Below are 60,948 nucleotides of genomic sequence, written 5' to 3'. Positions count from 1 at the left end.
CTACTCTAAAATGGAGTATACTAAGAGTTTGTTTTTTTTTTTTCCATCCCTAAAATTTCCTAAGTATGAATGGACCAGGGCTTGGCATAAAGTAGGCAGATCTAAGAAAAATACCTCCAAGGGGTGTTGATCCAGATCATTCTGACGTCCACCTGACTAGAAGTTTTCCCAGCTCAGATGAAGCAGGAAATATCAGTGAAGTCTATTTCTATGGAAACATGAGGTGCCTCATGCTAGCATGGAACTTAACAGAAACACCCATGTCTGGAAGCACAAATGTCCTACGTAAACCTTGATCCTTCTCTCTGTCATCAAGGAGTCACATCAAAGATGATAACATTTTTATAACCTTGAGATTTGGCCCTGGTCCCACCCACTGTAAAGTATGAAACCCACACCAGGCCCTAAGGGATGACCAATGACTTAACTCTTATCCTCCCTCTCTCATCAGCTCATTTTTAAAATGAAAAAACAAAACAAAAAAACACCAAAGCTCAGATAATTAAGTAACTTAGTTTGCACATCCAGGAAGTAGTGGAGCCAAAATTTGAACCCCGGTCTGTTTGCATCCACTGTCCAAGTGTTTTTTTCTGCCCGTTATACCATGATCTGTTTAAGGATTCCCAAAGATTCATAAAGCTTCTCCAAGGGATTGTTGAGGGCAACAATACCACCCCCTTTTTGTTTCTAATGTCAATCAATAAAATAATTATCAAAAAGCTTTTCCCTTCATACAGAAAATGTTGGAGTTCCTTTGTAAGTGAATCGTGTGAGCAAACACCACAATAAGAAGAGGAGATGAATGTGCTCAGAACTCAGTGTACTCAACACTGCTGGTTACCATTTGGTTTTGATCATCGCAGTTTTATTTCTTTTTTTGAGTCAAATATTGTTTCATTTCTACTCTAAAGGGTTAGTAATTACAGACAGGAAGCACGAGGAACACTAATGTTGAAATGTAAGAAGTTAACGAGAAGCAGAAGATGATCGTAATTTCAATTGCTACCCTCAAAATGATTGGCACAAAAGCCGTACTCTTAATCATCTCCTCAGCATTTTATTTGCTAAGTTTAACTGTCTCTGGACTCTCAAGAACCACTGTTAACAAAGAGGACACATCATGGTCATCTTATCTAACGTGGCTCTTCATTTATTGGGAATAAAGCCTCTCTATACTCCATACATTGCATACAGAGAAGTGCAATGCTTTTTAAATTCATAAGGTAGTTCGTGAGATTATGTATTATTGTGAAAGCAGTTTGTGAGTCAAAAAAGGTGGGGCATACTGCACAATACTAGGAAATACACTACATGAATCTTCCATTTTCCCCTTTGTCTCATATAAAGGCAACCTGAGGAAAGAGTAAGTAGCCAAGTCACTTAACCTCTGTGAATCTACTCTAACATGGAGATAATACATCATAAAACTGTTACGAAGCTTTAGTTAGATAAAGAAATGCACATTGTTTGTCTCACCAGACTGTAGCTATTACTGTCTTTAGGCTCTGGTTGTTTCTACTGCTGATGTTGCTGTCATCATTATTTCCTGCAGCAAGAACTGAAAGAATGATTCATTTGGAAAAGGGAAGGAGAAATTTCAGTGGGTTGATTGACATGACTGCCCCGGATTTCTTGGGTTTCACATCCAGGCCAGCAGGAGGCTGACATGTCGATCATTCATGCAGAGAACTTTTAGAACTTTTCTGTTAAGACAATTTTTCTCTCCAATGACCTTCATAAACTTGTCTGCAGATGGGCCCTGCAGCAGAACTGCTGTTTCCAAAAGAGAAGCAATCACGACAATACTGCCCCAGAAGATGGGGTGATGGCTTTTTATTGCCAAGTAAAGTTTTCAACAGAAACATTTGACCCTCACTGTATCCCACCTTTTACCTCGTCTCCAAGCCCCTTTCTGCCCAGGACCATGTTTGGATGAGTGTATCAGCTAGAGCCGGGTTCAGCTGCTGTTAACAAAAACCCAAAATAACAGTGGCTTAAATCACACAGAAAGCTTTTGTTTTTTCCTTTCTCTTTTTTATGTAACTATCCAGATTGGAGCCAATAATTTAATCCTAAGAACCACACAGGTCCATGCAGAACCATCTACAGTTCTCCAGTGTCCCCAAAATGAAGTATAAATCAAGTGAATATAGACATGCATTTCCTCCAGCCGTAAATAATAAGGAACGAAGAGTGAGAGTGACTCAAAGCAGGTTACTCTTGGGAAGGGAACCAGGATCTGTTTTGTCAGGATGTGTCACTGCTGTGACAAACAACCCCAGAATCTCAGTGGCACAGTGACAGCCCAGTGCAGGTGATGAGAAGACTGCCCCAGTCATTGGGTGACTCAAACTCCTCACACTTACTGGCTGTACTGGTCCCTGCAGTCTTGGAGTTCTTGCCACATCCGGCTGGTCGGTGAGGGGAGGGAAACAGAACATGGAGAAGGCTCCCCTGCCCTTAACTTCCTTGGCCTGGAGGCACCACCCATCTTTTCTGCTCACATTTCATCAGCAAGATGGCCTCACCCAGGTGCAAAGGGGCTGAGAAATTTAGTCCAGTGACTTCCCTGGAAAGAAGTGGGTTTGGGGAGCCTGTATCCAGCCTCTCCCAAATGTTTGAGGAGCTTTAATGTAACCACTGTGTTTCCCTGAAAATAAGACCTAGCCAGATCATTAGCTCTAATACGTCTTTTGGAGCAAAAATTAATATAAGACCTAGTCCTACTTTACTATAATATAAGATTGGGAATACAATACAGCATAGTACAATACAAATACAAAAACAATACAATACCGGGTCTTATATTAATTTCTGCTCCAAAAGACGCATTAGAACTGATGGTCTGGCTAGGTCTTATTTTCGGGGAAACATGATATATAAAAACTGAACTCATGGGCTTATACAAAGGTGCCCATTCACAGGGAAGAGACTGATGGCTCTTTGTGTTGGGATATTCCAAGTTCTCTAGAGAAAGAACTGTGTACGAGAAGAGTCATGGCGAGTGGAGCTTTCACACTCATTCCACAAACATTTACTACAGAGTGGGCACTGGGTAAGCTCTGATGAACAAAACATAGTTCCTATCTTCATGGAGCTTACTCTCTAGCTAAGGATACAGACAAGCAAATTTGTCACGGAGATGTAAAATACAGGATAGGGAATATAGTCAATAATACTGTAATAACTATGTATGATGTCAGGGGGATACTAGACTTATTGGGGGGATCACTTCGTAAGATATATAAATGTCTGACCACTAGGCTATACACCTGAAAATAATATAATATTGAATGTCAGCTGTAATTAAAATTCAATTAAAGATATAATTTAAAAAATAAAATTGGTAGGCCTATTTTCTTGAATAATGGACGGACCTAAGTTTACATTAAATTAAATTGTTAATATAATTATATGTATAATTTAAAATTTCTATTTATTGATATTTCAAGTTAAATTATATTAATTAAACTAACCTAAGTTAAATTAAGTTTTACCTTTTTAAATTTTAAATGTTTATATAATTATTTCCTACACTGTCATTCAGAAATATTTTTAGCTGAAAACAAGGGACAGCTTAATTTAGAATAATTTTAATGGGGAAAATTTTTGTCACGTAACAAGTAATTCAGAGGTTGTTGACATTGGTTCAGCTGCTTGACAATAATACCATGGACTCTGGTTCTATTTTCTGCACTACCTTCCTTACTTAATGGTTTTTGTCATATGCTCAACACTCATGGTCATGAAATGGCTACTGCACCTCCAGACTTCACATCCAAATTCAAGGTAGGAAGAGGGGGGAGGGAAAAAACTCTCTCCTCTCAAGGCTTTGTCTTTTCCTTTGGTAAGGAAAGCCCACCCCAGCAGACTCCCCCTTCTATCTCATCAGCCAGCACTGGATCACATGGCTACTCTTAGACCAGTTAAAGGACAAGGCAATGAGATTACCAAAGCAAATTCCTTCAGTCACGACTGACTCCCTGGGGCTGCAGCAGGGGCCAGCTCATGCTGAGATCCCTTCCCCAAGTGCCCCCACAAACAAATTGGCATTCTGTTGTCAAAGAGGAGGAGACCGCAGGCTCTGGACAGGGTCTGCCCCTCCAAGGGTGTCAGTCTCATCCAAGGGTCTGGTGCAGGAATACTGTACGGAGGCCTGGTCACCAGATCTGTGACAGGCCAGAGGCTGCAGAGTTGCCTTGGACTAGGGAAATCCCGGGCGGCAGTCTGCAGGGGTGATGGAGCCGCACAAGAGGATGGAGGCAGGGTGCGCAGGACCTCGCAAATCCCCAAGGGCTCAGGGGCTCAGTGGACCTTCCTTCCACATGGCTTGAGAGGAAACTTCCATACACATCCTGGGCCTTTCTAGGTCCCCCTTTCTAGGTCACCCGTCAGAGTGATTGTGAGGACTGTACGGGGTTGAACAGCAGTCCCCAAAATACATGTCCCCTCAGAACCTGTGAATGTGACCTTGTAAAGAGCGTCCTTACAGATGTACAGTAGTCCCCTTAATCGTGGGGGATGTGTTCCAAGAGCCCCAGTGGATGCCCGAAAGCAGACAGAGCCGAACGCTATATATACTATGTTTTTTTCTATACATACCTATGATAAAGTTTAATTTATAAACTAGGCATAGTAAGAGATTACCAATAACAATAGGACAATTATAACAATATACTGTAAGTTATGTGAATGTGGTCTCTTTCTCTTGCTGTCAAAATGTACTCACCCTTCTTGTGATGTGAGATGATGAAATGCCCACGTGATGGGATGAAGTGAGGGGAGTGGCAGGTGTTGTGACTGTAGTTAGGTGGTTAACCTTCTGACGATACATAACAAGCACTTGCTGGCTTCTCTGTGGCATAACCGAATTGCCAGCATCAAGATTCTTGTGTTTTGGGGCCATTACTCAGTAAAATCAGGGGGACTTGGACACAAGATAGTCAACCTCATAACCAAGATGGCTACTAAGTGACTAACGGGCGGGGAGCGTCTACAGCGTGGAGACGCTGGACAAAGGGCTGATTCACATCCAGGGCCACGCGAGATTTCATCCCACTACTCAGAACAGCACGCAGTTTAAAACTTATAAATTGTTTATTCCTGGAATTTTCCATGTAATATTTTCAGACCTCAGTGGACCTCGGTAACTAAAACTGCAGAAAGAGAAACTGTGAATAACAGTGAATACGGTAGTTGAAAATCTCAAAATGGGATTATCCCAAGTTAGGATGGGCCCTAAATCCAGTAATAAGTTTCCTTAGAAGAGAAGAGAAAGGGAGGAGAGGAGAAGGTGATGAGAAGATGGAAGCCGAGTCTGGAGTGATACAGCCACAGGAGGGCCTAGTCACCAGTATCTACCAGAGGCAAGAAGGACCCTTCCTGAGATTTTGCGGGGAACATGGCCCTCCTGACACCTTCCCGCCTCCCAAACTGTGCTCATTTGTTACAGCAGCCCCAGGAAACTAATACAAGGACCACGTTGCTCTAAGAGGCAATTTGGGCTGAAACCATAGTTTCTAGGAAGACCTCGGATTATGTCAAGAATCATCACACACCCCAAGCTAATGATGAAAGGAAACGCTCTGAGATGAGAGGGTGGCCCAGACCCATGACAGGGACATCACAGACAAAGGAAGCTGCTCACCCTCAAACTGTCCCACTGTGTTCCTGCCAAAAGCAAAGCTGAGCTTTCTCCAAGAGCATAAAGTAAGAAACCAGCCTGCATCCTCTCTATGTCCTTCATCATCTCTATTTAGTGAGCGTCATGATGCACCAGGAACTAAGCCAGGACGTGGGACACACGGGGTGAACAAGACGAGCCTGTTTCCAAGGACTCACGCGCTGGTGAGGAGCCTGGACAGGGGCACAGGCTAATGCACGGCAGGTGGTTTAAGTGTTAGGAGACCACAGGTAGACTTCCTGCCCCTGACTGGGGAAGCTGGATGCGTAAGCGGGTGATGGGAGGAACGAGGCTTCAGACCGCCCACGCAAAGGCACAGCAACAGGTGATCACAGTGCACAGGTAACTGCAGTGTATCCCGACTGCAAGACACGTGTGCAGGAATTCACAGGTGGTGGACTACAAGGGCTAGGTCTGGCTCCTGGCAAGGTAGGCGCCTCGGATTAGGGAGTTTGGAAGGAAGAAAGGAGGGAGAGGAGGAAAGGAGAAGGAGGGAGGGAAGGGGGGGAGGAAGGAAGGGAAAAAAGGGGGAGGGAAGGAAGGAGGCAATGCCCACCCTATGAGGTGGAGCCCCTCTCTCTATAGAAACTTGTGAAGGGAGAGAACGGGGACCACATGGACTCCATTGCGGAGGATGGTGCCAGATGCAGGAGAAACTGACAAATGAGAGGATAAGAACTTGGCCCAGGGTCCCATGGTGAGTCAGTCAGGTAGACTAGGATATGCACTGGTGACAAGCATTTCCCAAATCTGTGGTTAAAACAAAGGTTCCTCACTCATGCTACCTTCCCTCCATCACAAGTTGGCAGGGGGCTCTGCTCCATAGTGCCCTCACCTGGGGACCCAGGCTGACAGGTCCTCTGCCCTTGCAACCTCATTTGTGACAGTGACAGAGGGAAAGGCATGAGCAAACTGGGTCCTGGCTCTTAGAGACTTCTCCCCAGTAACGACATCCATCACTTCTGCTCACATCTCACTGGCCAAAGCCAGTCATGGTCTGAGTCTAACTTGAAGCTGGTGAGAAGTAGAGCTGGCCGTGGGCCAGAAGAGAAATGGGACATTGGAGGGAACCCTCCACTTTGGTGGGTCCACAGTCTGAAGCCAGGACTCCTGCATCCACAGCCCACACTCTCTGCCCTTACTCTCTCCTTCTCTTTGTCAGTTAACCATTTTGGAGACAAAAGAAATAGAGAACAAGGGAGATTCTATTATTTGGGTCCTCCACTCCAGACTACATGCAAACTAGCCCAACGAAATGACTTACAAATTTGGTCTTGGGCTGCTATGAGGATCACTAATACATTGCTCCAAATATCTGTCACTCAAACTCTGGTTCTAATGCAGCCTATTTTCCAAAACCAACCCCTATCGGATATGTTGCATGTCTTTATAAAATAATCCCCCAAATCTGCAAAAATATGTAAAGTCATTTTTGCTTTGCAGATATTCATTAGTTTGGATTTTCACTTGGATTTAAAAAAGAAACAATGACTATTCAGAGTATATTTGGCACATTTGTTCCCAAGCAAAATGAAATCATTGGTTTAACTCCTTTACATTTTTTTTTTTGGTGGGGCGAGGGAGGGAAGAGAACACCTTAATTTTAACCACAAAAATAACCACATGTAATTAAAGCTGTGTAACCGATCACCATCCACAGGAATGTACATCTCACTGTTCCTCCATGGAATTGAGAATTCCAGACACAGATATTTGCAGACAGACTGCATTTGCGACTGGGGTCCGACCCTGCATTTGCCCACCGTGCAGCTTCCTATGGACCAGTCACCAAATTGCCTTTCTTGGCCTTCTTCAAACTGGGACTTTGTGACAGTTGCCTTTCCAGAGCTACTTCCCTCAGAATAACCTCTTTCCCTGAGAGGGAGATGGAGCCCCACCCTAGTCTGAAGCCCCGGCTTGGAGCCGTGGTTCTGTGACATTCCACATGGCAACAGTGGGGCATGATGGGAGGGGCCTGGGTTTGATGGTCACACAGATCAGCTGGGCATGTACCAGCTGTGTGACCTGAGGTGACTCACTGACCTCCTTTGTGGTGTGAGGATGCCACCACCACAGCGCGGTTGCAAGGAATACATTTGAAAACCTAAAGTTAGTCGCAAAGTATCATCCCTATCCGGGATGAAAAACACATTTCAGTTATTGCGAACCCCAGGTGTCTGGAGCACCGTGTTAAGCAAGATTCTGATGACCCTACACCTAGGTTCAAGGAAAGCATGCTGAATTAGGGTGGTGTAGGGGCAGGAGCTGTGGCCAAGGAGTCTCTGTTTTCTCTTTTCCTTTTCCCTTTGATACCTGTAGGGCATTAAGGAGAATCGTCTCAGTCACAAGAGAGGTGGACCCAATTCAGAAGCGTACGCCACCATGGGGCTGCATGGGATAGACGCTGGAGTAGCTCAGAAAACTGAAGAGCTGTAGGAACCTGGAGGGCAAGTCCAGGGACCTCGGGGACAGGAACCAGTAATAAAACCAAAGCCAGGATGTCAGGACGCTCAGTATCTATCTCCCTCTCCTCTCTCCACACTCCCTTATCGCCCTTCCCTCCTTTATTCATCATCAGCCTATAGCAGTGAGTCCTGCTATTCTCAAAGTAGTTTTCCAAGTGAACTTGACCAACCATTAACAGAACTAGGGGTGGTAGGTGAAGGGAGGGGGGACTTGTTTACTCTTTTGAAAAGAAAATCTGTGCTGTCCTCAAGCAAGGTGAGAATTCTCTGAGAAAGGAAGATTAAAAAGTGCAATACTGCCACCCACTGGAAGAGAAGAGCCTGCAAAGGAAACTGAAGCTCCTCAACCAGCTCAGGCCCTCAGCACCCTGGACACTGGACTTTAAACATGAAACATGAGCGCTTTGCCTGCGTCCTAATACCAACACTCCAGAGACCCGGATGGTGACCTTTCAAACACTAGCAGTAAAAACACTGGCTTGTCTTTTCTTCACATAAGAGGTTTTTGTACAGTAAACGTGGCAGGCACACTGATGAAGCCCTCAGATTCTGCTGGAAGAAAGGACGTGCAGTCTAGCTTGCAGAGGGTGGTTATCTGCAGCCTCCAGCTGTTAGTTCCTGCAGGGTCAGCCTCCAGTCTCCAGCCTCGGCCACAGTCTTCTCAGGGCAGCCCCCAGCCAACGCTGAGCAAGAAAGAATATCTGGTCACTCCAGCCAAGTGGAAGGAAGAAACAGGCACGGACATGACCCCTTTCATGCTGACCTTCTCAACTGCAGCAGCTCCATTACTCGACCTACCACATCGTGGTTTCCTTTGAGGGTGGGGCTCCTGGTCCCCAGACAGGTCCACCTTTCTCCACTTGGTAACTACCCATTAAAACCACAAGAATGAGAAACAGAACAATCGATAAAACCAAGAGATTCGTAACCACACCGCAGTACCTGGAGATGGAAAGCGGACAAGTAGGAGAGGCAGATGGCTCTGCAGAGCAGACAAAAGGGAAATCAGCAGAAAATCGGGTTCATGACAAAGAGCACTGAAAACGAAACTGAACCACTTTCATCCACCACATACAGAAATAAACCCAAAATGAATTCAAGACATTAAAAGACGTAAGACCTGAAACCACACAACTTCTACAAGAATACATCGGCAGTAAACTCTTTGACATCAGTCTTAGCAATATCTTTTTGGATCTGTCTCCCGGGCAAGGGAAACAAAAGGAAAAACAAAAATAAAAAAATGGGACTACATCAAACTAAAAAGGTTTGCACGACAAAGGAAACCATCAATAAAATGAAAAGACAACCTACTAAATGCGAGATAGTCACCAATGATATCCCCATAAGGGGTAAATATCCAAAATATGTAAATTCATATAACTTAACACCCACAAAAAAATCCAATTGAAAAACGGGCAGAGGACCTAACCAGACATTTCTCCAAAGAAAACATACAGATGACCAATAGGCCAATAGACATGAGAAGTTGCTCAACATCACTAATCATCATGGAAATGCAAATTAAAACCACGAGATGTCACCTCACACCTGTCAGAATGGTTATCATCAAAAAATCAACAAACAAGTGTTGGCAAGGATGTGGATAAAAGGGAACCCTTGTACACTGTTGGTGGGGCTATAAACTGGTACAGCCTCTATGGAAAACAGTATGGAGATGCTTCAAAAAGTTAAAACTAGAACTACCTCATGACCCACCAATACCACTTCTGGGTATTTACCTGAAGAAAACCAAAACACCAATTGAAAAAGATACATGCACCCCTATGGTCACTGCAACGTTATTTACAATAGCCAAGATATGAAGCAAACTAAGTGTCTGTCAATAGATAAGTGGCACATATATACAATGGAATATTACTCAGCCATAAAAAATGACAAAACAAATGAATAAACAAAATGGAAACACACTCATGGATACAGAATACAAGCTAATGGTTGCCAAAAGGGACTGGGGTAGAGGGCAGGGGAATAGGTGGAAGAGGAAAAAAAGAGTATTGAATCCCCCAAATTCCACCTCTTCCTCATTCAGCTAGGACACTAAGGAGAAAGTGAGTCAGAAAGGCTGAGGTGGAGTGAGGCACAGGATTGAAAGACAGTGGTTAAGTGACAGCTTGATGCCACCTCCCTTCCCAGTCCCCAGAATCCAGTAGCAGTGATTATGCCTGAACAAGAAACTGAAGGTTCCTTCTCTGGAACCTCTCCTTGCACCCAAGTATCGCCACTGTACCATTACTGACATTTAACATTGTTCAGATCCAGAGAAAACACCTACAGCACAAATCACAAGAGGTGATGAATCAATGGAGGGGTATTTGTTAGGATGTCAATTCTCCTCCGTCTGATCTATAGACTCAATATGCTTTGATTAAAATCCCTGCAAAAGCCTGTCTGCAGATATTGACAAGCTTATTCTAAAATACATATGAAAAGGTAAAGGAACTCAGAGTCAAAATAAATTCTAAAACAACACAAAAGTTGGAGAACTCACACTATCTAATTTCAGTGTACCATTAAAAGGACAGACACATTAATTGATGGAACAGAACAAAGTCAAAAACAGACCTATACAAATGTCAACTGAGTTTTTTAAAAACAGCCTTATTAAAGTAAAATTTACATGTGATTAAATTCATTTGGTTTAAGTATACAACACAATGCTTTTTTTTTGTAAACTCAAGAGTTGTATCCAATTTTAGAACATTTCTAGCACTTTAAAAAGATGCTTTATGCCCACTTGCAGTCACTCCTCACTTACACCCCAGCCAACTACCAATGTACTCAGTCATCAACTGATTTTTGATAAAAGTGTAATGACAATTGAATGAAGATAGGATAGGCTTTTCAAGAAATGGTGCTTTAGCAAACTGGATGTTCACGTGCAAAAATAAACCCCAGTACATATCTCACACTGTATATTAAACTTAGCTCAAAATGGGTCAAAGACTTAAACATAAAACTATAATACTTTTCAGAAGAAAATAGGAAAACTCTGCATAACCTGGGGTTTGGTGACGAGTTTTTAGATAACAGCATCAAAAGTACAATCCATTAAACAAAAATCTAATAAAGTACACTTTACCAATATTAAAAACGTTTGTTCTTTAAAAGACAGTATTAAAAGAATGAAAAGAAAGCTAGAATGGGAGAAAATATTTGCAAAACACTTACCTGATAAAGGACTTGTATTCAGAATATATACGGAACTCTTGAAACCGAACAATAAAACCTAATTTGTAAAATATGGGCAACAAATGTGAACAGAATTGTTAACAAATGGATGGCAAACAAGCAGATGAAAAGATGGCCAACATCATTTTTCATTAGGGAAATGACTATTCCAACTATTATGCAATAGCACTGCAATAAGAACGCTCACTCATGGCTGGTGGGAACGCAAAAATGGCCCAGTCCCTTTGGAAGACCGTTTGGGAGTGTCTTATAAAATACATCCTGACCAAATTACTCAGCAATCCCACTCCTAGCTATTTAACCAAGCAAAACTGATGATGTTTACATTGAAAACCTGTACATGAATGTTAAATGATAACCAAACCTTAATACATCCATACAATGAAGTACTCAGCAATGGAAAGGAACGAGCTATCCATTTACACAACAACATGAATTTAAAATGAATTTTGGAATCAAAAAGAGGCCGGACTCAAAAGGCTACAAATTGTACAATTCCACCCTTTGCATGACATTCTAGAAAAAAGCAAAATTATAGGAATGAAAAACAGGTAAGTTGTTGCCAGGTGTAGGGTACGGGGCTGAGTAGGGGAATTTTCGGGCTGATGGAACTGTTGTGGAGTACTGAGATGGTGAATACATGACTACGCATTAGTCACGTCCATACAGAGTGAATTTTACTATACGAAAAAAATCAGCTGTGCTGTCAAGAGATCCCAGATGGAACGTAGAGTGTGACAAACAAATCTGTTTTACAAATGTAGGACATAACCGCAATGAAGGGAGTAGGGAATAAAAGGAGCTGAACTAATAAGTTACTTTGGAAAAGGGTATTTTGAGTAGATACTATAAGGTTAAAGACAAAATACTTAAACACTGTACTCCGACTGGTCAATCTGTTTCTCACAGGGGTATAACTTAACTATTCTGAAACCACTTTATAAATATTCTAGGGCTGAACAAATAAGCAAATAAATTGTAGATAAAAAGAGCCAGGTTTCTCACTCTCAGAGAAAGAAGTTACAAATAAGCAAAGAGGCAAAAACTGGAATGAACCTTGTTATACTGGATGAGTCAGTTTAACTTAACATTTAACTTCTCAGATAGATCTGAAATTATAGAGACGTGCACCTATACTGCTTAGTATACATAGTTATGTCCCTTAGCTCGTTCCATTGGAACGACGTAGGAGCAATAGCTACAAGCACCCTCAACCCCCAGGTCTTGGTTTCTACATACCATTCTCCAGTAAAAGGAACCAGGGCTCCTGGGAGAAATAGATCATTCCTGGGCCTGCCTCCTGTAGTGCTACAAAGTCTTAAAGGGAAAAAGAAAAACAGGAAAAGATGACGGCACGTCAAAAGGATTTAGGAGCCAACCTCAAAGTGCTCCCAATAGCCAAAGCCAAAACAACGTGCACAAAGTAACAACTGTATTGGATCTGAACCCAAAGTATAAAACAGATAGCCAGGATCAGATACTAATGTAAATAAATGATCGAATTAATAAAGAGGAGAAAGGAACAAATCTGGAAGAAAAATTCTCAACTACATGTATAAATACACCCCTCCTCTGGAGTGTGGGTTACACTTAACAATTCACATCCAAAGAAAAAGAGTATGGAAATTGGAAAATGGTAACTTTACAGTAGAAAAACCTAGTAGCCACCACCTTAAACCAATGAAAGAACATCACCAGTAATGCTTCCTTACATCATGTACCCCCCAGTGTGGAAGGGCACTGTCACCTCTGTGCTATCCTTCCATCGTCTCAAATCTAATCACGAGAGAACATCAGACAAACCCACCTTGAAGGACAGCCTACAAAATGACCAAGCAGTACCCTTCCTAGTGTCACGGTCATGCGAGACTGAGGAACTGGCAGGTTGGAGAAGACTAAGAAGGCATTAATGAGTAAACAGATACCATGTGCTATCCTGAGCTGCATCCTTAATGGAAAAACCAGTGAACACCAAAGAAAGGCTGGAGTTCAGTAAACAGTATTGCATCAATGTTAACCTCTGAATTTTGACAGATGTGCCATAGTTTACCTAAAGTGTTAACAGTAGGGGGAGCTTGGAAAGGGTACAGGGAACATCCCTGAACTATAATTGTAACTTTTCTGTAAATGTGAAATTATCAGAAAATAAAAACATTGTTTAAAAAAATGAATAGGAAAGCTGCAGCAGCAGGGCTGTATTTAAAACTAAGAAATATGGGGGATTAAATATATGGTGATGGAAGGAGAACTGACTCTGGGTGGTGAACACACAATGGGATTTATAGATGATGTAATACAGAATTGTACACCTGAAATCTATGTAACTTTACTAACAATTGTCACCCCAATAAATTTAAAATAAAATAAAAAAACAAAAATAAAATTAAGAGACTTACAGAAGATAATACACATTTTCTCAGTCATTTGATCAACACCACAGTTTATTTGTAAACATATTATATGTGTCAATAATCAAATTGACAACACTTTATACATTTCATTGTGTAATATTAACAACATACCAGAAAACAATCCACTGTACTTACAGTTTTGGTACTTTAAAATCTTTAAATACAAACGGTCTTTGAAACACTGAACATAAAAGAAAAAGATGAAAGGCAGGGAAAACTAAAAACATCAAATAAAAGAAACTGATATTCAAAAAAAAAACACCACAAAATCATCTGATTACGTATTTAAAAAGAAAGAAATCCAGGAAATCAGATGATCATATTTTTTAATAACATCAAGTTACATTTATTTAGACGCACTGAAGAGGTGAAATTGTATGATACTAAGTTCTGTGTCCTTTTTGATACTTCTTTTTTCTCTTGGTTTCTAAGGAATGTTTGCCATGGTTTAAGTTACGCAATAAGGGGGGAAAGAGAAGGGAGGTAGCAAAAGCCATTGAAACTACTTCAAACCAAAGCCAATGAAATTACTTCAAATAATGGGATAAAAATGCTTTCACACGTCTTCTTTGGCAAATAATAAAGTCTGTATTTTAAATTTACCTTTTTGTTGATGCATTTTTACATGAGTTAATGTATGAATGAAACAAACCAAATTCATAAAGCGAAGCAAAAGGCAGCCTTCACATTTTGCTAACAGCTCTAAAAATGCAGATTATCCCTCCTTAAAAGCAGGAGAGGTCTTCAGCTGGGAATCAGAATCTTTCCGCACGCACAGGATAAACCAGAGCTGGCCACACGCTTTTTCAGGATTCTCCCTACAATTCATGATCATTGTTAGGTTCTGTTTCTCCCTCTACTATCTCTTCAAGGAAACGAGAGCAGCAAATCACTCCCATATTTGAAGTTTTAAATTCACCACCAAATGGGTTGGTTCACTGCCAACAACTGCAAGTATTCGATTCTCTATTAGTGTACACGTCACTACATTAGTAGGCTTACATTAATGTTGGCTGACATTAATACAGGAATAAATAAAATAACTGCAGTCAACTCAAACAAAGCAAATGCAAATGAGATTAAAGAGTCCTGATCAAATGAAATACTTACAACTTCCAGCTGAAAACCTGTGAAAACTACACACGTACCTAACAGCACTAGGAATGTACAGTGTCAGTTACTGGAAAAATAAATGAGGGGTTCACAGCCCTAAGAAATTATTTTAGCATTAGTCTGTATTTTTCTTTTTGTAGACAAACGTAACATACACTGGTTTCCACCCCGTATGAGAGAAAGTAAAAAACTACACAGTACTGCACTTGCCCCAAACATAGCCCCTGGCTGTGCCACAGGGAACCTGCTTCAAAACCTCCAATTCTATAGGCAGGCCATGGGATCGGACGCATGGTTATGTGAACAGGTTTTTTAAAAAAGGCATATAGTCTAGAAGTATGTTAAATCCACAAATATCAGTTCTATAAATAACAAAAATTATCAGCAAAAATGTTTAGGTTATACCATTCCCAAATTTTCTAATGCTTTAAGTGTTTGAGATATATGTTGCTTGAACAGTTAGTTTGGTTAACAGTTTTAAACTAGTAAACCATTATCCTATCAGTAGAGCTAAACTAAACTATAACACTGCACAAACTTCCCAAGGTAACTTGAAAAATCTAAAAAGTGTTTCCAGTTATTCTAATTAACATTTGAGACACTAAAAGAATCAATGACTCAAGAAACATTTTGAAATTACTCAATTTTTATCATTTTCTCCAAAATTATTCACATAAATTTAAGATCCAAATTGCCTAAGAATATGTCTTCAAAGTAGATTTTTCGCTCAAGTATTTTGATCAGAAGACATAGCCTTAATGCTTCTATTACATCATTGTCACCTAAAATCACAATCCTTGGTTTGAACACATCAAATTCAATTTTCTAACAATTCATTGGTAAAGCCACTAAACAAAAATCAAATCATGGTGAAAACGTGCAGCAGCCACAGCTACGAGAGTGGAAAATAAATTCTATTTTTCTATAAAGACTCTATGAAAATATAAAGCCCAAAGTGAGTGACAACAGAAGTCCACATAGAAATGTTGTTTAAAAATAGAATGTTTTCCAAAGCTTCTCATGAGATGTCAGAGTCTGAGTTAAGACCTTATAAATCAAGGTGAAGTTTGTACATAAGTGTGCTGATTTACATACCTTCAACAATGTTCACTGATATACACAATTTACAGACATCCACAGGAATTCCTAATGCCCATCACATCATCTGTGGATGTGCACTGTATCGTTTTGCTATGTTAAGTACCTAGGAGCCTTTGCAGAGGAAGAGCTCCACCTCTTCCCATGATCCCCTAAAGAGTAGGTAACAAAATATAAAATTAAACAAGATTTATGTTTGATAAACTAACATATAAAATTACCATTGCAATATTCATAGGGACTGCTTATAAACATAACAGTCATCATAAAGCCTATAAAGTATATCCTCGGTTTTATAAAAGAAATGCAGATTGTCTCAAGGTAAAAAATACAGCGCAGACTGCTAAAAAGCTCTTTGTTGCATTAGGAGGTGCAATGATGAGGAAAACTTCAAAAACATGAACATATTCCCCAAACCTTTAACATCAGTTAAGCCTGACTTGCACTGAAGCAGCAGGATGCTTTTTAGTGGCTGCCACTATATAAAGCTAACTTGAAGAAAGAAAAAAAGGCAGAAAGTGTGAGCAACAAATGGTGTAACCAAATTATTGCAAATGGAGGTTAGCAATAAGAAGTGAGGAAGGTGACCGTCCACTCCACTCTGACAAGATGCCATCTTTAAATATTAAGTTCTTGGCGGGAAGTGGAACTCCCAAATCGGCACAGGACGATTGTGAAAGCAAACTTGAAAAACTGGCCTCTGTGTGAATATCCAGTGTTGAAGCACCTTCCTAGAAGATGAAGAAACAAGAGAAACATTCTATAGTCCACACTGTACCAAACCACTTAATACAGCTGATGAGAAATATAGGCCTTGACTACCTGAGAAATGTTTGTGGAATGCAAAGCACTACAGGACATGCAAAGACCCACCTCAAAAACCCAAAATAATGAATGACAGGTATCAATATCTGCAAAACAACTAATACAAGTCAGACTTGTATTATGAGTGCTGTGAAATAAATAGAAATAATAGGCCATAAGCCTATGGGATAAGAAAAAGTTATTTCTTAGACAATCTCTAAAAACCCTCACACAACATGAAGCACCAGAACAATCTGTCTGCCTGCAGGGCTCTCAAGTTCATATTCAGCACAGACCTCTCCCCAAACCTCTGGGCTCAAACATCCACCTGCCATCTGCTCTTGGATGCCGCACCATTCGTTCCACATGTACCACGTCCGTAACTAAACTCTTGTCCTTTCCCACACCTGTTCTTCCCCAGCCGTCCCTACTCCCCACATCAAGCTGGTCAGAACTGCAAGAATCATTCTGGATTCTTCCCTTCTGTGCCACACCCACAATCTTTTCCTCACATTGAAATAATCACCAAGTTGTGTCAATCTACCTCCAACGTGTATCCCAGAACGGGTGCTCACGCGTTCACCACAGCCACCACCATATAGTCTAAACCATGGTCTCCAAAGTGGGGTACTCACTCCAAAGAGGGGTATGGTCTACAAAAATTTTAGAAATCCTCTATTTTTGCATCTTTTTTAAATTTCTATTTTTGTGTATTTTATAATATACACAATTTATTGGTATAATAGCATGCATGTGTAATAAACCTTTATTATAGATACATGCAAAATTTGTCTTTTTTTAAATGAAAAAGGGTGCTCAGTTACCAACATCTTTTACTTGGGTTATTTAAAATCGTCTCCAAAACATCTTGCTTCTCGGCTGGTCCGTTTTTAATCTAGTCTCTAAACAATAACTAATCTTTCAAAACAGTTAACTGAAAATAATGTCATTCCCTCTTTGAAAGCCGTTCATAGTTTCTTTTTGCAATTAGCACAAAATACAAATTCTTTAATATATTAGAGAAGGCCCTCCCCACCCCTCTGCCACTACCCTTTCCACGAGGCTTCTGCCACACCGAACTTCTGTTTTCTTGCACACCAAGTGCTTTCCTGCCACAGGACCTTTTTACCTACTAGGCTCTGCCTGGAATACTCTTTTCCATCCTTTCGGTTTCAGCTTATATATCATCTCTACCTATTTAAATTAGGTCTACCTTTGGATTCTATCAGATTTGGAGGAGTCTGGTTCCTTCGAAGTACTTATTGAAATCTGCAATTACTTATGTGTTTCAGCGTTAACTTGACTAGTGTCTCACACGACACTATAAGCTCCATTAGTGTTTCAGACATCACTGTTTCCCCAGCATCTGCTACAGGGTCTGGCATAGAGTAGAAGTGAGTTATTTATTGAAAGAATGAATGAAACAAAACTCCAAAATATTGACTTCATAATGTTGGATCAGATATTCTGAACAGAAACATTCCATTCTAGAAGTTTATCTATAAATCAAGGGTATCGTCTCTTTGCTTGGCGGGGTTGGGGGGTGGGGAGATAAACGGACAAATGGGGGGACAAAAGGTCTAGAGCACTGGCTTCCATGACCACAACAGACAACCGCTCTCAGCAGCGGAGACTCACTGCAGTTACGACTGCAGTGGACCAGGCCTGAGAACCAGCACCGAGTATGATACATGAGATACTCAGCACATTACTGCTGGATGAAGCACTGGCAGAGAACAAAGAGTCCGAGCTTTAGACCCTGAATACCTGGCCGGTGAAACCATGTGCTAGTCCATTAACTACCTGAATCTCAGCGTCTGCCTTTATACATTTAAATTAATGCTTATTCCATGTTTTACTGCCGTGGGGACTCAAAACAAACATGTGAGTGTTTGTCACACTGTGAAGCTCTATACAAATACCATTTGGATCTTTTGGTTTTTGTTACCTGGAATGAGTGAACAAAGTTAAGGACTTGTAGAGAGAGTTTTCTACTGGAATGTAAGAGGTTTTGAAGGCTGAAAAAAAACAGAGGGAGTTTAGGACAAATATGACATAAACTAATATCTCAAAATAGTTTAATTTTAGCAATTTAAATGCATTTGTATATGCATATACATCCTAAATAAACACATAAAAAAATTTAAAAACAATTTAAATGAAATTTCTGCCTCTTCTAATGATAGGAAGTAATAGTGCATAAAAAGACCATTCTGAAATAAAACATCATGTACAACCAAAATTGAAAAATTATTGTTAAAAAAAAGTTTAAACTATTAGTGAATATAAATGTTAAGCTTAAAAAAAGAAAACTTTTTAAATGAAAATTTATTCACTTTGAGGGACGGCGATTATGATAGAAACTTCAAATACTCAAATTAATTTTAAAATACATTCCAATAAAAAATCTGACAGATTTAACATATATCAACCCACCAAATTAAATATTTTTCAAATATGTAAATTGTTAACAATTATGGTGGCAACCTTTAAAGCTGTACAATATTTTTATTCATGTCTGTTATTTTATTTTCAGAGGATAGTTGTTAAAATTACTTGCCAATTGAGTACTTTTAATCTTCTGATATAAGCTACATTAAGCCAATTAAATGAATTATTTATTATCCAACTCTTTATTCCTAAATAAGTAAGTCAGGGAGATCTGCAGCTATCACTTCTCCAAGCCACCCACTATAACAATCAGATTCAATGATATTCTTTTCTAACCCAGATAGTCTCAGTACTTTTACAATACTACCTCTCGGCAGCCACTACCAAGGGATCAGAGTTGGCATATGAGATAAAACCTACGTCATCTCTGGTAAGTAAAACATGCTCATTTTAGAAAATGTGGAAACTGAGGAAAATTTAGAAAGTCAGCTATAATTCCACCACAAGATCAACCACTATTAACATAACTCGGGTGTGTGTATGTTAAGAGTAAGAGAAGTCCACACAAGAAATTCTCTATACAAAAAAAAAAAACAAAAAAAAAACTAGGTTCAGGCTCTCATATAAGCATTCCTATTTTACCACACACTCATCAAACCTGGGTAACTAACATCACTATAATTAACCAAAATATGTGCCCAAAATGTTTGCATGTGCCTGATTTCTGAGGTACTGAAATTTAATTTTGAAAACAAACAAATATACACAGGCAATTACTATGTTCACATGTGGAATAAAAGTAAGATACAGCAACTATTACTGAGAGCTTAAAAGTCTCACAGATGAAAAGATGACAATGAATATAAACCCTCACCTCTCTTTCCTGCAAAGGCCATGTGTAGCAATTTTTCTACAAACTTTCTGGTTTAATTCAGAACTAAACAGTGGAATTCCAAAGCACAGCTCGAGAGGAACCCAATCTGCTTCTGCTGTGGCAACTACAAAAGAATATATGAACTTATCAATCACATGTATGTATATTTATATATACAATGACTATTCAGGGTTTCTTAACTGAGGCCCAGAGATTTTCATAGATTCCTCCCCCACTGACATCCACCAATGGGCTTAGCAGGGGAGAGGACTCGTGTGTGGGGGGGTGGGGGGAGGGGGGGTGGGACTGGGGGGGGGGTGTCAGTGAATCTCTGAAATAGGAAAGAATGTTTTTTAGCATGTCCATGCTTCTGAGGAGAAAGCAGTAGTTTTCATCAGGTGCTTAAAGTGGTCTTTTACCAAAATTGCAAGATGTCTATAAGATGAGAGAATTAACCAAAATATTTAACACAGGAAAAATGAAACTTAAGTCATTATTCTCAGGTCCTATTTGTATACTTCAATTATTATTTTAAATATATAAAAATGTTTCCTAGAAAATACTTATTAAAAGGTCCATAATGGATAGTAAGAGCAGACAAATGACATCCAAATGGATTAACAAAAGAGTGAAACCTCAGAAATTGTCTAAAATTGCAAATAATTTTTAAAACCATACCCGAGTTTTGCTTAGTTGCTGAATCTATAGTTGCTTCCTCAATGACCATTTCAAATGACTCTGTACTCCCATTTACATCTGAGCCAGAAGCCAAATCAGGTTCTCCTTATAATTAAAGGACATACACATTATCAGGATTCTAGTAGTTGGTATAAATTGTCAATAAATCAGTTCTAACATGAAAGAGGACTTTGTACAACAGAAATGACAATGGAAAACAATGAATAGCCTTTAGCCTAAAGCAGTGGTTCTCAACTGGGGGACAATTTTGTCCCCCAAGGGACATCAGGCAATGTGTGGAGACAGGGTTGGCTGTCATGAATAGGGACAGGGATGTTACTGATGAATAGGGATGGTGAACAAGCCGCAAGGCACAGGACAGCCCCCAGAACAAAGAACTATCCAGCTCAAATACAGTGCTGGGCTTGTAAAACCCTGGCCTAAGAAACAAGGATTCTAAAGGCAGAACACAAATTTAGACTTTCAGTTAGATGATTACTAAAGTGATTTCTATCACCATGGAAATATGCAATCTGATTATATCATTCCTCTTCAAAATTCTTTACTGACTTCCTATATCTTTCAGCACATAAGAGCCTCTTAGATCTTACCTATTTCTCTACTCTCTTCTACTACCGCCCAATGAATCCTTTCTTTTGGCCAACACAAACTACTCTATTCCCTGTACCTCCAAGTAAACAACAGTCACCTTTTGTGTAGGTAACACCTCATCTCAAAATTCAGTTCAAACCTTACCTTCTCTAACAGGCTTTCTCTCATAGCTCAGTTGGGCTGAGATATGCCTTCTCTGTCCTACTTCAGCCCTTTAAGCTGGAGCAGACCCTATCTCAGTCTTGTAACACTGCACAGTAGGCTGATTCACTTAAACTTATCTCCCTTATCAGGGTATTTATTCCTTAGGTCTTAAAATTTTAAATATCTCCGGCACCAAAGCAGATATTCCATAAAGGTTTGTGGAATGAATGAAATAAAATAACAGCTGTGGCACACATGCTTTGAAATGACTGCCTAACCCATAGCCCTCTTCTCTGGAAAATGCCCCTGTGATACTTGGCACTCAACTGTTGAAAGTTACACAAATTCTCTGGCCAAAGGTAAATGGACCAGCAGTGGACACCTAACTCAGAGAGAGCCAATTCAATCATTGGATGGCTGGCAATTAGTATTTTCTCAGGATTTCAAACCAAGAGGCTCAGGGAATACAGTTAATCAACACTTGGAACTGCAAGGTTTTTTAGAGTTGTGGACCAGAGATGGTACCACAGCAACCAAAGCCACATTCAAGCCAAAATTATGTCAGAGCAGAAACAATTAGTAAGCATGAAAGAGTGATTTGAAAGAAAAAAAAAATTAATTCAAAAGGAAGAAAAATATATCCAAGGAAAATTAGCTGTTGTCAACATGCAGGACAGATTAGAGATAGAAAGAAGAAGAATGAAACCAGAAGGCTAAGCAGGAAACGACTACAATAATACATATTTAAAGAACCAACACTCTAACTAGAATGGCAGTTATAGAGAATTAAAAAAGAGAGAAGGAAAAAAGAGAGAGAGAAGAAATTGATATGAGAGACATTTCTAAAGACTATTTCACAGAACTTGGAAGCTCGCTAGACAGAGTGGAAAAAGGAGGATGAGACAAAGATACAATTGTAAGCCAGGGTAACTGAGACAATGGTATCTTTGACAGAAAGATAAAAGGATAAAAGGGAAAAACTGTTAATTCTATTTTGGAAACATTTTTACAAAGAAACTAAAACTGTGAAACCATCACCCCATAAAGGAACTTAATATAAAGTCTATAAACATAGATAAGACAACAAAGGGCTAAAACCTAATAACCATTATGTATTCCAAACCCAGGTATCACTTCTTTAGTGATGCACTTAGTATTTTCTCCACTGAACAGCTGTTTGTCCAAATAATGTCACAGAATATTTTCTCATTCTTCAGTGGAAAAAACATTAAGTATTAAATAATTCAACACCCCTACAAAGGTTTCCCAGCTTTTTAAATATTAAGATTGCGATAAATTCAATACCAATTATCTTCATTCAAAGAACCCAACTATTGGCTAACCTCTCTCATCAGAAGTATCACTGAGTTTTCTGTTGGCAAGTTGGCTCGAGGCATTCAACATGGTGATATATCCACAAAAATGCTGCAAGTCCACTTTGTTCCTTAGTATTTGCAATGCTTTATGAACACCCATATTGACACGAGTAAACTCTACGAACAAAGAATTGACATCAAATTATAAGTGAACAGTTTTATAAAATAACACGACATGAAAAACTGAAATACACTTACTTTCCTTTTATTATACAATTCCTAGAACTACCTTTATACTTTAATCTATCAAGACTGATTCCAATGACCAAATATCTGTCAATGTAAAAGGAAGCTGTACACATATAACATATGTTTAGCCGTCAGGAGGTATTTGTTGTATCAGAACAAATTACCTGCTAAGTAAGCAAACATAGCCAGTCAGAAGCAGATTTTCTATGCTTCTCTTTGTGGTTCTATTCTGCTTCAAATACCTACCTGGCGGGCTTCTACCAGGAAATGTATTATATACACATTATATATTTTTTAATTTAAGAAAAGTACATTTACTCTTATTGAAACTGAAGCTAACAATATACCTGAAATTATATTCCTAATAAATTATTTCAGTATTATTAGCTCACATTCTCAAAAATATGTGAACTTATTAAAAAAAGGAAAGATGCTCTATACCCAAGTATGAAGATTTATTTTTTATAATTCAAAAAATAATCTCCTAAGGCAAGAGATCTATCATTCAGTTCTTGAGATTTCTAAGATCCTGTTGTCGCTACGTTATATCTTCAGGTGAACAATTATTTTTTCCCACAGAATATATAAAGTATCAGACGATTAAACAGCAACGTTCAGTTGCAGAGAAATACTTATTTCTGAAATGTGGCTATTTTTTGTTTGAGAAAACTCTCTTCTCCAAATATTGTACATATTTATGCACAACAGCCAAAGCAGAACACTTAATTTCAAATGGGCTGCTTCTGCAGTCTAGCCATGTGAAAAGAAAAAGATATTTATGAAAATCTTCTTCCTTTTCCCTACTTTGGGGGCAGGGCAGTGGTGACCAACATTTTGTAAGAGCAGCAAATTCTTATATGAGTTAACACAAGTTCAATTACTTGAACCATTCACTGCTCTCTTGAAATCTAAGCAATATGGTTCTAAAAACCAGAGAAACCGATCACAGAACAGCAGTTTTGCATAGAACAGGAAACACGAGTGCTATATAAATATGTTAAGTTTTAATCAGATAGTAATTTTCTTCTGAATATATACACTTTCTTAATATTCAACAGAGGAAAGATAGCTTCTATATTAGACAAAAGGAAGAATGAATTCGCTTTTACAGAAATTCTCTGAGCATCTTTCATCAAATACTGTAGCGTTTCCCCCCCTTGATTCTAACCAGCTTAATTTAGCTCAGACTCTGCAATCCACTCAAATCCTAACAGCAAAAATAAATGTTGAAACAGGAAATAAATGCAAGTGCTCTGTAAACTGTGAAGTAGTATACAAACTTTCATTAGCATCCATTTCTAAATTACTTTTAAAAGCCTCTGAGAGAAAACCACTATGTAACACTGGAAGGTAAAAAATATCAACTTCCTAAGCATAAAACCTTCCCTATGACTTGTCTTCTCCCCCAACCTCCAAATAAATAAATAAAAGGAAATGAAAACCTAGTTTTCCACCTAGACAGGTACCCACTTATTCTCTTCATCTCCAAGACAGACTAGTATTCCCTCATAGGTCCTACGTGAGTCTTATCTCTTAGTTCTTTGTGGGAAAAGGCACATGACAGGAAAATACCTTTTGCCAAAACTCTTTAAAATGGTAAGAATGGTAAGACCCCACAACTTCAAAATTTTAAACATCTACTTTTTGCTGTTTTTCCCCAAAAACTGTTGACAAAGATTAATGATAAAGAGGTCAAATTGATAGAACAAATCAGAAGTGAGGTACCTCCTTGTAGTTCTGTCTCATCAAATGGAAACGGTATGTGGACAGTTTCTCCTGTCCCATGCAAACCATGTCCCTAAACATGAAGAAACACAAGTTGACAGGTACATGAGAACCTACATTTCTAATAACAGATATTCAAACAATAAAAAAGATTGTGCCACGTGATGGCATATTCTGCATTAATACTCCGTCAAAATGCTTTCAATAATTTTGTATTTTTCTCCCACATGCAAAGACAATCTTAAGTGCATATTAAACTATAAGGCAATCTGTCTCAAATTGAGTGTATGGGCTAATGAAAAATAAGGAGGCTGATTTAGCAGGCAAATCAGGAGTTAGCCAAGTGGCTACTGAATGAGACCAAGTGAACTGGTATAGGGGTAGCTGTAGTTCTGTGGGGAAAGTGCTGGCAGAGTCCCCATAGACACCTGGCATACCATGGATTAGAGGCGTGAGACTCAAAAATCTGCAGTGAATGACATACATTCAAAATTACTTGCTGCAACATTATATATAATCACAAGCAAACAAAATGCCTGTCACTAGGGGAACTGGTTAAAAAAATGAATGTATGTATTTTCAGTGCAGCTGCAAATAAGAAAGAGGAAGCTCCTTTGAACAGAGATGGAAAGATCTCCTATTGCTAAGTGAAAAACACATAGGGCACATCAGTGTGTAATTGCCTGCACATGCATAAAGAAATTCTAGAAAGGCACAGTGGGAACTAATAACTGGTTATCTGATTTGGAGAGAGATGGGGAGAGGGAACTGAGTAGACGGTGTTAGAAGGGCAGTGTTTCTCTGTGCATCATTTATTAGTGATTTATTTTTTAATCATATGACTACACATCAATTCAAAAATTAAATTAAAAAAATCTGAGTATAACCACCTCACTCCTATGCTACAAATAATTTAGTTTCATCCATTACATTCAATTCATGTTGTTCATTTGAATTTTGTTAGTTTTAAAGTTTTTTTGTATTCAATCCCTAAATTTGTTTTGGTTTTATGGTTGTGTAAGAATAAACATAAACAATTTAATTTTATATTTATATGTAGTTTCATTACAATAAAAAATTTAAGTTAACATTGGGAACCTATACATTTTTTTCCTTTTAAAAGAGATTCATACATTATTCAAAGTCAAGATACTGTTATATAAAAGAAAAAAAATAATTTCAGAGAAAAATCACTCATTTATTAATAGTTCGTTCATATAACAACTTGAATATATATTTCTGACACCTGCTTCTATTCCACTGACACATTTATGATTTAAACCCTAAACAAGATGGTTATAATAAAAGCATGGTTTGCATCAAAATCTTAATTCTGTTATGTTTTAAGTTCCAGCAAGGTGAATTTTTTCCATAGAATTTAATAAAGGAGGCACTCTTTTATAGCAAAAGAAAAACTCCTTAACGAACACTTTAAAATTCTCTCTCCCTCTCTTTCCTTTACTACCACAACCATCAGAGTTGACAATTTGTGAGATCCTATGTGCTAAACACAGGACTAAGTATTGTGTGCAGATTATCCATCTCAGTCATGCTTTTCAGCAACCTTATAAAGATAGGAACTTTTAGTCTCCGGTTTGCAGGTGAGGTCGTTGAAGTTCAAAAAGGTTATTTAACTTGCCCACGATTACTAAGCAGTGTGACTTAAGTCTGCATCTAACCCATTCTGTGACATTGTCTCCCACCACTGCCCCTCCTCCATGCTGTCCCCGGGGGCTAACGTCTCCTCTCTCATGGTTTCAACTACCATTATACGCTGACACTCAAGTCCGCGTCTCCTCTGCAACCTCTCACTTGAATTTCAGAATATTTTCAATTACCTACTGGGTTTCTCTACGACCCAAATGTCCCACAGGAACCTTTACACCCAACGTGCCCACAGCACAACACACCACCAGCCGCCATGAACTGGCTCTTCCTCCTGTATTCTCTCAAGCGGTGATATCACCATTCTCCCACCTTCACGAGCCAAATACCCCAGGAATCATTCTCTTCCTCTGCCCATATCCTTCTCAGACATCTGATCAATTCTATTAATTTTATATTTGTAGTCATTTTTAAATCCATTTCCTCCCTTCAATTCTTATGACCACTTCCCGACCGAGGCTGCTGTCATCTCTTATCTGGATTCCTGCACTGAACCTGATTGGTCCTCTTGCTTCAGGCATCTTCCCTCACCCAACCATTCTCAACGAAGTCTCCAGGGTGATCTTCCCAAAACACAACTGACCACAGTAATGCCCTGCTCGGCACTGGTTACTGGCTGCCATCAATCTGTAGGGTAACGTCTAAGCTCTATGGCTAGATGGTTCAGGGCACCGCACTCCAGGGCCTACAGGCAAAACACTTCACTGAGCAAGTACTGTAGGCTAGGCTCTGCTCTAGGCACCAGGGAAGCAGCCATGAAGAAAAAGAAAAAACACCTCTGTCCAGAGATTTATTCATGCTGACCCCTCTGCCTGGCCTGGCTCTCTTCTAAATCATCCTTTTATAACTCAGCCAGGTCTCATGTTCTCTAAGGAGCTGCCCCTAAGCCTTTCCCCTGAGTACTTCTCTTTAGTGCTTCCACTGGATACAATTCTATTCAGCACTCAGCAAAAATACTGAAACTGAAACTGACTACTTATGCAACTTTTCCCACCAGACTTAAGCTCCTTGAATGCAAGGAGCTCATTTGTATATCCACGTTAATTAGCATAGAATATGGCACATATGATGTTAGTTAAATGAATGAATGAAACCTTTATTGAGAACCTACTATGTACCAGAAAGTATGCTGCATACTTCACACATGCATTCTCACTTCATTCCCTCAATAATCCTGCAAGTTTCTTACCTCACCATCAGCTATTGTTACTATTATTTTTTATTACACAGCAGATATTGCCATCTCCACTTTACAGATGGGAAACTAAACAGAAAAGGAGTATCTCCAAAATGTCTCACAGCTCAACAAACACATGAAAAGAGGCTCAACATCATTAGTCTTTAGGAAAATACAAATCAAAACCACAGTGAGATACCACTTCACACCCACTAGGGTGGCTCTCATAAAAAAGCCAGCCAATACCAAGTGATGATGGGACTGTAAATGGTGCGGGCACTTTGCAAACAGCCTGGAAGTTCCTTAAAGAGTTAAACACAGAGTTATCACATGACCCAGCATTTCCACTCCTAGCCACATACCCAAGGTTACTGATAACATGTCCACACAAAACCAGTATATGAATGTTTATAACAGCAATTACTATTATTCATAATAGCCAAAAGGTGGAAACAACTGTTCAAAATGTCCATCGATGATGACTAGATAAATACAATGTGGTGTATTCATACAAGGGACCATTTTGCCATAAAAAGGAATGCAATACTGATACAAGCTATAACATGATGAATCTTGAAAACGTTCTGCTAGGTAAAAGAGGCCAGACACAAAAGACCACATATTATATGATTCCATGATTATATGAAACTCCCAGGACAGGCATTCTAGAGAGACGGCAAGTAGATTAGTATTGTTTGGGGCGGAGGTGGGGGGGGGGGCTTAGGGGCCTGAGAACTAACACTGCGGGATTTCTTTTTGAGATGATGAAAATGATCTAAAGTTGAGCACAGTGGTAAGTGTAGATATATCTGTGATTATACTAAGAACCACCGAACTGTGTACTTTACATTGTTGAACTGTATGCCCTGTGAATTGTATCTCCCCACTCACACTGCAGAACAAAAGCCAGGACTAAAACCCAGATCCGATTCCTTGCTTTCAGCTTTACACATTTCAAATTACTGACTTCTGATTGGAACTCAGCAGAAAGCTAGACAAATTGTGATCTTTAAAATAAAAATCCAAAATTAACCATTTGAAATAAAGTACCTGTACCTGAATCAAAACCGCCGAATGTGTTAAAGCATCATTCAACATCGTGAGCACATTTGACGTAGGAACAACCCCAGGGTCATGACCCCAAGATGTTATTAGCAGTCGATCATAACCCTATGGGAAAGAAATGAATAAAATATTAAACGGCATTTAGAAAAAAGAAAAGAATAAAGTTATCTCTAATACTGCTTACCAATTTCTACCCTCCTCAAACATAATTAAACAAACAACAAAAACCCGACATAACATACCTGGAATATCTCTGGCAGTTTTCGAAGTCTTGTACCTTTGGACAGTAGAAGAGATGGTGGTCCCTGCCCAGTGATATGGTAAATGTACAGTTTAAACCAGACAGAACTGACTTCTGGGATAGCTGGTCCAATATGCTATAATCATAAAACAGATAAGGTAAAGTTGCAATACTTATTTAAGGAAGCCAAATTTCTCAAGTGACCAAGTATAGTCCTATAAGCAGCTAATGCCTCATATAAATGTTGCTATTAGCCTTATGAAAATAAATTTTATATTGGAACCGAGAAAGCACATCTTATCACGGCAATTAGGAGAATGGCCTCTGAAGTAGACAACCAAGGTTTGAACTTGGCTTCATCCCCTCAGCTTTAAGGTTACTTAGGCTCTCTATGCCTCATTTTGCTCTTGTGTAATACAGTGGGCAATAAAATCTCTACCTCACAGGGACATTGTAAGGTTGCTCAAAAAAGTTTAAAATAGTACTTGGCATAAAGTAAGCCCCATATCAAAATGTTCTTTATTACTATTAATCACATCCAATTTCTCACAAAAGGGATTCTTTCCATTCATTTGCAGTTCCTGAATTCCTACTACGCCTAGAGGTTGTGTTAAAGAGTAACAGAAAGAAGTGTGCAGTGGGGTAGGTTTGGAAGGGGCACACAAAGAATTATTTTTTTTTAAAAGGTTGGTAAATGCAAACATATAACCACTCTTGCTGAACATAGGACAAATGTGGAGGTGAGGGGGTGCTCACTGAGGCAGTCAGACCAGCACAGGCAACAAAATCACCCTAGTACAAGAATCCCTTCCTTTCTTCTACACCATTAAACCTTGCACATCTAGGAAACCAGGCAGCAGATAACACTGAAGAAGATCAACATAACCCCCACTCTTTGAAAATGGTACAGGCCACAATGTCCTTTCCAAGTACACAAATCAACACAACTGATTTATTTTTAAAAAGTAAAAAACTGGAAGTCATTTTCACAAGTAAATTTTAAAGATAATCGGAGTTCTAGCTTTCCAGTACAGTCTTGTCTTTTCAGTTTATTTAGCATCAGAACCCCATTTCTAAAACATTTCATTTTTCCTAACTGAATTTATCTTAACCCTTAGCCCAAGGCAATCCAGACTTCCTTCTTAGAGCATCCAAAAACATTTTCTTTAAAATACTACATTCATGAAGCAAATTTTAATCTACTGTGTCACAAATTACTAGATAAATAAAATGTACCAATTATACCTCACAAATTGAACATAACAGCATAAAATACATAACTGCCATCTGAGTCAGTGGTTTTATTATTTGGTATCTACAAATTAAGAATCAACAGAATAAGACTGTTAAACCTCTTCCTCAAGCCACCACGAGGGAGAATGAAAGGACAGCAGCAGCCATCTTCCAAGTGGGTCTTTACCTGAGGCGTGCAGCTGCTGACAGGTCGAATTTCATTGGTGAGAGGAGCCATGGAAACAAGTAGTGTGTAATTTTTGTTTAGAACTCTGCTGCAAGTTGCAGGGTCCAAACCAAGAAGGCTTTCACAGCGTAAGAGATCCAGAGGAAAACCTGAATTATGATCAAGCACACACATAAAATGAAAAACTGACAATGTGAAACAAAAACGTCTAAGATGAAATCTTGATAACTGCCTTTAGATTTAAAAAAAAACACACAAAAAAACTTAAGGTAGAATATCTCTACTACAAGTGCCAAATTTCCTAAGGGACTACTAAGAAGACACTTAAAAAATTTAAAACTATTAGTCTTTATTCCCTGGTCTAAGAAAGATAACTGTCTCCTGGTGTTTCTTTAGGCTACCTTCTACTACTAAAAAGTGCTTGCTTTATCTTTCTTCCTCTCCAATCCCAGCCACACCAGGGCAATGGCAAATTATGAAAGCCTAAAGTGCCACAAGAAAGCTATGTCCTTCCCTCCCCCAATTATCAGTCCCTACAAAGAGCATCACAGCCCTATTCTGAACTTATCATAGGAACAAGAGTTCCTCCTTTAGAAATATATGCTCTAGACTGCTGGTCCATAAACCATGAATTCACTCAGCATACAACAGATTTTAACCCCAACTTTCCCATTCTTAATTCTTTTGGAAAATAGCAATCCTACTTACTTTCTAAAAAGAGATATTTAAAGTTGAAAGAAATTTCAGAAGATCAAGTTAGCCCACCTCCCATATCAAGCAAGAATGAATCTAAGAAAAATATATGGTCTGCTGAAAGGGCCTAGAAACCTTGAGCATAGCTAGTGCCAGGATCTTGGTCTTTAATACCTGACTCCAGTAAAAGAAACCTGTCCAGGGATGGGGCAGAAGTACAAGGTCAGACTATTTTGCCAGAAAGTAAAAAAAAAAATTGCTGTAAAAAAGTTTTTTTTTTAAAAGATGGAGACATGGCACAAGGAGACAAGAGCCAGCTTGAAGGAAATCCCACTGGCAAAATCTGGGGTAACTGGAGCACTAAAATAAGAGACAGGAATAACTATAAATCACCGAAAAAACAGGAATTCATAAATCCACACGAAGACTATAAAAGAATGCTTAGTACCAACTGTCAAACATGGAAAAAGTGCTAGAATTGGAAAAAATGATCAATTTGCAACCATCACAGTAAAGAACGCTTCAGGCAAGAATCATCAAGGGAAGCTATATAAATCTAGGAGGAAACATTGATGAGGAGTAGGACACATTTGCATCATCTTAAAGTATTGCTTATTAGTTATGGGGGGGGAAATAGTTTACTACACACTAAAGAAATCAAAAAACGCATTGCCTGGGTGATCAAAATTAACAGTGGGAAGCAGTGGGAATCACACGCCTGCAGGTGCCATACCCTATGACACAGCATTACTTATGTAATATTCTGGACGTGACAGCATAACCTGAATCTAATCACGAGGAAACACCACACACACCCAAGGTGAGAAACTTTCTATAAAACCAACAAAAAGGGACTATATTCTTAAAAAATAAGAATATCATAAAGGATAAAAAAAAGCTTATGGATTTGTTCCAGAATAAAGGAGATAAAGGAGAGATGGCAATGAAATGCAGTTATCTGATCTTAAACTACATCCTGTACCTGAGGCGGGAAATGTTATAAAGGACATTACTGGGTCAAATGATACACTGGACTACGAATGGCAGATTACTGTATCAATATTAAATCTCCTGGAGTTGATGTAAAGGAATAGCCCCATTCTGAAATATACCCTGAATTAAATTATATGCAAATCACTCCAAAAGTTTGGGTTACAAGTAATTACACTGTTCTCATTCTTACAAATGTGCTATAAATTTAAAATATTTCCAAATAACGTATTTAAAAAAAATCCAGTCTGTGATTTAATAGAGGAAAGAGTCGTGCAGACGTCAGGAAGAGCACCTGGCCCACACCTGGAAAACAAGGTGGAGGCAGGAGAGTGAGAAATGGTTCACAGACAAGTCTGGCTGGAGCAGAGGGTGTAGCCTGGAGTAAAATGAGAGAGATCAGCATGGAGCTTAGGAAAAGGAGAGAAGGGAACAAATTCCATAAACACTAGAGAAATCCATGTTTGATTAAGTACAAACAAATCCAGTACAAACACATTTACTTTGATTTAAGAATGAAACAGAAATGATAAAACAGTCATGAGTGGAAAAATGTTGTCAGATAAAAAAACCTTAGTGAGGAGAGACTTTATTCAAGGATCATTTTAAGGAACTATTATTAGAAGGGACGACTGCAATAGAAAAAGAACATCATGCTTATAAGGTCTTCAGGAGCTAGAAAGAATCAGGTGCAGGGAAGCAGGATGGAAGGACTGGGTACAGAATAATAGATCAGAGAAAGTTTTATGCTATGAAGTCAGCCTATTTTACAGGAAGGGCTGTGTGCTGGCTCAGGCTGAGGGTAGGTCCTAGTTCAGTGGCCTGAAACAAGCAGAGAACCTTAACCAAAGTTGACCTTCACCAAGCATTTTGTTCTGCTTGATCAGCGAAGCCCAGCAGTTCAGCTCATTGTTTATGAGGCAGAGGGAATCTGGACAGTTGTCTGGCCTTGTCATAGGGAAGGAAGGGAGGAGCACATGGAGACTTAGATCTAAGTTATATGGGGAAAGCGTGAGTCCTTGCAGTAAGCCCTTTACCAAAACACAAAAAGGTGAGGGGATTTCTTAACCTTCACGTAAAAGTCAACATCGTCAATATCAAGTATAGAAAATATTTAATGAATACAAGGAGAAGCAAGGAGGTCTAAAGAGCTGGTGGTGGTTAGAACAAGATTTTGCAACCGTGATTGCTTTTCTACAAATGTGGTTTAATTTCTAAATACTCCACAGCACTAGATGCCCAAATTACAAAGAGTGGCTTTTATGTCTGACTTATATTGATCCTAGCAGAAAGACGTCTTTTATAAATCAAAGATATCTGAAAAAAATTATGCTTATTAAATGAAAAAAGTTAGACTACACATTGCTTTCATTTTGAAGCAGAACCTCACGCTTGCTAAAACCAAGTGATTACTAAGAAACTGGTCCTTTCCACATACATCAGAGGCTTGCTTCTATAATATCTTAAGAGGCTTTTGCTTTACCGTGAATAACAAGCACTACATGAAACACACTACAATTAGTGATTTTAAATGAAAATCCTTTCTACTAATAAAAGATGCTAAAAACACCAATACTTCAGAATTTATTTTTTTAAAAATGTAAGATTAAGTTATCACATCCAGCACCTACAGAAAGAAACCTTTCTCATCATGGAGAGCATTAAACCCTAACGCCCTGTTATTCTTTGCATGGAATGAATAGCCTTCTTTTCTAAGCATCTAGAATTGTACTAGTTATACACCACCATTAGAAAAATTGAGAAATAGCCAAATCATTTTCTGTGTTTCTAATGAGGTTCTGTGGTTCTAATGAGGCACCCCAGTTAAGAAAGGCTGGTTAAAAGAATGAAACTTCACAAATATTTGCAGATTTGGTCTTAAGGGGAGGAGTCACTCACATTTTAACTTCAGAGCCTCACCAATTATTCTAAACAATGAAAGCTCCAACTAGTGCCAGAAACAGTCAACTATTTAAACCTACCTGAAAGGTTACAATTTTATTTAATTGCATCCATATACAATAGGTTTAGGTTTTCCATTTAACGTATGGGATGGTCAGTTAAGTTATTTAGACTATTTGTGATTAAAAAAACGTTTAGCCCAGACTACTAAGTAACAGATTGTTTATGAATAAATCAATAAAAAGCTTAGTGTTCAAGAGAAGATAATATAAGGGACACAAGAAAGGAAAAAACTCAAGAGACATGGATTTAAGTCCCAGCCCTTCCATTTATTAATCACATAGGCTTTAATGACTACATGGGAAGGAGATTTAACCAAGATAAGCTTCAATTTCTTTACCTGTACACGAATTACACTTGGCTGCTCACTAGCACTCTCTAACATTTCCAAAGCTATGATGGGCACAAAGGACAAAATATTTCAAGATGGCTATAACAGACTATTTCAAATACTCTAACCTATTATCTCCATAAGTCACTACAAGTCCCAAAAACGGTGCCCCGAGTGGCAAAGTCTTGAAGATGTCTTTGGATATAAAAATCATCCAAAGACATCTTCAAGACTGTGCCACTCGCTGTTAGATAACATGATCTAATACTTGGTGGCCAAAAAATGCTTACTATCAACAAATGCTGATTAATAAATGCTTCAGACTCTTGCTTGGAATTTGGTGATATAATATTCTCAGTTTTAACTATTTATGAATAATCTCAGAAAGAGCCCCAGCATATAGTGATTTACAATTCTGAACCAGACATGTTCAGGCTGCAAAAGTGAGTCATTAGATATTGAGTGTGGCCTGCCTCAATTTGCTAAACTACCCAGCATCTTCGTTCTCACCTATACAATTCTTATGAAGTGACATTTGACTCTGTCTTATTTTTTCTTTTTTTTTTTTAATTGAGCTGAGAAGAAAGCCAGATGCTGGTGAAAGAAGTGGAATAAAAATGGTTATGACTAAGAAACTGACGGTTTTGGGCTAGAAAATAGAACGTTCTGGTAAATGAAAAGAATGAGTGGAATTAATGTTATAGTGATGCTAAAAATTCATGACATCCCAAGACGCAACTCTTTTGAATGTCCAAGGACTTGAGCCAAATGCTCTTACACTGGTGCCCAAGCCACTGCGCCTTTTTAAAAACACACAGACCTGGGTGCCATCCCACAACTCAGAACCTGCTGAGTCAGAACCTGAAATGTTGATGATACCATCAGTTCAACTAATGTTTGGAAACTCCCTAGCTATCCCCAAACTGAGAATGCAAACTTAGGCACAGCCACGTTGGAGTACACCGATAGATTAAAATGGCTACTTGCTTTCTTTTACTCGTTTTACTTTATAAAGTAAAATACTTCAGTAAATATTACAGCGGCATTTGAATAGGAAACTATTTATTACGTTTATACAGTGAAATACTTCATTCTTGAAATTTTATGCTTCCTAAATTAACTCAATTTTGGCATTTGTTCACCCCTCTGAACTGATACCTGTTCTCAATTCTACCCAGCTATTTAAACAAATTAACACGCCAACCCTTTTTATAGGTACTAATCAGATTTAAATACTACAAATGTCAGTAACATCTAAGAAAGGAGGAAAAGTAAAATAAGGTAAGAAACGGTTGATGAGCAAAGAAATTCATAAAAGAAGCTCTAGTTAAAAATTCAATATTCTGTCTGTACAAAATGTATTAAATACGTGAGGATTAAATAAGTGAGCATGACCTGTTTAATTTCTTAGAAAAATGTTCCATAGGATCATGTCTTCAGAATCAAGTATATTTATCATACCATAATTGGGTTGGTCTGGCTGTGCGGTTTGTGCAACCAGATCTTTATTGTGACGAAGAAACAGTATTGTGTTTCTCAAAGTAAGTGCGTGGTCAAAATATCTCTGTGCTTCTCCTTCACCGGTGCTCTGAACCTAAACCAAAAGAAAATAAATTTTGCAACAAATATTGTCATCATAACATTTATCCTAATATATAACCATACAGTAGATTTATTAAGATATTTAAAAAAAAGCAGTAAGTCAAAAATTTGCCCAGGCAATACTGAAATAAATTATTAACCTCAATCTCGGTTGAGTTTCCACTTGACTACATCTTTAAAGATAACAGAAATTACCCAGACAAAGAAAACTAACAATTTTAGCAACCAAATAATGCTAAATCACACCATTATCTAAGTTATATGTCCCATGTATGATTTAAATAGGATGCTTAAAATACTCTAAGATCTATATAGTCCGCTTCATGCAGAAAAGTACTTCAATCCATGGTTACCTTTATGCCTCTAATTCTCATCAAGCTGTTCACCATTGCTAAACAAACAGCTTGAATTCATTCAACAAGGATTCACTGAATCCCTATTACGCTATAATCTGTCTCGGATGTGAGGAGAGAGTACTGAACAAAACCCCTGCCTTCCTTGATCTTACACTTTAACACATGCTCTTCTGACCCTGTCAGTCACCTGTTTAATATATAAACACACGTACATCCCAAAAACAACACAGAAAATGGAAGGACAGGTCTACAGGGGGGAAATAACTAAATCAGATTTGCATTAAATTAATAAGATCAACCAACTAAGTTTAATCAACATGAAGCTTCTTAAAAAGTAGCTAAGAAATTGTTTTTAAAAACTACACTTCAGACTCAGAGGCTTTCCCCAGAACGACTATGTGGTAAAAAAGAGTACAGCTATATAAACAGTAGAAGTGATCTTCCCACTTGCTGTATTTGATAAAAGCCTCGTTGGGGTGAGAAAAATAAAAATCAGGAAAACAACTTAAATGTGCTGGAAAAGAAAAAAGTGTACTAGAACATAAAAAAATTACTGGCAATGGATGACACACAGTAAGAAATGGGCTTAACAAGGTATTAAAAGTATTGAGGGAATGGAAGTTTAAAAGTAAAAGAGACCAATTAATAACAAGGATTACCTCAAATATATTTCCACCCTAAAAAAGTAAAAATCCCACGGAGAAGGAGCAATGAAAAAAATGTCATGGGAGTTTTTTTTTTTAGATATAAAGAAATTACAAAAATCATCAAAAGGTCTCTAAACAGCACATTTAATACAAAGAGTTCACCACTAAAGTATAAAAGGTACCAAAACTATTAGTCAAGGGACAGATTAGGCACACAAACTGTTTGCATAAAGAAGAGCAGAGAACAGACTATCTAGGGAATGAAAAATACCAAGATGTAGAGCTAAGGGAAACTCCTTTTATACCCACAGGGGGAAAAGTTGTTAAGAGCAAAAATATGGCTCAAGTCTTCACGACACTAAAAGGGATAGTGGAGAGTGGACGTAAACATGGTACCTGGAACATTGTTCCAGATATAAGAAAGATGGAACAAAAACTTCTAATAAAACTGTTTAAGAGGAGATCTTAGAGTCAAACCAAAAAGTATAAAATAAAATAAAAACTAAAGGCTATTTCAGAAAAAAGCAATTTAAAAAATTACACTAGACTAAGATTTCTATACCCAATTTCTTCATCCTATCAAGTTATGCTGAATTAGATGAGTTAAATATACAAATCATTTTTAACATCACAGAATTCCCTCATCCACTCAGTATGTTTAAGTCTAAATGACTGCCCCAGTATGCAGATGAGAATACTGGAGGAATGAGCAAGAACATACCATAAATCGACATACTCAGTAACTGATGTTTTATCAGGCAAGAAAAGGTTTCAAGTGCCCTGATATCCAACAATAGTAACAGTAATCTAGATCTACCTTTTCCAGTTCTATAAGAAAGCTGTCCAGGGACTCATCTGAGAGTTTGCCAACTTCGAACATTGTGACTGCATGGCTTTTCAAGTTCTGAAATAAAGAAACAAAAACAAAAAAACTAAAATGTATCTTAGTACCGATACAAGTCATTACAATTCTAGTTTTCCATTTTTATACTGAGCACGGCATCTTATATTATTCTTTCTAATATATTTAAACTGAAGGGTGTGTGGGGTGAGGGGCTGATTCTTCTAACTACAAAAGCAGCCCTCACTAAAAAGTGATTACAGGGGCCGGCCCGGTGGCTCAGGCGGTTGGAGCTCCATGCTCCTGACTCCAAAGGCTGCCGGTTTGATACCCACATGGGTCAGTGGGCTCTCAGCCACAAGGTTGCCAGTTCAATTACTCGACTCCCGCAAGGGATGGTGGGCAGCGCCCCCTGCAACTAAGATTGAACATGGCACCTTGAGCTGAGCTGCTGCTGAGCTCCCGATGGCTCAGTTGGTTGGAGTGTGGGCTCTCAACCACAGGGTTGCCGGCTCGACTCCCGCAGGGGATAGTGAGCTGCGCCCCCTGCAACTAGCAATGGCGCCTGAACCTGGAGCTGAGCTGCGCCCTCCACAACTAAGACTGAAAGGACAATAACTTGAAGCTGAGCGGCACCCTCCATGACTAAGATTGAAAGGACAACAACTTGACTTGGAAAAAAGTCCTGCAAGTGCACACTGTTCCCCAATAAAGTCCTGTTCCCCTTCCCCAATAAAATCTTAAAAAAAAAAAAAAGTGATTACATGCCTCTAAGGAATATAAAACAAAGGCAGCTGAGTTTTCAGGAATAAATCAAGGACTTAAAAGGATAGAAGAGCAGTGAATTATTTTCTATCTAAGTTTTATTTAAACATTTGGATATTTAAACAAGGATGTGACTTACTGGTGAAAGATTTCCCATCATTAAAAAGGCAGTGAGAGTTGAGTCAAACAGGAACGCGATACGCTTTGTATATCCTGTGGACAAACTCAAACTGCTCACACTGGCTGTATCAGCTGGAAAGAAAAATCATACTTTAAGTCAAGTGAATGAAAATTAGTCTTTGTTTATCATTTGGAATGAGAAACTATTTCATTTTGCCTTTACTGAATAACCACAAAGTACATAATTAAATACAAGCAATACTGACATTAGAAGAGGTCCCAAGTCCTATCTAGTTCCAACACAGAGAAAGTTGAAAAACAAATTTTAAGGCACTCACTTTATAGTAAATTTCTTGAAAACCAGTAATAAACCAAGACTTGAAAACTGTCAGGTCAATAAGACTAGCTAGCCTACCCTCTTCAGAGAAGTCACCTGGCTCAGGTAACTTGGGGTAGGAATGGGAGCCGCCATTGTGCCCCTCTCCTCCCTCAACACAAAACCAGAGGCCGCTACCTCGTCCTCTGTGCTTTGCCTCCTTTTGTGCTTAGCCCATGCTACGGACTTCCCTCAGTCACCAGCTAGCCAGCTCTTACTCATTCTTAGCCCAAACAGCATCTTCTCCACCAAGGCTTCTCGAACCTCTCTAGGCAGTTAGGGGGCTCTTCCTCTTTGCTCCCCACAAGCACTTGTGACTCTTTTCACATTGCTGTTGTTTTTGTGGTCATACCGCCTTCTCTCACCCTAGACTTAATTCTTCAAAGGTGGATTCTTGTCAATTTTACACCCTTACGACTGAGCACGGTACCCAACATCCTGGTAAGTATTCAAAGGCTGCATGTTGAATGAACGAAATCTAGACGAGAACTATAAAGTAACTAAGTCGAGAGAGTTCACTCTGAGTCTATGTGCAGACACATGCCGTATCTATAGAGAAACTCCAAATTAAACTGAGTAACTGCTAACCTGGGTCTTCTTGACTATTTGTGTCAGTGTCAGTAGCCGACGAAGCTTCTTGTACAGGACTCCTACTTTCCCCGCCATCCCATGATAGGAGCATCTTTTGTGGATCTAAAGTACTCCTATTAATGAAGAAATCATTCACTTCTTAAAAATCGTATAAATGATCTTAGATAAAAGTAGCTACTGAAGTCAGTACTTAAATTATGAACATCCAGTCATGAATATGACTGGAAGATGACTAAATCCCGTCATATTCGAGCCTGAAATTGAGATGTAGCCCAGAAATGCTCTGCCCACATACAGCAAGGGTTCTTAACCAAGACCTACTGGCTTCAGGGAATTCGAGAAACTTTTAAAATTATATGTGAAATATTGTATATGCTTTTTTCTGGGGAGAGGGTTCTTAGCTTTCATCAGATTCTAAAAAAGATTCATCACACACAAGCTTGAAAACCAATATATCGGGTTCAGCTCAAATGACAGTGAATAAGTACATCTGTTGTATGTAAAACTGTTTTTTTCAAAAAGAAACTCTAATATCTCATACTAAATAAATGAGTTACTTTAATCTGTTTATCGATGGAACATTTCTCCACGATGAATGAAGTTGATCCAAATTTATTACTTGTCCTTTCTTATGGGCAAAGCCCAATCGGCAATACATTGAAACAGCATTCTGAAAGGAATATAAAGGGAATAAGTTTTTAAAATAAATTAGACCTCAGAATCCTTGTAGAGATAAAATATTATCACAGACTGCCTGCAGTGCTCCTCAAACATTGTCATCCCTCAAGCAGATAAAAGAATTTTCAGTGGGCCTGTTCTTCCTCTGAGGTCTTCATATGTGTAGGAGAGGGAATGCTTCTGCTTCTCTGCCCAGCCCTCCCTAGATTGGCCCCCAGCAAAGCAGGAGTTGTTGCTCTAACTGACCTCATCACAAAACACCAATCAGCCTGCTTGCAGCTCTCCACGGACGTGAGTGATCCTGTCACTCCGTGGGATGGAATACTGATTGAGGGCCCGTGTCCTGTGCTTTTCTATCCTGTGAGCACCCCACCACTGTGCACACCTCCTCTGAGAGCTAAAGAGAACCTCACTGCCTCCGTTTCTCAGTACCTTATCCAGACACAAACCTGTAATCAAATGCACTCAGTAATTACACTGTAAGTAAAAAGAGTATAAAAATCACATACCTTAACCAGGGATAAGTCTATCTCAAGGACATTTGCAAGCTGGAAAATAAAATAGAAAATTGTTTTACATTCTTATAATCATTAGCATATTACGGATACAGCAGACATGTTAACCATAATCAACAAAATTTTAAATTATGAATAACTGAAAGACTGAATAAATTTTGAAATAGTATCTTGCCGTATCTCGAAGACACTCAGAGCAGTATAAATCCAAGTAGTGACCTTAACAATTGAAGACTCCTTACTCTTTAACTTTGTCTCATTTAAAATAAGAAAATTCCTAGAGCAATCAATAGTCCACGGTCCTTTTACAATAGTCATGTGACACTTAAAGGCAGGGATACACCCTAAGAAATGAAATATTAGGCACTTTGGTCTTTGTGTGAACGCACCGAGTGAATTCCACAACCCTACAAGGCAGGGCCTACTTCTGTAATTAGAGGTGCTACACTTTTATACACAGGGCGGCACAGTAGGTTTGTTTACACCTGCATCACCACAAACATATGAGTAATTGTCGTGTAAGCCCGACAGTTGGCTTTTCTTTTTGTAATGCAAGTGCCTGAGTTAGCTGTCCATTTTAAAGAGGCACCCACCTCAAGGCTGGCTCTCTCTAGCCACAGGACCAGCTAAAGAGCCAGGATGCCTCCCCCACTGAGGTTCCTTTGTTTCAGAGAACTTGATTTCTGGAATGGATCATTTGGCCTACTTGTTTTTTCCTGGACCTCGCTGTGTGCCTTGTATGTTCCAGGGCCTATAAGTACCGTGTTCCCCCAAAAATAAGACCTAGCCTGACCATCAGCTCTAATGTGTCCTTTGGAGCAAAAATTAATATAATTAATAAAACTTATATAATACAAGACCCGGTGTTATATTATACTATATTATATTATATCCAGTCTTTTTTATATTATATTAATTTATATATTAATTTATTAGATATATTAATTTATTATACATTACATTATATTATACCCGGTCTTATATTATAGTAAAATAAGACCGGGTCTTGTATTAATTTTTGCTCCAAAAGACGCATCAGAGCTGATGGTCTGGCTAGGTCTTATTTTCGGGGAAACACGGTAAGAAACCTGTTTTCTTCCATTAGGAAACCTGTTTCCTAATGGTTATTGCCAAATGGCATCTTGCAATGCCAGTAAGAACCACAAAGGTAGGTCCACCAGTAAAACTGGTTTAGAAAGGGGAGAAGTGTGTGAGAGGCTCACCAGGGCAAAGGTGAGTGCCCCCAAGCTGATGGCACTAGTATCTCTAGACTGAAACCGACAGAAAGCAGTTGTTAATTATGCTATGACCTTAGGAAGGCTACCGTGTCACTAGGTTATAGGAATTTTTCAGCTCCATTATCTCTTATGGGACCACTGTCATGGATATGTGGTCCCTCAGGTGATGCGGCACAAGACTAAAGTCAGACAAAAAGTCATTTACCAAATTTAAAATACATAGAAAGTAACTGAAGAACAGTTACTTATTAAAATTAAAATTTTGCACATTAAATTACATTAAAGTGTACTGAAATTCTGTGATCTACCCATGTATAGATTTTTAAAACATTTTAACCATATCACTAACATTTGGCCTACTTTAACATAAACTTACGTTACAATCTTTCTCAAGGTTAAATTCTTTCACAAGACATTTGGCACACTTACCTCTGCAACATTAGTATGCTCGTCTATTGAAACAAATATCTTATAGAGTAGAGTTTCAAAATAATCACCTTGCACTCGATTCATTACAAAACCTTCAAGAGGAGGAACTAAAATAAACAAAATAGACTTTCTCAGTGATACAATTTTATAAAACAAGAAAGTATAATTCAAGTATCTACTTAAAAAGAGAAACCTCTAACTTATAAAAACTAAAATCATCTTTTGATTTATTTTACCCACTCCATAGTAAGTTTACTAAAACTCCCAAAGTTAAGGCCATATAAACCCTGTCTACAGAGAGAGGACTCTGATGGTTGAGCATAAATCCTACAAGTGATTTAATCTCCATGAAATAAACTAATCAAAGACCAATCTTTTTTAGGTGGATCTCAAATGAGTCGACATTAGTTTATCAGATGAAAGTAGGAACTTGAGTAATACTTTCATATTTTCCAGTGGTGACAGAAAACTACTACCACCTGAAAGACAAGAGATTGTCTTTCAGAAATCTCTTCCTTGCAAAACCTTTGAAACTTTAAAACTAGTATTTCATTTGTTATGGCATTTACTTTTTCAGGTGTCCTCCAGGTTTAAAACAGAATTCATATCTGTACATTGTTCAAAATGTGTTATTAAAGAATCATAAACACATGTAATAAAAATAAAGGACACACTACAGCATGATAACCTGTCAAGATTCAACACTGATGAGGGAGTATTTTTTTAATACGCCCTCTCATCACTTGTTAATAGCAGGGCTATTCGCTGGAGTTTTCTGACACTTTATATTTGACTACACAAGTACTAAATTATCTTAGTATGGTAAAAGATACCACAAACAAGAACAATGGTTAAAATATATGCTGGAAAACATATTTGTGACACACAACCGAAATATAACGAGTACTTCTATAAATTGGTAAGAAATGTAACCTATAAAAAAAAAAGTTCCACTTGTGTTCAAGGATGTTAATCATATCACTATGATAGCAAAAAAAAAAAAAAAAAGGAAATAACCTAAATGACCAGCAATAGAGGAATTGTTTAATAAATCGATACATCTTTAAGTGTAGAAGGAAATACACAAGGGCCTTAATATTGATTTTACTCAGGGAGGGCAGGTGAAGTAGGAAGGGAGGAGGAGATAAAGACAAAAAAGATGGTAGTGATATGAAAATGTAAGGTACAAATAAATGAAAATGGAGAATATACAATTCTATGATATTACTGAATATCTGTACAAACTGACGCACTGAACAGGACTAAAAGGCATTTAGAAAAAACAATAATTTGATTTAGGATAGTGAGACATTTATCTCAGATCTCTATTATTTTAATATAGTGTATATGTCAAAATCACATAAAAATGAAAATAAGAAATTTAAGTAAAACCACCACTATGTGTTACAATGTAAAGAGAAGAAACGTTTTTCTTTAATAAAAACTTGTAACATCGAAGATCCTAGGATCATTTGTGTCTAACTTCAGACACGCAGCGCCGAGAAGCCAGTCGTCATTCTAGGAACCTTGAAAAATATTAGCACATACTTACCTGCTATACAACTGTCATCAGATATTGGTACATCCAGATAAATAAATCCTTTGTTATATAAACCTACAGAAGCAAAAGTACCTGGTTTTAGACAGAACATGAAACATAAGTAATTTAAAAAAAAAGATTTCTGATTTTCTGTGAAGATTCTTATAACTGAATGCTATGCGTGCGAAAAAGAAAAAAGTAAAACAGAATTAGAAAAGAATTATACTCAAGTTTACAAATCGAGGTTTCCCTAATATGCCGAAAACGATAAAATTTTTCTTATGATTTATTTGTATTAATTTCTACTGCATGTGACTGACTATAGCAACACTGGAAAACAGTGGACTAAGGTCACATTTCAAACAATAACATACTTTAGGAAATATTGCTACTTTTACCTAATTGATAAATAATTGCTATTCATTGTCAATGGCTTAAAACAAGTTTTTACATTGACAAAAGACCATTTCTACTAACCACTTACTATGTACTACATTGTAATCTAGTGATCCAGCCAGCTGAGGGCCTGCATCGATGATCTTATCAATAGCGCATCTCTCAGGCGAAGTGCATATCTAAGAAAAGCAACAGATTTTCAATTAAGGTTTGTCCAAATTAACGCATTCATGTCTCCTCAAATCTACTCATGTTTAAACCACAGATTATATGTCATTTGTTGAATGAGCTATAGATTTTTTTCATTGATCACTCTACAATTCGAACATCAAAGCTATGCCCAGAACCATGAATTAAAGTGCAACAAGATGCTACGGTAGCAACAAAATTCAGAGAACAAAGTAACTACAAATATCAATACTTGCTGGTAAGTTGCAAGTCTTCACTAATAAGTACCAATATTTACTCAGCTTCTTTGAATTGGTACCTGATGCATTTGTGATTCCGAACCTCTCAAAAATGAAGTTTATTCAAACTCCACATTATTATCAGTAACAAGAAGTTTACCATCTTATGACACAGTTTGACAGCTCTGTTAGGAAGTGCTTATACTAAAGCAAAATTTCTGAGCTTTCCACTCATTGGAATTAATCTGTCCTCTGCGGTAAAATAGAATGCAAACCACCAAACAAAGCCCACATGCTCACTTACATTTCTGTAACCGCCAGAGATACGACCTGGTCTCTCGGGCCCCTGTCCGTCACCCCACCCTTTTCCTATAAGTCAGCAGCTCTTCTAAGATGTATAAGGCTTGCATCAAATGTGGTCTGACCACTGGGAGCATCGTTTCCCTTAACCTTGACACTCTCGCCCTGCCAAAGCACCTACCCCTGAGCAGTTCAACACAGTAATTGAGAATGCAGGTTCCATAGCAAACTATCGGTTAAAATCCTGGACCTTGAGCCATCACTTCATTTCTCTGTGCTCAACTCTCCTCATATGTGAAATGGGGTACAAATAATCCATACCTCTGGGGTTATGAGAAATAAATGAGAAAACATAAAAAGCACTTGGAATAGCTGGCACATCTAGCACACAGCAAGTGCTCAAAAAGCGTTAGCCAGTATTATTGTTGATAGCTGCAGTATCACCTCAATTTACATAAACCTGCTATCTCTATCTAGTTAAAATCTCTAGATTATTGTACATGAGCCAAGCCAAGTATCCCTCATTATTAAAGAGTATCTTGGGAACCCACCAATCTTCTAGCCTAAGATCATTAAAACTTTTGAATTTGTTTCCTTTTCTTCAAGAAAACCAAAGCATGTTATTTAAAAAAAACAACAAAAAAAACCCTATAGAACTATGATTAAAAATAATTTTTAAAATAAAAATCCTACGTGTAGCTTTTCAAGATAACTACCTTTATGTCATCTTCTGTGATATACGCAGCCTGGACCACCCACCATGCCTCTATGGCAATTTCCACTGGCTTTATTGGCAGAAGATCACGGGCCGTTTTCCTTCTGAAAAATTTCTGCAACAGTACAATCTGCAATCAATCTAAAATTACTACTTTTGTTCTTATCAATCATATAATAATAGTGTCTCTAACAGGCTAAATAAACAGCTTTTTAAATTCTCATGTTTTAAAATCTGTTATTCTAGATACATTCAATGGAGAAAGTCATACTCAAATTATTTCAAAATAAATTACTTCAAAACACTAATCATTAGATCTGGATGGAAATCCAGAAATTAAAATGAAAACCAGGACATGAAAATGCATTTGGAAAGTGTGTCCTCATCTCATCCATTAAGTGAAACCTGGGAGGGGAATGACCAAGTAAAAAGATCAGCAGGGCAAAATTAATTTTTAAAAATAAACTAAGTGTTTTATGCCTTCAATAATTTTAATTCAATAATCACTTAATCTATATAACCTAGCGAATACTGAGGAGCTGTTTTTGTATTGTTTCTGTATCAAGCATATTTTATTTGATCAGAGAAATTACAATTCATTTTCTCTACCACTTAAAGAAATTACTCAGACTGTGATAAAGAGGACAAAAAATGAGAAAGGGAAATGATTAACTTACTTTTGATGATCTACACTGATTCATGAGATCGATGTACTGGTTTCTTCCGATGCCAAGAAGCCTTAGACCTGAAAGAAAGACATTAAAAACATTTAATACATCTTGAAATGTCAGTACACTCACAAGTCTTTTAGGAAAAAACCTTTGGCTTTTGTTCATCTTTTCATCATTGGTTGACAATCAGTATCAAATTAAAAGGAATTCTTCAAACAAAACATAAAACGAAACTGAAGGAGATGAATTCAAGCTGAATAAAGGTTTTTGACAATGTTAAATGAGAACATTTTTTAAAAGCAGAAGTCCTCCCAATTTAGTGTCAAAATGCACTTCTCAGCAGAAGTCTCCTCTTACACAACAGAACTATGTTGCATTCCAAATATACACTTCATTAAAATAAGCATAACAGAACATCTGCAAGTTATCTTACTAACAACTATGAATCATGCTGTAAAAATACTGTATACAAGTTTTCTTCCCTCATTTGGTACACAACACAACCCAAACATCAAAAAGAACTTCATTCTCTAGAAATATATAAACTAGTGCCATTTTTCTGATTCTCTCTCTCCAAAATACTCTTCTCAGATAGTCAGACTAAGTCTTACACTTGACTTGTATCCTGATAAAATTCCCATCAATCGTGTTGCTTGCTGGTCTCATCCTTCAAGTATTTCAGGTTTAAAACACACATTACGGTACTGCGACAATAGCATGCATGCACAAAGGCACACTCTAAACATTACCCCCTTCAGCGTGATTAAATACTCACAGTCAGCAGCAGTAAAATTGGGCAAAGAATCATAACTTTTCTCACTGTTCATAATGTCCTTTAGAAAAAAAATTAAAAATTTTAAATGCACAAAGTCCTTAGAGAAAAACATGTATATAAATATACATTTCCATAGCCAATCAGAGTAACGACAATTATTACATGAAGCACTGAGATTAGAGTTCGGCAACCTCAGGCGCGCATGCCACATTGTGGCACTTACCACCCTGTCTCAACCTAGTAGCTACAGATCACACTTTCAGGTCTGGGTTTCTCATAGAATCCCAGCTCTCTAAAATCCCAGACAGTTGACCTGTAACATGTGCCCTGTGGAAGCTATGCAAGGAATACCTGCTAGAGCTCAGAGGTCCAGTCTCTTCACACATCATACCTAATCCTAGACTCCCACCCTGAGAAAAGGCCAAATAACGTGTCCCCGCTCCATCAACACACACCTCAGACACGCACTACCAACAAAGCGTTTAACCTTAGTCATCTCTGCTCCTAGGAGTGCCAATCGGCAGCAGAGTTAAACTCAGTATCCAGCTTCTTCCAACCCCCATCCGTTTTTCCAATAATAAACCAAATGTTCACTGTGCATACAAGGCCCACTTTCAACCCAGAAGCTATACCCAATGGTGTAAGAACAGAAACCGGACAGCAGTAAGCACATGGACATTACTCAAAGCTGGTAAATGGGACAAAACCTCCCTCTGTGATCTCCCCCAAACCTGTGACAACACCAGAAAAATAATCAAAGAGACAGCAACAACTAACTATTCTACTCACTGATTAGGGGGACCATCTTCGTTATGCTACTCCGGTTCTCAGGAAAGGGGCTGACAGAAACCTAGGCTGTCAGGCCCCACGCTGTACTGTGTATTTCCTCCAAAAGGGACACAGGAGCCGGGGGGGCTATAGAAGTGCCCATGAAGTGCCATGAAGATCTAAGCAGAGGGAGCGCTTGTAAAGGAAGCCACATCATACAGGGAGCTAGCCTCCCTGTTACTACCAGTTCCCAACTCCTCTAGTTCTAGGCTTCTCTCTGCTCTTAGAGTGCTAGTGAGCACAAAACAGTAGCATTCAAATATAATTAAGTAGCAAATGTTGCCGATCTTTACGTAAAGCTCACTTAAACACAGCATGTAACTAGTATTTAAAGTTATTCAACACAGGCCTTAAAACTGCCCTTGGAAAAAGACTAACATCTCAAAGTTAATTATAGAAAGATTAACAGCCAGGGCTACTAATATATTTCTCTTTCTCTGACACGTGTATGATATAACATTAGGTCTATATCACCATTATTCTTGCTACAGTTAGTAAATAGCTAAACACATTAAGTTACTCTGAGCTTAATGTTCAATCCTGTCACTCACATTTTTCAACCTTAATCATGTATCAAAAGCAATACATTTTATACCAACTCTATTAACATAAAAGACTGATTAATGTTACAATAGCAGAGCCGGCAAGGCTTTCAAGAACACAGAATAAACACAGATATTTTTCCACTATGAAAACACTGGTAATGACAACTGCTTACACAAGTGTGGCTAAAAGAGTTAACTTGTAGCCATCAGACTTTCTTATATTCTACTCTCAGAAACAATGTCCACTGTAGCTGAGAGCTGCAGAGCTGGTCATCACCTACAAAGTGTCTCTGCCACGTAGTCCCATCCCATTCCTAATGGTTCAGATACACTGGAAACTCACCTCCATAATCCCAGTATAATATGAAAATGGTGTTATCCTCAGGCCCTTTACCATAATGTCCGATAAGTGGTAAGGGTACAGCATGAGGTGATCTCGACTGTATTTCAGTAGTTCCTCATAGTATTTACGTTCATCTTTCTTGACATGTTTAACTGGGGAAAGAAGGAAATTCTCCAGTTTTTATCAGGTGTCTTATACTTACATAGAAGTATAAATGCAACAAGAACTACTTTACAAACCAATATTAATTAACAAGAAAAGTATGTAAATTGGAAGAGAACGAATCTGCTCGAAGTTGGAACAAAGAATTATTCCACAAGAAACACTAAAGAACATATAAGAGTGTAATAGGACAGTTAAGTAGAGAAACAATTCTTACCAAATCAAAAAGCAAAGAAAGCAAGCATGGAATGTCTCCCCAAAAGGTACAAAACATAGGCTGTAATTCATCCCTTATCATATATATGTGTGTGTGTATATATATACATATATATATATACACACATATATACACACATACATACATATATGTATGTATGTATATACATATATGTATATGTATCTATATATATATGTGTATGTGTGTGTGTGTGTGTATATATATATATATAAAATCTCTTACTATATCACTTTGTAAGATAGCCAACCTGAATGGTAGTTTTTCTATAAAATCAAGCAGATTTTTAAAAATTGTTTTTTGTTTTTTAAATGTACAAAGACCCCTGACTTCCTTAGAATACATTTAAATAGAAAATCTATCTCTGAAATACTATGCTTAAAATAAGAGTAGCACTTGGGAGGGAAAAATAACAGGGCAATAGAATAGACTGACCAAAGTAATCGGACAAATAAAAACATTAAAAATAAAAGGAGTTTAAAAAAAACATAGAAGGAAGTAACTGTTTAGAATTTGTTCCAATTATTATAAAAAGAGTTTTTATTAAAGTTATATTATTTGGAAAATTTATGGAGACAAAAACAAAACTCAAAGTCAAAAATTATTAAGAACTAATGTACTTCTTTTCTGGCATATTTTCTCATCTAAAGTAAAAAGAGGACATTCGACTCAAGATTAATACTGTATAGGTAAAAATAAACCTTTCAACAACACTCTAAAAAGTAATTTTCATCAGAACTAGAAAGATCTATTTGCTAATGCAAATTGCGGTTAGGTGGGATAGGTCGGTATAGAGTTTATCTTAAGGTCCGTACACATAATAATTTCAGTAAAATGAAATATGTACTGAAAAGACAGGACAGATACGTGGGAATGATAATTCGGCAACAGTCACTTCCACCTCAGCGTAAAAATGTCTACTCACCTAAGTTATTTCTGTATCGTAACTGATTGCGGATGCTGTACAGGACAACCTGCTTTTCATACTCTCGCTGTGAATTTCCAAGACTCTAAAAAAAAAAAATTCAAATGGATGTAAAATAGCTTCTAAACTAAACAACAGTACATTCTCCCCATAAAATTTCAAAACCATGCCTCCTAATTTCATCCCAGAATCTATTTCCAGAACTGAATAAAACAAGACTTTCTTAAATATTATAGTACTAAGTTTCTGCTATAGATTTAGAGCAAAAATTCAATATTAATTTTCAGTCTGTCATTCTAAAAGGATTTCCTGAAAGCATCTCAAGTATTTAATATCACATAAAAGATCAGTTTGAGAGCATAACTTCAGTTAACAAAACACTAAGTTCTACCTATAGGTATCCTTCCTGACTGTCCTCAATTCGTGTGTGTTAGATGGATGAATGGATAGATGGTTTCCTGTACCTACATTCATTTAAACTTAAGAATAGCAACTAAGGACAGATCCCTGTCTGATAATTATTTATAGCTTAGGGCTATGCTTACTAAGAATTAAGATTTCTAGAGAATGTACATTTCAAATGCACCTCTAAATAAGACTGTTTCTTAAAAACATCACCTCCTTATGGTCTCATTAGCATACATTCAGACAATTTTAGAATTCCAATATATATTTTAAATGATCAAAACACTTTCTAGCTGTGCACTTAGTGTTTTAAGCTCAAAGCTGGGTCCTCAAGAAAGCAAAGAATATGTTTCCCTAATTATAGTCAACATTATATTCAATGTGCAACCATAAACTTAATTTAATACGTGACTGCTATCCTCCTTCTAATTACTAGGTAAGATCTTTCCAGTATGCTATAAAATAAAATTAGACATCTTAGGGGACTAAAGACAGAAAGATCAGAGGGTCCAGTTATACTTCTTACTCGTAGGTTTTTGAAAGCCCAGGTAAACGTCCATACACATACTTTCACTTAAGGCAATCAATCTTCACAAAACAGATGGAACTCACAACTAAATACACTGTCACGTAACTGGAACCACTGGGGAGAAGTAATTTAAGAAAAACGGGACATGATGTGAGAAAAATTAAAATCTTTCTTCCTGCAACTAGATTAATTAGTTTTATCACAGGTTAAACCATAACTCACACTACTGCTGGAATGCATGTGCTTATATTATTTTCATCCATTTTAACATTACAAGTAGTTAGGAATAAAGTTCATTTATAGAGAAACTATTCTACCATCCTTTGTGTAGCACCAAAGCCAGGCTCAGTAACGAAGACACTTAGGGGACTCAAAATATTAGGCTTTCTGTAAAACTTTCAAAGGGTTTCCTCTAGCTCTAATGCCAAATAAAAGTCTCTTTCTCAGGAACACAAAACACACACACACATACACACACACACACACGCAGAGCAATTTGCTAAAATTTTTGCAACTTCCAAACTTGAGGATTTGCTCTTCTGTTTTAAGGTATTGTTTCCCTACCTAATCATAAGATTTAAAATAAAACAACTATAAATTGCTTTGAACAATGAATACAAGATACTGGCAAACTATAAAAAAAAAAAACTGAACTAATGGCCCAAAGCACAACTTCTTAATTTTTTAAAGTCCAGTATAGCCCATATCACATAAAAATATTTCATCACACCCATAGAAAAGCAATAGTTTTGAACACTAGTTTCAAATACATTTTTTAAAAGAAAATCTGAATCACCTTCCCCCCGTTTTGAGAACTGGTATATACGACTAACTTCCAAATTAAAAACTCATCAAAAGTTACTGGGATGTGACTACAAACAGGAAGAGGACAAAGAAAAACCAAAAAAAAAAAAAAAAAAAAACACCCGTCCATGACGCGGAGCCAAACCGGACCCGCAGCCACCATGAATAGCAAAGGTCAGCATCTAACACGGCCCACCTGCGCTGTGCAGGCTCCTGGGATCCCGTGACCCTCAGACCTTGCATCTTCCTGCGCCTCCACCCTACGCTGATGCTCCCTCTGCCTACTCAGAGCTCTCTCGTGCGAGCTTTGTGCACCCAGGGGCTGTCACAGTCATCACGTGTCAGCTGCATTTCCTGGCACCTCACTGTAGCTTCCCACGGCCCAGTCTGCGGCTGTTGGACCTTTAGGTTCTACCGTTTCTGTGGCTTAGTATCCAGTTGGCCCCATCCACCCACCTGGTTCCACAGTGCTGGTGGAAGGAGGGTATGACGCAGGTGCCAGATTGGGAGCTGGGGCTCCTGCTGGCTCCTCTCCACCCCCTGGACGCCCTCCAATGCTGCTCAGCTTGCAGTCACGCAGGGAGCCAAGGTTCTCGTCACTCAAAGGAAGGGAAACGTCTTCATGGGTGGCACAGATGGTGGCTACATCTGGTGAAGGACCAAGGCCACCTCGGTGCAGGGAAAGACACTGCAACCTTCAGCACTTCTCACAATGTCACTGTTTTAGTCCTATTAGCCTGAAGGTGCAGCTTAGACACGTTGTTGGGGTGTTTTTCTGGTGCCCAAACTTTCAGGCACTTTTCAAACTTAATAAGGAACCATGTAATGGTAGCTGTACCTCCCTAAAGCTTTTTGAGGTAGGGGAGGTCTTCATTCATAAAATGAATGTGGGTGAAGCAGCCCTAAGGATCCTCCTTTAATTCATCTGGCGTAATACTACTGTACCATACTGGTCTTTGCTTTTAGTGATAAACATCAAATTAAGTTTGGAGGAAACTCTGATCTTCCTAAGAATTAAAGTGGCCAAATTACGTATTCTGATTGGTCTTTAGTCTCCTTTAAGTCTCTGCTTTGTATTACTTGTCTGCCTTTTCGTTTCCTTTGTTCCACATCCCACCCTCAACCCTAGCCTTTCCCTCCCACCGACCTCCACTGAATCAATGGTGCAGGAGAAAAGACAGTCAGACTGCTTTCCTTCTCTCCTTGCACTCCTCCCCACTTATCATCTTTTATCTCGTCTTTCACAAGGATCCTCTGAAGCCCCTCTGCCCTACGCACAGACCCCAAGACTTCTGCTTTTGCATCTCCTCAGCCAAAAGTGGAAGGTGCCTTTTGGACTCTTCTCAAAGGTTGTCTTTTCTTTTTTTTTTTTTAAAGATTTTTAACTTCTTTTTTTATATTGGGGAAGGGGAACAGAACTTTATTGGGGAACAGTGTGTATTTCCAGGACTTTTTATTGGGGAACAGTAGTGTGTTTTTTCCCAGGACTCATCAGCTCCATCCAAGTCAAGTTGTTGTCCTTTCACTCTTAGTTGTGGAGGGTGCAGCTCAGCTCCAGGTCCAGTGGTCGTTAGTCGCAGGGGGCGCAGCCCACCATCCCTTGAACCGGCAACCTTGTGGTTGAGAGCCCGCGCTCCAACCAATTGAGCCATGTGGCCACCCAGGAGCTCAGGGTCAGCTCACTGACTTCATTCTAGTTGCGGAGGGCTCGCTGGCCCATGTGGGAATCGAACCGGCAGCCCTGTTGCCCAGAGCTCGCCATCTAACCAACTGAGCCACCCGTCCGTCCCAAAGGTTGTCTTTTCATACATGAATCAAACCCAAATTTGCTTTGGTGCCAGAAATACTGATCTTGTTTGAACAAAGTCTATCGTAAACAACAGTTTTTTTTTTTAAATGTGGGGGGAGGCAGGGAGAAGGATGCATTTCATAATCCTGCTGACTTTAGAGACAAATTAAGGGAAATTTTCAGATAAAAAATTGGTTGCCATTTACTGTCTGAGTGTCTGATGCAGCCACTCATGGCTCCCCAGAATTCCTAAGCTGGGTTAATGAGGTCATATTATGAATGCCTCACTACAAATGACTTGAGTCCAGTGACATCTCATTAGGGTTAAGAGTATTTCAGGGATCCTTAATATTTTGATTTTTGTTTTCGGCAACTGGGTTTTATTTTATTTTATCCTATAATTTCAGTTCATCTAAATTTCGTGTTCTGTACATGTGATGTTTGACTGTATCATTGGCTGTTATGAAAGTTCAGTGTCACATGTCTCTATACTGCGGTGCACTTGTGGATTTTTTTATACCAAAAATATAGAAAGACTGTTTTGAAGATTTGAAAACAAAAAAGTGAATGTAAACTCAATCAAAGTACTTAATACCTCTAATGCCAAAAAGCAAATTCTTTCCATACAAGGAATATTCCCCACTTATAAAATGCCTGAGCTTGAACTTATCACCTGGAAAAAAATCTCTTACTGATGCCATCACTCATTCACTCCAAAAATATTTACTATAAGCTAAATATGTGATAGGTGCTTAAAATACAAAAGCGAGACAAGTAATGTAACCGGAAAATGCAACATAGCGGGATAAGTGCTACAGGTAAGAAATACAGTGCAGTGGTAACATATCCGAGACAACTGATCCAGATTTAGGAAGTCAGGGAAACTTTGCTGGAGGAGTTAATATCTGAGATTCAAAAAGAAGCTGCAAGTAATCTATAGGAGATGGGTAGTGACAGGATTGGATTTGCATTTTAGTAACCTGATCCCAGTATAGTGTGAAGAATGAATGGGAGGGTCCTATTCTAACGCAAGAGACCAAAGATAAAAGCTGGGGCAGTAACTTAGAGAAACAATGGCAAGGCTAGAGAAAGACTAAAGTAGTAACTTAAATACAGATGGGCTTTGCAACACCTTCTACAAGTGGAAACTTATCCTAAGCTAAAACAGCTATTCTTTTAAGAGACCTTACCCCCCAAAAAATTTCAATTTGATGTCACGTTTATATCTAATTTTAACACTGTTCTGTGATTATTTTTAATAATCATGACTAAGGTTTAAAAACATTTTTGCCAATATTAAGTAAGGTCAATTATTCATGTTGGACATAATTGAACCATCCATCTTTCTTCCTTATGCTACATTTATTTTTGTGAAAGGAAGAGTAGACAAAAGATGGAAACAGAGAAAAGAACAATTGTTGGTTCTTCCAGTGGTCTTTGGATATGCCAACAAAACCCTAAAGAACAAAAGTGTCCACCAAAGCCTTCATTGAAGCTTAACAAGGGAAACTTATTCCTTCAGGTTTAGAGTTTTGTTCTTCCAGGTCAAGCTAAATGCTACATGGGCAGCCAAGATTTCTGAGTCCCTTAAATTTATCTTTCTACTTTCCTGTCTCCTTGATATCTTAAAGCAAAAGCATTTGCTCTGCAATTTGATGCGCTGCCAAACCTTATTCATTTCCCAGAACTAAGCCCCCAAGCTGAGAGAGGTGGCAAAGGAATAACCTTACACCATCACCACCACCATGCCAAATTTTCCAAATAGAACTGCCCAATGGAAAAGAGAATTTCCCTCTCAACCACGCAGAATGGGAGGCACTTTAGGGTCAATCTATGATGAGAGAAACGGTGCCTCATATGGAGCAAACGCATCACGACCTTCATAAGATTTTTACACCACCTGCCATGTTATGTAGCAATTCATTTACTATCTTTCTTTCCTAAACTGTAAGCTCCATGGAGGCAGGGTCTTTATCTTGATGACGGCTGCAAATTACCACACCTAGAATAAGGCATAGAACGCAGCAGGTGTTCAATAAATATTTGTTAAACAACTTTGTAAAAATTAAGCTCCAGCATTTGAGACTTAACTCTCAGGCAAAAACCTCATGTCACTCTCTTAATGAAACATCTTTCACAAACCCATCTTGTCTAGAGAATAACGTCAAACAAAATGAAGTACAAAGCTTCTTCAAACTCTGGCCCTGACTGTTTTTCCAGCCTCCTCTGCTACCACCCGGACGCACTCAGAAAACCACACCTCCAAACAGATCAATGTATCTACACCTCCAAACTCGGGTGATATTAAGTCGCTTGCTGCTGTCGAAACATTGCTCTTTCACTCTTCCAAGCTTTTTAAAACGCCTCTCTCCCTGGGAAATCGTTATCCCCTCTTCTCTCCTATTCATCCTGCAAGGCCCAATTTAAATGTCTCCTCCACACGTCCTCCCAACACTCCCTGGACAATGTCTTCGTCCCTCCTCTGTGTGCCCACATATGCTGTACCACAGGTACGTATGCGCTGCCATCACCTGTAAGCATGCCTGTTTCCCACCATCCTGAAGTTCTGGGGGTCAAGTGTTTTCAATGTTTCGCAGGCGCCTAGCCCGTGCCTGGTTGAATGGAGGCTTCGGGCAAAGGCGCCAGGCGAGTCCAGGGTATGATACCATTCCATCCTTTTTTTGCAACGACCCCATCCTGCGTCTGTGGCCCCAGAGCCGCCCCCTCCTCATCCCCGGGCTGCCGGGCGGTTTTCCCGAGACCCTGTTGGGGGGAAGGGCGGGAGTCACCCGGCGGAAATCAGCCCGGAGCCCCGTGGGCGAAGCGAGCAGGTGACGGCGGGGCGGGGCCTCGGCCCCAGGTTGCGGCCGTACCTGTTTCACGTTGGCGGGCAACTTGCTCCAAGGGTAGTTGTGCCGAATGTGGAACTCCACGTCTATGTTCATGATGCCGGGCGCCCAGGCCGGCGGCTGCGGCCCCGACCGCTGCAGGAACGACGCCTCCCGCCTGCCCGCCCTCGGCCTATCGGGGGAGCTCGCGGGAGGCCCCGCGCCTCACACGGCGCAAGGCCCGGGCTGCCCCATGGCCAGGGCTTCCGACGGCTCGGCGCGGCCCGGGCCACGGGGCACAGGAGCAGCGGAGAGAGGTGGCAGAGGTGCCTCGGTAGCTCCAAGTTTCTTCCTAGTTTCGGCCCGCCGGAAATGGCTGTGGATTTGCGTCACTTCCGCCCACTGGAGCGAGGCTGGGGGGCGGGGCGTCAGGCTGGCCTCCTGCCCTGCCCTTTACACTGAGGGGCGGGGCAACCAGGTGGTGCCCGGAGGTACCCAGGTAACCGCTCCACCCCCACCCCCACCCACTCGCTACGCCTCCCGCTGTCAGTCTCTGGATGAATTAAGATAGGAGCTTGGGTCTGCATGACCACTGTTGGATGATCCACTTTCCCCAAAATGTGAACCCAGGTGGTCCCAAGAGCAGGCGATTACAGGCTCTAGGGTCAGTTGTGTGAGAAGGAACGACTTGAGGAGGCCATAGCTGGCTTAATAGTTCAAGAGCAGTGAGTCCCCTGGGAGCTCTCCATGGCCAACCCTGAACCCGGGCCAGGTGGATGGGGTCCAGGCTCACGAAAGAGTTTCTAAGTCAGAGCTTTCTCAATTGAGCGAGAAGCCGAGGGAGTGGTGTTCCTTCATTCCTTGTAGGTAGTTGCTGCATCTTGTGGAAAAGAAACCTTGGACTCTCCTTGGAAGGTCCAAATTCTTAAAATGCAGAGATTCAGGGAGCTGAAATTTTAAATAGCCGGTGCTGACAAATGGGGGGAGACCCAAAGGGAATCCAGGAGACAGAGAAAGATCCTTGCATGCAGCTTCTGGTTACTGCTTTGTTCTGCTCCATACGAATGCCTCCAGAGTCACTTTTCAAAGGCAGAAATCAGCCTACCTTAATTTCAGTTCTAGTGAGAGGATCTTTGGAAACAATTCCTTCCAGAATTTGTTACACTGGCTTACTAGCAAATCCATGACCATTGTTACTGGCAGCAACCAGAGACAAGTTCAGTATTTTTGCAACTACTTCTCAGTTTTAAACACTGGTTTTTATACACTGACACTTTAATATATGCAGAAATGTTAATAAGCGTCCAGACCACCCCTTAGCAGCTGGCTGTCTGAGGCATAGCAGGAACCCCACTATGTCTGATGAATTGAAATAAATGCGGTCCACATTGCCCTAGCATAGATGTATTAATCTCAGGTTATCCAACTGTAAGAGCCCATAACTGCTTTGGATCCTGTGTTTACAGATCTTTGTCATCATAACTAAATTTAACAGAACTCTGACCACGAGACATTTATTCAACAAATATTGATTACCTGTCCGCTATATAGTAAGCCCTTCACTTGCAATAGGTTCTTATTCCTCACAACCTTATGAAAGAATATGACTATCCCGATTTAATAGAGGAAACAGACTTGGCAGGGCTGCCTGACTAGCTCGCAAAATCACACAGGTGGTAGTGACAGAGCCAGACTGAAGCCCAAAGCTCTCATGCCAGAGGCATCCTTTCAATTCCTCGATTCAGACTCTCACTCACTGAACTGTTGTTCTGGCTCCTCTTCCAATTCAGATCATGTTCATTTAAAGTCAACAACATAAATCTCCCTCAAAAATAATTTTCAATATTTCTAAGAGTAGAAGAACTCACATTCTTCCCAAGTCTAACTCTGGTATAATGCAATGCAACAATGAAAATTAAATTCAACATCATTTTTAAATCCCTGTAAACAATTATTTTAACTAATTATAAGTTAAACGGGCGAACACCTGCTGAATTCATCTTTTTTGTTTATCAAAAAATATTGGCTACAGTGTGGACACATCAAAAACTACGAAAGTAGATGGGATGGTGGAGATGGACACCCACTGAATCAATAAGACACAGATCTTTGAAATTTTGACTATGAAAAGAAAAGATTCTAATTCAGTAGGTAGAATAGAAAAGATTCCAACTCAGTAGGTAGCTGAGAAAGGCAGAAATTTAAGGGAGGAAATGGTAATGTGTCAAAGCTATGTATGGGAAGAATCCAAACGACAAGCCCTTCAGAGTAGAAACTGGTGACAGAGTTTGGCTTATGAAATACAGGGTGTTAATTAAAGTGCAGGTATGCCTCATTTTCCCCAAGATGACTGCCAGTCTTTGAGAGACTGGAAACAAAGTAGTTCAGAGACCATAGGTTAACCCACAGGGCTCGAAGTCTTCCTCCAGTGGGAAGTTCAGGAACAGGACTGCTCCCTCAAACACCAGGAACAACTGCTCACTGGGCTCTACATATAGCACTCATTACAGCATCACGCCTTTTTGGCAAACGATAATTCCATCCCTTTAGGTCCTTGACTCAGACCCCTGCTATTGCTGCTTCGGTAGACCTTTGCTTTTCAAATTCCAGAGAAGTCAGAAACTGCAGGGTTAGAATCCGCGTCTCAGAAGCTGCCATCCAAATTATCCTTGTGGGTAAACAATGTGTTCAAAAATACAAGTGCAATGAGATTCAATCTTACCTGGCTTTACCAACTCAGACTAAGGAAAATTACCCAGTTGGCTTGGGCAAGCTGCCCTTCAGAAGCACTACAGAACTATTTCATTCCTGAAATTCCAACAAACATAATGAGCAGAAACAACCTGGAAGTAAGGAGGTGTCTGGTGATCTAATTTCAGACTCCAGAATATTATTCTATGTGTGGTATATCATAATGGCCCCAAAGGTGTCCATGTTTCAATTCCTGGAACCTGAGAATATGGAACCTCACATGGAAAAGGAGACTTTGCAGATGTGATTAATTTAAGGATCTGGAGATGGGGAGATTATCCTGGATTATCCAAGTGGGCTTGATATAATCACAGGTTCTTCATAAAAGGGAGGCAGGAGGGTGAGAGCCAGAGATAGAGATATGACAATGAAGCAGAGTTCACAGTGACTTAGGACCACAGGGCAAGGAATGTGGGCAGCTTCTTGGAACTGGAGAAGGAAACAGATTCTTCCCCAGAGCCTCCAAAAGGATCACAGCCCTGCCAACTCATTTTGGACTTGTGATCTCCAGAACTCTAAGATAATAAGTCCATGTTGTTTTAAACCACTAAATTTGCGGTCATTTGTTACCGCAGCCGCAGGAAAATAATATACTCCTCCAACAGTACTCCAAAACCCAAACAGCTGATGCATTAAATTTCACAATTAAATCATTGTAATTTAAATGTAAATACCCTTAGGAGGAATAAGAGCTTTTTAGCCTCATTTTTCTTTTCTTTTTTTTTTTAAGTATACATGAACTATCACATCCTTTTCTGAGGACAAGTTTGAAAGAGGAAGAACTCAGGGATTAAATGAGGCTATAAAAGTACCTAGAGAGGAGGAAATGGTGTGTAGATAAAAGAAAGGGGACGGAGCCATTGGAAACATTTTCTGTTTCGCAATTCTGCTTGGGCTTGACCTTGGCCATGGGTTTCCCTGCCACATATTTCTTTGCTCTGCTCCAGAATGGCAATTCATCAACCCGTGATGCTTGACACCATGGTCTAGCTTGTTCCCACATAACGGCTTTGGCCCTTGCTGTTCCCTTGGCCTTACATGTATGCTTTTCCTCAGAACTTTACACAGCAGGCTTCCTTCATTCTACCCCCTTGCACTGAGAGTGGCATTCTCCAACTGCTTTGTCCAACCTGGCCACGTCTTCCCCTCCTCTCTCTAACACATTACCTTGGTTTAGTTCTTTGGTTGCAAGAAATCACGGTCTGACATTATCCTACTTGGTTCATTGTCCGTCTTCTCAGCAAGAATCTTGTTCGTCAGCCTAACTCCAGCGTATAGAATCATGCCTCACCCATAAGTACTCAATAAATATCACTGAACGTATTGAAGGAGTGAACTAGTTATGTGACACCTGAGCTCTCAAATGTCACCTCCTCACTTAAGTCTTCTCTGACCACCTTATTCAAAATTGTAACACGTCTCCGGTCCTCCTCAGCTGCCTCCCCTGGATTATGGTTCTCCGGAGCACTTATTGCCATCTAATATATTTAACATAGTTTTAAAAATTATTCATCTCTCTCAT

General features: G+C 39.0%; 1 protein-coding gene and 1 pseudogene across 3 annotated transcripts; one reads left to right on the top strand and one right to left on the bottom strand.

Annotated features, from left to right (window-relative positions):
- Positions 1–14,292: 14,292 nt before the first annotated feature.
- Positions 14,293–57,053, bottom strand: FAM91A1 (family with sequence similarity 91 member A1). Of its 3 annotated transcripts, none has more exons than XM_033126373.1 (24): positions 56,721–57,046; positions 50,321–50,405; positions 48,999–49,150; positions 47,283–47,340; positions 46,514–46,581; positions 45,838–45,966; positions 44,503–44,593; positions 44,031–44,093; positions 42,479–42,585; positions 40,806–40,844; positions 40,176–40,288; positions 39,616–39,731; positions 38,671–38,783; positions 37,743–37,829; positions 35,782–35,914; positions 30,345–30,493; positions 28,926–29,060; positions 28,675–28,788; positions 24,777–24,849; positions 22,830–22,979; positions 20,731–20,835; positions 20,053–20,176; positions 18,736–18,805; positions 14,293–16,714 (listed from the first exon to the last, which is right to left on the bottom strand). In XM_033126373.1, the coding sequence occupies exons 1-24, from the start codon at positions 56,790–56,792 to the stop codon at positions 16,529–16,531; spliced, it is 2,532 nt and encodes an 843-aa protein (XP_032982264.1). In that variant the 5' UTR covers positions 56,793–57,046; the 3' UTR covers positions 14,293–16,528. The 3 variants fall into 3 exon arrangements, with proteins under 3 accessions (XP_032982264.1, XP_032982266.1, XP_032982265.1); XM_033126374.1 differs by having other exon boundaries at positions 16,437–16,714; positions 45,838–45,951; positions 56,721–57,053; XM_033126375.1 differs by lacking the exon at positions 20,731–20,835.
- LOC117033898 (DAZ-associated protein 2-like) lies at positions 52,220–52,832 on the top strand (annotated as a pseudogene).
- Positions 57,054–60,948: the final 3,895 nt, after the last annotated feature.

Source organism: Rhinolophus ferrumequinum, chromosome 14, assembly GCF_004115265.2.
Source record: "Rhinolophus ferrumequinum isolate MPI-CBG mRhiFer1 chromosome 14, mRhiFer1_v1.p, whole genome shotgun sequence".
Lineage (NCBI taxonomy): Eukaryota > Metazoa > Chordata > Mammalia > Chiroptera > Rhinolophidae > Rhinolophus > Rhinolophus ferrumequinum.
This window is presented reverse-complemented; position numbering and strand designations above follow the sequence as displayed.

Bases quoted from the DNA above. Each gene is read 5' to 3' on its own strand.
- FAM91A1 (XM_033126373.1), bottom strand. From the start codon at position 56,792: ATGAACATAGACGTGGAGTTCCACATTCGGCACAACTACCCTTGGAGC. The intron at 35,915-37,742 runs GTAGATCTAGAT...CTTTTGGTTTAG, and splicing joins TTCTTATAGAACTGGAAAAG to GTTCAGAGCACCGGTGAAGG. The intron at 20,177-20,730 runs GTATGGTTTTAA...ATTCTTTTGTAG, and splicing joins AGCAACTAAGCAAAACTCGG to TTGCCACAGCAGAAGCAGAT.